The 63,418-nt window shown below is 48.1% G+C and overlaps 3 protein-coding genes across 12 annotated transcripts; 2 read left to right on the forward strand and 1 right to left on the reverse strand.

Moving 5' to 3' along the window:
• Positions 1-25,553: 25,553 nt before the first annotated feature.
• On the forward strand, positions 25,554-39,362 carry ARMC12 (armadillo repeat containing 12). 10 transcript variants are annotated; one of them, XM_032462917.1, is made up of 9 exons: positions 26,526-26,642; positions 27,863-30,546; positions 30,996-31,056; positions 31,517-31,757; positions 32,456-32,601; positions 32,788-32,922; positions 37,195-37,368; positions 37,482-37,553; positions 38,997-39,362. In XM_032462917.1, the coding sequence occupies exons 4-9, from the start codon at positions 31,598-31,600 to the stop codon at positions 39,324-39,326; spliced, it is 1,017 nt and encodes a 338-aa protein (XP_032318808.1). In that variant the 5' UTR covers positions 26,526-26,642; positions 27,863-30,546; positions 30,996-31,056; positions 31,517-31,597; the 3' UTR covers positions 39,327-39,362. The 10 variants fall into 10 exon arrangements, with proteins under 10 accessions (XP_032318811.1, XP_032318810.1, XP_032318802.1 ...); XM_032462918.1 differs by having other exon boundaries at positions 27,863-29,910; XM_014555679.2 differs by having other exon boundaries at positions 27,863-28,270; positions 29,756-31,757.
• Positions 39,363-48,146: 8,784 nt separating this feature from the next.
• Positions 48,147-49,746, forward strand: CLPSL2 (colipase like 2; the record flags this gene model as incomplete). Its single annotated transcript, XM_032462921.1, has 2 exons — positions 48,147-48,380; positions 49,651-49,746. Coding segments are annotated over 2 exons (330 nt in total), but the record flags the coding sequence as incomplete, so codon positions are not given.
• Positions 49,747-58,598: 8,852 nt separating this feature from the next.
• On the reverse strand, positions 58,599-60,705 carry CLPS (colipase). Its single transcript, XM_006180466.2, has 3 exons — positions 60,555-60,705; positions 59,320-59,442; positions 58,599-58,873 (listed from the first exon to the last, which is right to left on the reverse strand). Exons 1-3 carry the CDS (start codon positions 60,636-60,638, stop codon positions 58,742-58,744), a joined length of 339 nt encoding a protein of 112 aa, XP_006180528.1. The 5' UTR covers positions 60,639-60,705; the 3' UTR covers positions 58,599-58,741.
• Positions 60,706-63,418: the final 2,713 nt, after the last annotated feature.

A 63,418-nucleotide genomic window follows, 5' to 3' on the forward strand; every position in this document is an offset into this window, starting at 1 on the left:
GACACTCAGTGTCTGTGAAGACTACACTTTCCCATGGCTTTCCACCTTTCAAACATGAGATCCCAGGTGATTGCGACAGCAAAAGGCCTTAAAAGATGTTTGTGTTCTCTGCCCTCTGAGCAAACTCACCTTCAAAAGGGGCTCAGGCTTCTCCAATGAAATGGCCACTCAGAGATTCAGATGAAGGGGCTGAACTAGCTACACCTGGGCCTCAGGGAGGAAACAGAAACCTAGCTTACGGGACTTAATAGTTACCTATGGAAACCTAATGTCTCGTAGCCAAATTAGAAGCCACCTCTCCTAGCTCCACATCTGCTCTCTATACCGTATCACGTTGGTCATTTAGGTATTCATGAAGAGCTTCTTCCACAAATCACCATCCCTGCCTTCAAGAGATGGAGAGTGTGCAGAAATGACCACTAGAGCTGACACTGAAACCTCTTTAATTGCAAGGGCCCTGTCTCCATGCCTAGAAGCTTCCCTTTTTACCAGATCCCAGGGAGAGTTACTGAAACAATTTATTCGTGCATTAATTCAGCAAGAGAATGGTGTTTTAAAACTACTCTGCATACTAACATGAATTGATTAAGTACCTACTATGCTTTTTAACAGGAAATATTAAGCACTATGCCATGTGCAGGGTATACAGACGTGAGAAGACATTGTCCCAGCCCTTAAGAGCTTCAGCCTAGGAGACACTGACATCCACATTACATGCCAGTGCTCCTCACATTACAGAGACTGTGAGAGACATCTGCATAGGGAGTGGCTGTGCATCGGCCAATGGAGGGCTCCAAGGAGGGGGAGAAACAGCTCTTCCTGGGAGAGTCAGGGAAGGCCTCATTGACAAGGTGACGTTAGAGCTGAGTCTTAAAAGATAAAGTATTAAAAGATGGTGTTTGCCAGACGGAAGGAAGTGGAAGAGGAAGGAAACGAACTCCCACAGTGGGGGTTGGTGGTGGTAGGAATAATGTGAGCAAAAAGAATGCGGACCTGGAAAAGCCTAGTAATTGAGGGAACAGCAAGGAGCAGTGTGGGCAGAGCTGCAGGGCTGTGTGGCCATGTCACATGCTCTGGGTCCAAGCCCTTCCAGGAGGAAGACAGACCCGGGAGGCTGCCAGGCTGTGTTGTAACACACCGCAGCAAACAACAACAGGCCCTGTAGATACAGCTGCAGGCTCTTTTTTTCTAGGCCAGAGTCTGTGGGGAACAGTCAGTTCCACAGTTCCGATGGCAGCCTGGCTGGCCCCACCCACTCTCTTAGAAAACCACTCCGGTCAGTGCACTTGCCTTTCTCAGCATTTGGAAACACGTGTGCTTGCAATTTCCCTAAACATTGCTGCCTGTCAGAATTCAAAGATAATGTGAGCTATGGCTGCAGACACCTGGGTGTGGGATGAGCAGCCCTTTTCTAAAGCAGAGAGCAATTCTTTGCAAGGCCTGTCACCAAGGCTGGCTTCATGGCCATGTGACCTGTGCTTGGTTTAGTGCTGTGTTGTCACAGTCTTGAAAGTCTTAATTTTTTTCACAAGGGGTCCCACATTTTCATTTTGTGATGGGACCTGCAAATTATTTTCCAGTCCTACCCGTCACTGTGAGTGATCCTGCTCCAACCATATCTCATTTTTAATACACTTGGCAATCACCTGGTTTATTCACATGCATTGTATCACTTGATTCTCACAATGACAATGTAGGGTAGGCCAGTGTTACCAGCCCTATCTATTAGTCGAGAAAACTGAAGGTTGGCAACCTTCTCCAGGTGGCACAGCTAGGAAGTGCCAGTTTGTACTTGAACTCAGCCCACCCAAGCCCTATTCCACCTGCTGCAGAACTACCTCCATGTTGGTTGTAAAATCTTTTCAAAGGCAGATTTGTACATGAAGGATATACTGTTTTAAGGGCCAACACCAGATTCAATGGATATCTGTCATTTCATGGCTGCCTCTTTTAAGCAGTTTTTCGCCAGTTTTGAAAATTTTTCAGCCATTATACATTCAAGTACTGTTTCTGTATCTTTTCCTCTTTCCTTCTGGGCCCCCAGTTGAAACATATATGAGACTTTCTCACTATATTCTTATCGTCTGTATTTTCTATCTTTTGAACTTCTATGCATTGTTCTGAAAGTTTCTTCTGACTCTTTTTCAGTTCACTAATTCTCTCCAGCTTTTAAAAAAATTCTCCTCTGAAACCTATCCATTGAGCTATTAAATTTGGTTATTCTATTTTTTTTTTTAAGTTCTAGAATTTCTATTTGGTTCTTTTTCAGATCTGCTATATCACTTCTTATATCTCTTAGTGCCCTGCTATAAGTTTCAAGCTTGGCTTTGCTCTTTTTAAACACAGTAAGTATAGTTGTTTTATGGTCTGTGTCCCTGGAGAGGACACAATCTGGAGTCCCTGCTGGTCCACTTCCATTATCAGTTTTTACTACTGGTTCTTGCTCATGTTGTTTTATCTCCTCGTGTGCCTAGTTATGTTTTGGACATTGTATTTGAAAAATCATTTGAGGCAACGATGAAAATATCTTCCACTAGAAAGGATTTCCATTTGTTTCCATAGGCATCCTGGGACACTAGGAAGCTAGGATCTCCTTAAGCCAATTTCAGGGTTTCTGATTTTCTGAGCCTCTCTGAAGACTTGAAGCTAGACCAGGGTCTGTGGGAGGGTTTCTTTATTTTTGGATCCCCCTTACCAATGCTACAGTTCTTTGAGGTCCCTGTTGAAGATGGGGAGGTTTTTTTCAGTTATATATTGTTTCATAGCAAACTGTCCCCAAATTTAGCAGCTTAAAACAGATGTCAGCAGACTTTTTCTTAAAGGGACAGATGGTAAATATTTTAGGCCTGCAGGCCATATAGTGTCTGTCACAATGACTCAACTCTGTCATTGTAGTACAAAACAGTCATAGACAATGTGAAAATGAATGGCCTAGCTATATTACAATGAAACTTTATTTATAAAAACAGCCATCCTCAACCTGATAAAGGGCCACTACAAAAACCCCACAACTAATCCCATACCTAATGGTGAGAGACTGGATACTGCCCTCAGAAAATAAGACAAGGAACAAGATAAGGATGTCCACTCTTGCCACTTCTATTTAATATTGTACTGGAGGTTCTAGCCAAGGCAATTAATTAGTCAAGAAATAAAAGTTAAAAGGCATTATGGTGCAGCCACTGTGGGAAACAATATGGAGGTTCCTCAAAAAACTAAAAATAGAACTACAATATGATCCAACAATTCCACTCCCGAATATATATCTGAAGAAAATGAAGACACGAATTCAAAAAGATGCATGCACCCCAATGTTCATAGCAGCATTATTTACAATAGGCAAGATGTAGAAGCAATGTAAGTATCCATCAACAAATGAATGAAGATGTGGTATATATATACAATGGAACATTACTCAGCAATAAAAAAAGAATGAAATTCTGCCATTTGCAACAACATGGATGGACCTAGAGAGTATTATGCATAGTGAAATAAGTCAGTCAGAGAAAGACAAATACTCTACATTATCACTTATATGTGTAATCTAAAAAATGTAACAAGTGAATGTATATAACAGAACAGAAATAGACTCACAGACATGGAGAACAAACTAGTGGTTACCAGTGAGGAGAGGAAAGGGGAGAAGGGCACAACATGGGTATGGGACTAAGAGATACATACTACTATGTATAAAATAGGTAAGCAACAAGGATGTATAGTACAGCAGAGAGAAATATAGCCATTATTTTGTAATAACTTTAGATGGACTATAACCTATAAAAATATTTAATCACTATATTGTACACCTCAAATTAAAATTAACATAATATTGTAAATCAACTTACTTCAATCACACACACACACACAGAGGCATCAGATTAGAAAGGAAAAAGTAAAACTATATCTACTCACAGATAACATGATCTTGTCTATAGACTGTCCTAAAGAATCCACTAAAAAGCTGTTAAAACTAATTAATGAATTCAGCAAGGTTGCAAGATACAAGATCAATAACAAATATCAATTGTATTTTATATATTTGCAATGAACAATCCAAAAATAAAATTAAGAAAAATTTTCCATTCATAATAGCATCAAAAAGAATAAAATACTTGGGGATAAATTTAACAAAAGAAGTGCCAAACCTACACTCTGAAAACTGCGAAATTTTGCTGAAAGAAGTTAAAGACCTAAATAACTGGAAAAACATCCTATGTATCAAAAGACTTTAAACATTGTTAAGATGGTGATACTCCCCAAATTGATCTATACATTCAATGCAATCCCATCAAAGTTCCAGCTGACTTTATAGAAATTGACAAGCAGATTCTAAAATTCATATGGAATTTGCAAGGGACCCAGAATAACCAAAACAATATTTAAAAAGAAAAACAAAGTAGGAAGACTCACATTTTCTGATTCCAAAACTTACTGCAAAACAACAGTAATCAACATTTTGTACTGGTACAAAGATAGACACATCCTTGACAATGAAATATCTTAGATCAATGAAATAGAATTGAAAGTCCAGAAGTAAACCTGTACACCTGTAGTCAACTGATTTTCCACAAAGGTATGAAGTATTGGTAAGTATGCGGAGACATTGAAACCCCTGTGCATTGCTGGTGGGAATGTAAAATCATATGGCCTCTGCAGAAAATAGTTTGGCACTTCCTAAAATGTTAAAAAAAAATTACCATAAGACCCAGCAATTCCACCTGTAGTGTATACCCAAAGGAACTGAAAGTAAGGACTCAAACAGGTATTAGTACACCAATATATATATCAGCATTATTCATAATAGACAAAAGGTGAAAATAACCCAAATGTCTATCAACTGATGAATAGATAAACTAGGATGTGGTATATCCATAAGATGGAACATTATTTGGCTATAAAAAGGAATGAAGTACTGACAGATGCTATAGTATGGATCAACCTCGAAAGCATTACACTAAATAAAAAAAGCCAGTGACAAAAGACTGCATATTATATGATTCCATTCATATGAAATGTCCAGATCAGGGAAGATAAGACAGGAAGTAGATTAGAGATTGCTTAGAACTGGGAGTGTAGGGGAAGGAAGGACAGGAAGATAATAGGTAAAGGGTATGGGTTTATTTCTGAGGTGATGAAAATGTTCTAAAGTTGGCTGTGGTGGTGGTTGCACACATCTGTGAATATATTAAACCACTCAGTTGCATGATTGGGCTTCTAAACATGGTGGCTGGCTTTCGCCAATGGGCAAATGTGGAGATTGTCAGTCCTTCTTAAGGTTTAGGCCTGGAAATGACAGTGTCATTTCCACCATGTTCTGCTGGTTAAAGCAGGTCACAGGCCAGCCCAGATTAAAAGGGAAGGGAACCAATCATAGTGTGACTATTGAGATACACAGTTCATTGGGGCCCACCAAAGTAACAATCTATCCTAATCTGCCCTCTATCCCCTAATAACCTACTTCCTCCCCCATGCAAAATACACTTACTACCCCTTAAAACCCCCCAAATCTCACCCAACTACAGTACCAGGATTGAGCTGGAAGTCCATAATTTCATCATCTAAACCAAGTCCAGGTATGAGTAAGGTTTCTCAAGTGATACTTCTCTGAATCTGATGACTTTTGAACTAGAGACTAGTTATCTTCCCCCTACGGGAAATGGTGAAGCAGAGAAAGGGAAATCTCAGTAGATACTCCGGTTCAAAAAGGAGGAAATGGCCAACACACAGCAGCCACAGGCCCATGCAATTCTGAAATCTAGTTGTGCACATGTCACCAATTCCTTGGTTAGGTCCCAGTTCTTAGGGAAGTAGGACTTCTTTTGTGGCAACTGGCTTCCCCCAGAGCCAAAATATGGAAACTGCCTTCTTAAGGCTAGAACCAGGCCCGGTGCAACATCACTTCCACCACATTCTATTGGGTAAAGTGGATCACAGGGCCTGTCCAGGGTGAAGAGTAGTACACAGGGCATGAATACCTATAGTCATGGTTCACTGAGGGTCATCAAAGTAATACTCTACCACAGGGTGGTTCATCAGCCTCCAACCCTGGTGGGCCCTGAGCTCCAATTGTGAACCCCTAGTCCTGAGAAACTTTCAAAAGCACAACTCAGCCTCTCCAATGCCTCAGACTGGCAAATGCCTTTGGGTCAAAGAGGCCCCAAGTGCTGGACTCACTTCTCTGGTAGAGTTGCCAGATTTAGCAAACAAAAATACAGGACACTAAGTTAAGTTTGACTTTCAAATAAACAACAAATTATTTCTTAGTATTACTATGCCCTAAATATTGCATGGGCGTACTTATGCTAAAAAATAATTTGTTATTCATCTGAAATTCAAATTGAACTGGGAGTCCTGTATTTTATCTGGCAACTCTAATCTCTCTGGATGCTTATCTTTTCATATGTCTTCGTCTAGTAACTCCTCACTACCTTGTTAGATTTTTTGATGCTTTTAAGATTCAAAAATATTTGTCTAACATATATAGTTGTCTTTGATGAGAGGATTGGTCCAAGTTCTAAGTGGCCTTTCTATATTAGGAAAAATCCTTTATGAATTTTGCCTCTCAACCTGGAAGTCAGAATTCAAATTCCCAGCCTCCCTTGCAGCTAGATCATAGATATGTGACCAAGTTCTACCAATTTCACACCCAAGGGAGACTTCAATTTGAAAGTACAGGACAGGAGGTTTGGTGAGTGGCTCCCAGTTTTCATTGGGCAAGTGGCTATAAAAAATTCCATTTTTTTAAAATGAGGCAAATCTATATATACTATAGCAGAGATTGTTAGTCATCCCCCAATACCCATTCTCCTCTTTTCTGACTTTTGAACTGGGTATATGGCTATCTGGAACAAAGAATTTGTTTCCCAGCCTCCTTTGCAGCTAGATGTGTCCCTGTGTTCTGACCAATGGGAACTAAACAGAAATGTCACAGAAAGTGTCCTTGATGGGAAGAAAGAGGTCCCTCTCTTTTCTTTTCCTCTTTCTGTTGGCCAGATCCAGATGTAATGTCTGGAGCTCAGACAGCCATATTGGACCATGATGTAAAAGCCCCATATTGAGGATGGCATAGCGAAAGACAGAAGGAATCTGGGTCCTTGATAGTTGTGCAAGTATTGCCTGACTACTTATCTCTGGAATTCATTAATGAGAGAGAAATCAATGTCTTTTGCAAGGCACTGATATTTTTAATTTTCTGTCACTTGCAGCTGAGCTTACATTGTTAAATGAAAAAAGTAAGGTGCAAAGCAATGTGTAGAGTATAGTACTACTGTACCATAAATTTGGAAAGATTTTCAGATAGTTATATCTATATTTGTATATAAGTAGCCTTTTCCAATATGGTCTACTGTTTGAATTTTTTTCTATGTGCAAATATTACTTAATTAATACTAACTTTGAAAAATCAAAAAAATTTTTTCTTTTTATTTCCAGCTTTACTGAGGCATGATAAACAGGACACACTGAAAGTACACAATCTGATAAATCTTGACATATGTATACACCCATGAAACCAACACCACAGTTAGGATAATGAACACACCCATTACCCCAGAAGTTTCCTCAAGCACATTTATGTGCTCCTAATCTCTAGCCAATCACTGATCTGCTTTCTTTTTAAAAAATTAAAACTTAATTAATAATTTTAAATGATTTATATTTTTAAACCATAGTAGTTTGGTGAAACTATGGTTGATTTTCCTCCTTTTTCTACTTTTCCATATTTTTAGGTTTCTAACCATATTTACATGCAAAGTAAAATTGCCCCAGGCAATAAAAAATGTATGCTTTAAATATTTTTGCTTTGTAGATATGCTTATCCTTTAATCCCCAGGACCTCCAAGATCAATATACTGAACATCCACTTTGGACTACAAATCCACTCAACAATAGATATTGAATACCTACTATCTCTCAGGCACTGTTCTAGGTAAACAAGACAGACAAAATGCCTTTGTTAATGGAGCTGAGGTTCCTACAGGGTAGAGAGTCAACAAGTAGACAAACAAATAAAATACTTTCAGATGGGACTTGCTGCTATAAAGAAAAGTAAAACAGGTTAAGGAGATAAAAAGTATTGAGGTCATCAATAGAGAAGGTGGGGAGGAAAGACCTCTGAGGAGGTGACACAGTGCTGAGAACTGAATCATGAGAAGGAAACAGTTATGGAAATTTTGAGAGGACAAGAATTCCAGGAAAGAAGCCCAGAACATGCGGGAAACAGAGAGAGGGTCAGAGCGGCTGAGGAGAAGTGTGGGGGCGGGGGAGTGGTTCCAGAAGAGGTTGGAGAGGTGGGCATGTCTGTGCTGCAGTGAGAGACCACTACACACCTAAGCAGAACTGCTAAAATTAAAAAGACCAACAATACAAAGAGCCAGTAGAGATGTGAAACAACTGGAACTTTCATCCTTTCCCGGTGGGACCATACAGCCACTTTGGAATACAGTTTGGCAGTTTCTCTTGAAGTTAAACGTACACTTGCCGTACAGCTCAGCAATCCTGCTTCCAAGAGAAACCAAAATGTGTGTTGACAAAAAGAGTTGTACAGGAGTGTTCATAGCAACTTTTCATAATAGCCTGAAATTACAAACCACCAAAATCTCTATTAACAAGAGAAGGGATAAACAAATAGTGATATAGCCATATGATGGAATACAATACAGCAATAAAAAGGAAAACACTACTAATACATGCAAAAATGTGGACAAATCTCAAAATGATGATGTTGAGCAAAAGAAGCCAGATGCAGAAGAGTACATTCTGTGTGATTCCATGTATCTGAAATTCTAGGAAATACCAATCTAATCCAAAATGACAGAAAACAGATTAGGGGCTGTTCAGGCCAGGTGGGGATTGATTGCAAAAAAGAACAAGGAAATTTTCGAGGGAAGGAAATGATCTATATCGTCATAGAGGCTACGCAAGCAAACACATTTGTCAAAACCCATCAAACTGTACACTTAAATGGGTGCCTTGTATGGTTATGTAAATTATGCCTCAGCAAAGTTGATCGAAAACACACGCCATGTGTGTGCTTATTTACTAGTCTGGTACATTGTCTGTCTGTTTCTCCCTGTATCTTTTAGGAATTAGCTTGCAAATCATTTCTAATCAGCTTACTTGTTTTTCTCCCTCTACTCTTAACCCCAAAAATGAGTTAAATCTGTCACCCAGAATTTCTCTTTTAAGGCTGACTCCATCACTTTCAGCGCTCCACACAAAATGTTTATCCTCATTTTATAGAGAACAGAGATCCCACATGGTTAAGTCAGAGGGAGTGCTTTCCCTGGACGCTTCCTTGGTGGATTTGGGGGAGCCCCTTAAAGCCCCCTAAGTGTATCTTTCCTCTGCTGGATGATACCTGAAATTCATGAGTCCAAGTGTTATCCTTTTCACGTTGGGCTTCAGGCGCCTGCAATGGGAGATGGCACCAATCTTGCTGACTCGGTGAATGAAGAGGAACCCTTGCAGCTGAGTGTTCTGTTCAACAATCAGGCCCACGAGGACTGGGGACACAGAGAGGAGTGACAATGCAGTTGGAGCACTCACAGTCTCTGAAGACTCAGCCAGGAACTTGTTCTGAAACACAGACTCTCAGGTCCCTGGGGATTCTTATTTGGGTAGGGCATTGTTACCAAACTCCTAGGTGGTCCCCTGCAGACCATCTTCAAGACGCAATTGTTGGGATAGAAGGAAGACCGAAATCATTTAGAATAAGAAACAGCTGAAATTGTTCTGAATTTGATGATATACCCCAAGCAGGATAAACACAAGGGAACTCTCACCGAGGCCCATTGTCATCAAACTGTTAAAAAAAAAAAAATACGGCAATAAAGAGAAACTCTGGTTTAGAGAATTTACAAGAAAACTTTTGCAGGGTGGAGGTGGATGGATAAAGCCTCAGAAGTGAGTAAGATGAGGGGGGTGGGGCGTGGGAGATGAACCTGATAGTTTAAAGAGAATCATCGTCAAGATCTTCACCATTTGCTAAGGAGCAGCCTGTCGACCTGGCCCTGGGGAAGGGCCCTGGCTCTGTTTTGTAAGCTAAGTCCCTCCTCGCCTGCCCCTCCACTGTGAGAAGCCAGATTCGTATCCCATCCCAGGCTGGTTCTCAGGATCTGTGGGCTGTCATTGCATAGCTGGATGCTCTTATCCTGCGGGGCAAAGACCCAGCAGGTAGTTCCCAAGCCTGGCTACACGCAGTGATGTAAGCTAGTCATCCCCCAAGGGAGATGCTGAGGCACCAGTGCCTACTCTCCAGGGACTTAGCTCTGTTGTCTGGAACCTGACTGATCCTCAAACTGAAATCGGCCACATGCCCTGTGCACTCCCAGGAAGTGTTGACTCGGGTTTCCTCCCAGCTTTGCTTTCCCATCCAGGCCCTATGGGCACAAAGCAAAGTTAATCTAATCCCAAGAACCCAGTGTATCAGCATAGTAGGCATAAGTGGGCAGGGGCAAAAAGAGGGGGGACTGACTTGGGGCATTTATGGCTTAGGTCAACAGGAACCACAGCTGGGGCTGGAAAGAGGTGGCAGAGAAGGCTCAATCCTGTGGCCTAGAAGAGGGCTAACCTACTGAGATTGTGCATCATTGTGAAGACCTCTGACTACAGTGACCATATTAGCTCATGTCTATTGGGCACTTGTTGAAATCGGATGCTTGCAATGTTCTAGATGCTTTAAGTGCTTTAAGTAATTTAATCTTCAACAACAACCTAAGGAAACTATGGCACAGGGAGGTTAAAAGACCTTCCAAGCCAACAAGTGGCAGAGTCATGGCTTACCCTCTAAGCCACACCACCTTTCAGAAATGAACACAGGGGGACTGAAGCTGTTAGCTGGGTTCGATGGCGAGCCAAGTATGTTAGGTTGGAGGATCAGCAATCTCTCCTGCCCTGGGGATGTTCATCTGTGTTTTCTCTCAGGCTTAAGTGCTTTATTTGCATGTAGGCTAGCAGAAAAGTTTTAAATCAGCCAATTGTCCAAAACTGTGCAGCCACCCAAGATGGAGGTGAAGGTGATTGCTCACCAGCCACTCTGCCATGTGGCTGTTACCTACCTGGTCTCCCATCACATTCTGTTTCCCTTTGCTGTTCTCCTGTCCTGCCCTTCCTACCACCAAGTCCAATCTTTCAAGACTCAGCCCAAATCTCACCTCTTCCAGAAATCCCACACTGATATCCCTGGTGGGGACGACTCTGTCCCAGGCCTGTGCACTGAGATGGGATGTTTTTTCAGCATGAGCCACCATTCACCTTGCATTCGGTCACTTCTCAGTGGATCCATCTCCCTGGTGGCAGCAGGTCGTGATGAGCAGGTCATTAGAGTGTCCTGAGGACATCTCTCTTCATTGACTTGAAAAAACTGAGGCTTGGAAATTCTGTAAATTTTATATAAAAAAGCAGGAATATAAGATGAAAACATGATGGATGGGATTTTGCTCTCACAACATATTTTCTTTAAAATTTTCTACATTCCAGAAAAATAAAATAGCTTTAGCATGGCAGCTATCTTATAAATGAGGATGATTCCTACTTCTTCATTCCATTCAATTTTAATGAGTCACTCATTCATTTATTCATCAGACATTGACCCTGATTGCTCAAAAGCTGTAGAAGTTGGCAAATACAACAATGAGTGAGGCAGTGCTGGGCAGCAGTGACTGCACAGACTCTTCAGCTGAACTGGCTGTGTGTAAATCCCACTCCACCACTTACTAGGCATGTCACCTTTAGTAAATAAGTTACTTAAATGCTCCGTGTATCAATTTCCCAACTATAAAATGGACATGATGATGGTAAAATCTACCAAGGTTGTTATGAGAATTAAACAGGCTAATATATAGAAAACCTAAAGCAGTCAGAATAGTGCCTGGTATGTGCATGTGAAAATGTTGGCTTTTAAATCATTATTGTCAGCACCATTAGAAAATGTGTTCTAATAGAGACCAATAAAGACCCCCTCAGTTTAGGAAGATGAGTAGGTCCTTGCCAGGTCAAGGAGGGGATGGGCATTACAGGCAACAGGAACAGCATGTACGAAGGCTCAGAGGTACACACCAGCTCAGCCAGTTGGGAGAACCAGAAGGCTAGGACATAATGTGCAGCTGGGGGCAGGCTGAGATGTGCAGGGTCCCTGCAGGTGGTGCAGATGGGGCACTTGGGCCTTCATTCTGATGGTAACGGGGAGCCAGGGGGGTTCTAAGCTACCCTCAGTAAATCAAAACAGGAAATACAGCAGGAGGAGCAGGCAGATGGTGGTGTTTTTGATGCTCTGGGGAGGGGTGGGCAGAGGTGATGGCTTCAGTGTGGAGCACAATGTGTTTAAGTTCCACTCGCAGGAATCTCTGCCTGTGTGATGTTCCTAGGCTCTCAATGTCATACACACACACACACACACACACACACACACACACACACACACACACACACTCACTCACTCTTAGAAGACAGTTACTGTGTCTTACTCATTTCTGTATCCACCCCGTCATCCTCCCCGCCCACCCCAATACCACACCAGGCACATACTCTGTGCTCTGTGACTGTAGCTAAATTGGGTTTAATGGAATCCAAGCTTGCTCCCTGCCCAGCCCTCTAGATTGAGTAACTGTCACAAATACAACTATCCCACCTCACCTCTGGATCACTGCCGTGCTGCCCAGGAAGAGTCCAGGAGAAGCCCCCCTTCCACTTGAGGGAGTCAGGCCGCCTGGGACCCTGCTGTCAGACCCAGAGCTGCCACATCAACCTTGGGACTGAGCCCTCTTCAAAGCTTTCCCACTCCCCAGGAGGAGAACATGGGCCCGAGGCCCACAAATGGATGGAATGGAGAGCATGACAGTGAAAGCAAAGAGATCAGCCTCACACTTACAGGCCCCACAAAATGATGGCTCTTTGGAGACATTGTTCCCAGGAGAGAAGGATTCCTCCCTCACCCCCTTGACCCACTCCTGTCAACCACCCATACAAGATACAGCCCTGGAGTGAGCCCTGAGCTCTTGGCACTTTCTCTGCTTCCCATTGGGCCATCAGTAAGGGAAATTAAGACAAAAGAGCCCAGTTTGACATAAATCCAGAGGCAGCCAGACCCTGACAATGGACCACTCTCCTCATTCCAAGTCTGAGCTGGGCTTGCTCACCTGAGAGCTGAGGGTGGAGAGGAGAGTGTGTATATATGTGTTCCCTTGTGTGCAAATATGCACGCCTGTGTGCCCATGCACACATGTGTGTGAGTGTGTGCCACCAAGGTGCATGTGGGCCTGACTGCTGCCCGTGATGCATTCATGTTTGCACTTGTGTCTGTGTGCCTGTCTATGCCTCTGTGTGTGCCCATGTGTATATGGGCAAAGAATGTGTATGTGTGTGCAATGCCTGCCTGGGGAGGGGCAAGGGAGCAGAGGGAGCAGTGGGGGACACGTTTACAAAGTTGCTAGTCTGTTCGTGGGCAGGTAGTTAGGCATGGGTTTGGGTGTGGTTCTGGGAGCAGGAGCTGTGTGTTTAGTGTGAGGGAAGATTTCTGCCCAGGTGTTTGTGAATAAGGATGGGACAGGTGAGGCAGGGCAGCCACCCTTCTGGCTGAGGCCCTGCCTGTCCTTCTCATCCTTCCTGGGCTCACCTCCCAGGGCAGCCATCTTTGCCAAAAATGCCCAGGTTAGATGCCCTGGGTTGGGCTTGCCTGCCCAGCAGGAAGGCACTGTCTCTCAGAGGGCCTGAGGAAGGATGAGCTCATTCTCTGCAAGTTGAAAGGGGCACAGGAAAGTGTGGGGTGGGAGCAAGAATTCACTGCAACTCCTCCAGTGTGGCTGACAAAAGACACCTTCCCCATGGGAGGCCCTGCCCTAGAATAGGAGGGGCACATTGAGAGAGGTCTATTCTGGAGGTGGAGACCTAGGTGGCCCCATTCAACAGATCCCCCAAAGACTGTGGGGTTCACATGGAGTTGCACTGGAATTAGATAGCAAATGATTGGGAGGATGTCAGAGGAAGGAAGCGGGAGGCACAGGGAGCTTCCAGTAAGAGAAAAGCCAGAGCAAAGGTGCTGAAACAGGAAAATGTCTGATGCGCTTGAGAAAGTTAGCGCGAAAGGAACCTTAAAGCTCCTCTGGTGGCTGCATCATTGACGTACATGGGAGAAAACCAAGGCCCAGAGAGAGGAAGTGCTTTTGAGACCTAGAGGCAGAAATGATGGCTCCTGACTTTCAGGTCAGTGCTCTTTCTGCTGCTCCAGAGAGCCTGGGGGGAAGAAAGCCAGAGCATCTGGCTGTTGGTTGTGTTTCCTTTGCTTTCTTATCCCCAGTGAGGGAGGCTGAGTCAAGGGTCCCAGTTCTCCAACTCCCTCTGCCAGCAGCTAGCTGTGTAATACTGGAACAAGTCACTCTCCCTCTTTGAGCCCCTTATCCCATTTGAAGGAGGAATAAAGCCTTGCCTCACCTGGGAATGCTACCTTTGATTCCCTAGTGAGCCACAATTTGTCTTAGTCATCCTCCTATCCCCACAATAGCAGAAGCCACAGCACAAGGTAGGCGCTCAAATAAGAGTTTTTAAATGAAGGAAAGAGTGATGAGCTCCCTGATTCTCCCTCTACCACCCTCCTCTGAGAGCCTCAGCATCTCCCCTCCCCAGGCAGGACATAGGGTGAAGGAGGCCCAGAATCAGAAGGACCTTGAAAGCGAAGGCAGGAAAGATGAACAATCTAATTGCACAGAAGCCTTGACTTCTCCCTGTTTCTGGGAGGATGCCCTTGAAAGCACCCTTCCTTGCAGCCTTGGCCTTGCTGGAAACTGCTGTGCTGAGGGGGCTGGAGGAAGGGCCTGGATCTCTAGCAGAACATGGGGGCAGCTGGACCCAGCAGGAGCCCTGGCAGGCCTCTCCCCACTCACTGCCTCGGCTCCAAGCCCTCCTGTCCCAATCCTAAGGGGTTGGGCTGGCCCTAGAACCTCCTGTTTCCCATGCCAATGATTCCTTAGTTTTTTTCATATTCCAATTACTCTCCAAAGGCCCTCTTTCCACGTTAAAATTTTTATTGCCCATTTCCTTTTCTATGGTAGCAGCTGTATTTCTTTTAATCTTGTAAAACGCACACGTGTATACACACACGAAATTAATCTGTGGTGATAAGAATCAGATCTTGGTTGCCGCTGGGGTGGGGACTGATTGGGAGGGGGCATGAGGGAACTTAGGGATGCAGAAAATGTTCAGAGTTTTTATCTAGGTGATGGTTACACTCGTACATATATGTGTGTGTCAAAATTCATTGAGCTGTGCACTTAAGATTTGTGTATTTTACCATAGTAGATTATACGTCAATAAAGTACTGCTAGCATTTAAAAGACACACATACAGAGAAATACGTAGAACAGACACTCTCAGTTTAGGGAGTTATAAAGCAAGCTCCCACATAAACACTACCCAAAATGCCTGGTGCCCCTACGTCGTAGTCCACGGTGCTGGCTGTAACCAAGTGTCTCCCCTTGGACCCCAATACCCACAGATGGGGCCTCACCACTCCAGGCACCTCCTGCTCCCCAGAATTATGGGGACACAGAGATCAGGGATGGGGACAGCCCATAGGCTTTGGAACCTAGAATTTCCCATCAGTGTAACCCCAAGCTTGACTGCAACTCTTGTTCTGGTGAGTTGAAGGAACAGAAAACACACCCGTTTCCCTTTTCTGGGAGGGGGGTTTCCGTACTGGCCTCCCCCAGGCCGCGTCTTGCCCAGGGGGTGGGGGATGTCCCCAGTGAAAGTCCAGGAGCAATGTGCCTTCCCTGCATCCCTGCTAAAAATAATCCCGGGCAGCTCTGCTGCCACCGAGCCGCCGCCGCAGGAAGGACGGAATCATGTTTTGCTTTAAACGTAGAAACAGCTCAGCAGTTGGGGGCGAAGGAAGGGTGGGAGAGAGAGGCTAGTGATCTGAGAGCCCTGGCAGGACTCTCCCCACCCCCATCCTCAGCTGCAGCTGGTCCTCTCAGGGGTGCCTAGGAGGGGTGTGTGTGTGTGTGTGTGTGTGTGTGTGTGTGTGTGTGTGTGTGTGTGTGTGTGGTGACAGAGCAGGAAGCCCAGGGAAGTTTGGGGATGGTTGGAGAGGGGTCTCTGTCCTGCTAACTGGAGCATGCAGGCTTGGAGGGCCCGGAGTCACGTACTCCACGGGGTCCCCACCTCCTCTGAGAAGGGCTCTGTCTCAGCAGTCCACCCCAGACTCCCGCCGCGGCCCCCGCCCTCCTGCAGCGTGGCCGCCTTCCCCTCGGGGGCTCCTGGCACACACAGGGCTGAGGACCGTCACTTCACAGTCCCAAGCTCTGTCTGGCTTCCGCTCTGCCCAAAGAGATCGGGAGGTCCTCAAGGGCGGGTGCGGTCCAGCGGCGAGGAATTTCCCTGGAAACGGGAAGTACAAGATGTGTCAGTATGGGATCCCAGCGTGAGGAGTGAGCCGCTGAGTAAAGGGAAGAGGCCCTCCTAGCCACCGGCCCCTGCTGTCTCCTCCCACAGCTCCTCTGCCCGTCTCAGGCATCCGAGGCCTCACAGGGTGACAGGACCATCCTGCAACTGACCTCAGTTTTCAGAACTGCCATGAATTGAATGTGTCCCACGTTCTAGGCACTGTACTGACCTTACATAGATTATCTCATTTAATCCTCTTAGCAAGCCTATGACATTGGAATGAACACTCTCCCTGTTTACAGTTGATGAAACAGGCATACGGTGATGAAGTGCTCATCCTACCAACTTACTGGTAGTAAGTGACAGAGACAGGGCTTGAAGTCATGATTTGGGACACAGAAAATGCCCAGGATGGCTGTCCAGAGCACGATGAGACAGAACTTTGGAAATTGGACATCTGTAAATAATTTAGGATATATGGTTGGTGTACTTGATACTTCAGTAGAAAAAAGAGCAGTGGCTTCAGAGCCAAAGTTTGTACTACCAGTTACTGGCCAAGGAACTTAATCATTCCAAGTCTCAGTTTCCATCTCTAAAAAATGGATACAACAACCCTTGCCTAGAATTGCTGGGGAGTAATGAATGAACCCAGCATTTTTCTTAAGCCTGAAAAACGTCAAGCTCCATCCTGCCTCAGAACTTTTGCAAGTGCTATTTTCTATGCCCAGAACCCTACGGCCCCAGATGTTCACATACTGGTTTGTTCTTGTCATCTAGGTCTCAGCTCAAACATAAGTTGTCCTTAGAGCAGCCTTCCCTGACTGCTCAGCCCACCCCTTTACTTGCAATTGCTTCACTCTGTTTTATTTTTCTTTGCGCTTAGCACGATCTGAAATTATCCTTTTATTTGTTTTGTTTGTTTGTTTGTTCATGGCCTCTCCTCCCTCCCAAACATCCCTCCTAAGGATGTTAAGTTTCTTGAGAGCAGGGACCTCTGTGGGGTTCAATGACCCACTCCCCGTGCTCACATCAGGACCTGGCAAACATCAGAGCTCACCAAACATTTATGAGTGAATGAATGATTATGCTTTGGAAACAGCATTATATTTAAGTGCCTGACTCTTCCTCAGGCCTTGCTGACCCAAAGGGTGGTAAATGTGGGTTAGTGGAGACTTGAGAGAGTGTTTTGGGCCTGGCCTGGGCCCAGCCCTGGAGCTCCTAGGATATAGGGAGCAATAAGGCTGCTTGGACTTCCAGCTGCTCTAGGATAAAGGTCAACTCTTTTGCTGGAACATGAGGTTTTGTAGTATCTGCCTGCCTGCCTCTGGCCACATCTCCCTAGCTTCCTCAGCCTGCACTTCATGTCCAGGCCAGACCAAATAACTCAAAGCACCCGCCAGAGAACCCAGGGCTGCTTCACGCCTGTGTGCCTCCTGCCTGGCACGCCCTGCACACTTGCTCTGCCTGGCCAGCTCCTCACAGACTTGAAGACTGGCCTCCTCAGAGCAGTCCTCCCAGATCCCTCCCTGAGCCCTCTGGCTACACCCAGTCCCTAACTTTCCAGGGCATTATAATGATCTGCTTTTGTGCAGCTTTTCAAGTAGCCCAGAGATCTCTTGAGGACAACGACCGGTTTTTTTGCCCCCAGGTTGAAGCACATGCCTGATGCACATGGTAGGTGCTTAATAGATGCCCCAGCACAGCTTTTGGACTTTGGATCCCCAGGCATTAACGCATTTCCTGGGACACACAGCAGGCACTCATTAAATGCACACTGAGTGCATGAACTGGAGCAGTCTGATGCTGGTAGAAGTTGGAATCAAGGACTGGGGGTGGGGTTAGGAATGGAAGATGCTTCCTCAAAAACAAGATGGTGTCAGAAGGAAGAAGGCAGAGGGGACCTCAGGAGACTCCCCAGGAGAATGGACATACAAAAAGCAAAGATAAAAATCAAACACAGATGGATAGAGACATATAACCAGGGCTCTCAGTGAGCAAGGACAGAAAAAGAGAGAAGGAAGGGTAAAAGAGGAAGAAAGAACTGGGCTCAGAGGGGACAAAATGTCCCCATGAGAGCCGCAGAGGACAGGAAGCCAGAAACCAGGCCAGGCCGACTAACTACAGGATGTCTGGTGCCCTTGCTTCAGCCCCTGGGGGTAGATGAGGGTGGCATGGGCAGTGTGGTGCTGCGGTCCCTTCCTGGGGTAACAGGGCTGGGTGAAAGGCCACGTGTCACCAGGTTTGGGCCATCTTGGGACACTCTTTCTCTCCTAGCTCAAGAGAGGCCCTGTGTTATGAAACAAAGCATCCCATGTCACAGTCACAAATCTAGTTTCTTGCCCTTGGCTGAGTAACTTAGCTGCTCTTGCCTCAGTTTTCCCATCAGGAAAGTGGGTACTGTTCTTACTTTAAAGGACTATGAAGATCATACTGTGTTAGGACATAGAGGTGAAATGTACCCCTCCCAATACAGCCAGGGAGTGACATAATGGTAGTGATTTCTCCCCAAGCCCTGCTGTAAATGGGTCCTAAGACAGGCCATGCCACCATGTCACTGGGTGCTACAGATAGACCTTAGTTGAGAGACTTGGAACCCAGGTTCAGTCCCTTGTTTTTAGTTCCCAGGGCCAGAGCGTTACAGTGAAGCCAGTTTATTCCCAGATGAGGGGGTGAGCAGCAGCAGGCATGCCAGTTGGCTGACAGACAACTGAGGCTGCCCACAGCCAGCAGGCCTGATCATACAACTCCACCATTGAGTGACTTCTGGGGCCTCTGCATTTCAGCCTGTCAAATGGGCTGAAAATGGCTTTCTGGCTGTCATAGTATTCCTCATGGTGTGCATGGGCTCTAAGTAGGCAGAGGTCCTAGAACCCCTTGAAGGGAGGAGGGACTGAGACTCTGAGGCTTGAGAAATGGAGGGTTTATGATTTCAGTACATGATCTAAGCCATCTAGCAGAACATTGAGAAGTGCTGGCTTTGATGTCAGACAGACCTAAATGTGAATCACAGCCCTGTCACTTCTCTGAGCCTCAGTTTTCCAAACTGTTGCAGAGGCCTAACACAAGCACCCACCTCCTGGAGTTGCTGTGAAGAGTAAATAAGCTTGTGGATATAAAGCCCTGAGCCCAACACTTGGCCCCTAGGAGGCAACCGATCTTAGTTATTATTGTGAATAATAATACCATGTGCTCCTGAAGGAAGAAGGCCAGATCATAAATGTATTGATATCTGAATATTGAAGCCACTTTGAAGCGATTAAGTTGGTCACAGCTCAGAAAATCATTATGTCACTGGTGTCAAATTCCATTTTGCACCTTCTATTAGGAATGTGTGACTCCTGGGGTTGGGGAGGATCAGATCCCCCTCCCCTAGCCCCCACCTCTGCCACATTCTCTGTGACTGATGGGGGAGGTCTGCCAAGCTTTTGGGAGTGGGGGAACAACTTAAATAGAGCCTTCAGCTCACTTCTTTAGCTGGGCTCAAGAATGCTGCTAAAGTGCTCAGGAAAACAAGGGTAGCAAGGAGTAGAAATCAATCTCAAAGGCCCAGAGAACCTTCAGACCCAACCTGGAGTGTCTATGGCTTTAGAGGGTGTTTTAGGGCCGGCTGATTGGAGAGAGGGCACTGGGGGCTTCAACCTTTCAGAGTCCAACTTCTCTCCTCCAGGGCTCTCTCTGCACTCCACCCTCACCTCTCACAAGAGTTTAGACCCCAAGAACTGACCCATGGTGGGGGGGGGGCCCAGGTGGGAGGGAGGCAGAAGAGAGCAGGGGTGACTGACAGCAGGATGCCACAGCTGAAGAAGGAAGTATAAATATAAAGCCGCCAGTGTAGGACTGGACAGAGGCCATATGAAACACACGGTACATTCCGGCCCCAGCGTAACAAACTGTACCAGCCTTTTTCAGAGCTGGGAGCACTGAGGGGAGGGAAGAGAGCAGAGGTTCCTTCGAGGTTGGCCCTGCCTCCTCCTCCCCCACTTCTCCCACAGCAGGGAAAGTCCCGATGTTCCTTTTGCAACCACAGGAAACCTACTATCCCTGCTCACACTCTGTACCCAGTGTTCCTTTCAGCAGCTCCAGACAGGGAGGGAGGGATGAGTGGGGGAGGGGCAGGGAGGGAGAGAGCCACAGCAGCCCAGGTAACATCTGGGGAGATGGGAAGCATCACTGGGGACGCTGAATCACTAAGACAGAGGTACAGATGACAGGGAGGTGCAGGGAAGGAAGTGCCTTGCCCAAGGTCACACAGCCAGTTGTTCACCAGGGTGGGTGGGACCAGAGTGCGTCCAGAGCCCGGCAGTGCTGGGCAACTCTCTTGGGTGTAGTATGTAGGAGTGGCACGCCAGGGAACAGGCAGTGCCCGGGGAGTGAGGGTGGGGAGCCCAGATCCAAGGCTGCATCTACACTCTAGTTGGCTCTGGGCAGGTCTGGCTTGGGCATGGTCCCCTCCCCACCCCCAAACTTCCCCCCACTCCCTTAAATATTAGAGATAATCCATGTGAAGTGCCTAGAACGGAGGCTGGTTTGCGATGATGTCAACTAGAATGAGTCACCCCCACGCCTTCTCTCTCATCCTCCACACACACAGCTCAAGGCCTAGAACCTCCTGGGATCTTTCTCCCACACCACCACCTTCTTGCTTTTGAGTCTCTATAGCTCGAACACTTGGTACTCACCACCTGTTGGCTTGGGTTATTATTTAACCTCCCATGCCATGTGTTTGTCTCTTCAACTGGTCTGCAAACTGCCCAAGGGCAGGAAATCATTTCAATACACCCAACATTTATTGAACATCAACTCCAGTGCCAACCTTGGCCTGTGGGGGATGAACTCAAGCCATGGGGGGGAGGCCTCAAAGCAGCAGACTTTGTTTCTGCCTCAAGAACTTTCTAATCTGGTTAGAAGAACAGAATTAGTAAACAGATCACTAGAATATGAGACAGGCCACATGCTGTGCCGTGAGAAAGGTACAGACTAAGTGTGCTGAGCTTTCAGAGGAGGAATCAGATTTGGCTGGTGCTGTTCCAAGCAGGCTTTATGAGCTGGAGCTTGAGAGATGGGTAGACATGGAGGACAGGCACTCCTGGCATGGGAAATGACAGAGTGAACTGTGGAGGTTGGAAGGAGGGAGAAGAAAGGACCTTAGGAATTGTGTCATAAACTTTTGAATGACATCTTTAGCAGGACCTAACAGAGTCTTCCATATGGTTGGTTCTCAGTCCTTTATTCCCTCCTTGGTTTAGGGAGAGTGGAATCTTCAGGACTAGCACTCAATGATGTCTTTCTGCAGAAGGATGGTTAAGGAAAAAAGGTGGCTCTGAATAAAACCGGGTTTTGATTGGACAAAGGGAGGGATCAGGCTTCGGTTTGGGGTCTTCCTCCACCCTGCCTCCCACTCCCACCGGCTAGTGTCCAGGCTCTTTCTACTCCTGGAGTCCTGCCAGGGGGTTCCCAAGCTATCCAACAGGGCTGTGCTTGGTTTGCCAGGCCCCTGGGAATCCCTGGAGTCCCCAGGCTTGTGTGAAGAAAGTGTTTCTTAGGGAAGGGGTCCGAGGAAAGGGGAAGCGCCTCCGGGAGATGGCTTGAATTGGCCCCTTCTAGCGGGCTTCCGTTGTCACGTGACAGCATCCCAGGTCTCCCAGGTCTGGGGCTGGCGCGCTCCCAGCTGTCTTCCTCCAGACTCCTGGACTGAGCACTATTGGGGCTCAGGCGGTAACCTCGGCGGCTCCTTCCTCTGCGTGGAGCTACCAACACCTGCCTCCCACAACTGTGCTGCTCCGGCGTCCCCCACACGCCTGGGGTTCCAAACCAGGGCTTAGGTGGGGGATGGATAGGTCTGGGTGCGCTAAGGCCCGTGACGGTTAGGGCTGCCAGGGCCACCCGGCTGGGGCGCCCATCCCAGGGGCTCCACACCAGCCCCTGGCCCTCTCTCTTGCCGTGCCCAGGCCTGGCGCGGCCCCAGCGCGCCCTCGCAAGGCTGCGGCGGCGGGGAGGCTGCGCGCCGAGCGCAAGCCGCGAGCACAAACAGGGCGAGGAGGCTGGTGTGAGCGCCTGGGCCCGGTGCCAGCGCGCCGGGGCTGGAACACAATGTCCCGAGCGAGCGGGCGGGCGGGCGAACGGGGAGCGAGAACAGCCTGACTCAGCAGCTGGGTAAGTGGGTGTGCTCGCTCACCAGATCAACCGCTCTCGCAGCCTGCGGTCAGCGACGACCCAACTCTCAGAGGCTCCCTCGAGCGGGAGGGGAGGGGGGAGCACAGGGCTCCTCGACTCCTGCCCTGCCTGTCGCCTGGGACCTCCACGTGGCGAGTTTGCGCATCCCCCTGCCTTCTCGCCGCTCCAGTAAAGGGTCTCGCAGCCCCTAGTGCGAGCAGAGCGGGCTCTGCCCACTTGGGAGGGGCACTCTCCTCACCCCACCACCCTAACCGGCAGGTGTGGCCGGCCATACAGCTGCCAGGTACACGTTGTCTCATTCCCCCACCACTATGGGAGGCCTCTGGAGGTCTTGGCGGGGCGGGGGGGGGGGTAGGTGATGGGAGGGGATGGGGGTGTAACTCTTAGATGCAGATGTAGGTAGAAATTTCTTCTAGGTTGGTGGGGAACAGAGGAAGAGGATGCTGGGAGAAATGGGATATAGGGCAAGAAGACCTTCCCCATCTCTGTCCTCAGCTGACCCAGAGTTCAGAGTCTCTTCCTGTCCCCTCCTCTCAAAACCACTAGGCCCCTGAAGATTTCCTCAGAGGGAAGGAGAAGCAGGTGGGGAGGTGCTTTGAAGCCTGAGACCCTGCTTTTCTGCCTTACCCACCCTCCCCCAAAAGCCACAACAAAGACCCACCAATCCTGCCACCCAGCCACAAAGCTTCTCCTTCCTCCTCTGCGCCTGCTGTCCCCTGTGGTCTGCTGAGGCCATTGTGAGGACGACAGCCCCAGGGCAGGGAGCTCAGATGTCAGCCCAGTGCAGGACTCTTCCTGGGGGGTGGGGACCTGTCCCATGCCCCAGCCTCCTGGGGTGTCTACAAGGTGCCCCAGGGGACATGCTGTGCCTGGAGTGTGCCAGGGTAGGCAGGGAGGGGCTCCAACCTCTGCCAAGCTCCAGGAAAGGCCCTGGCAGTCAGCACAGGCCTGGGCTCCAGGGCGTTCCAAGGTGGGGCTGCAGGAGGGATCCTGGGCCACTGAAGTGCCTCACCTGGGCCTCAACCCCTCTCCTCAACCCCAGACATCTCTGGCACCCTCAGTAGCCAGAGTTGAGAAGGATGCCTGCCACCTTCCCACACATACAGACATACCTCCCACCCATGTGCTCACCCAGCCAGTGCTCACCAGCTCTCAAGATGTACTTTCACTGTTGTTGACTCCAACCTCTACCTGATGGATGAAATCTGTTCACAATATCCTGGGTAAATGATTGTTCTGAAACTGCACACCCACAGTGACAGGGACACTCTTTCACAAGGCAGCCCACTGCCCCTCAGGACTTCCCTATCTCTAAGTCCAGTCACCTATAGGACACCTGCCCTCACATGGCCTAGAAGTGACTGAACTCACCCTTACATCCCTGTCCCTTTCACCAGCTCCTCCCCTCTGCCCACCATGACCCTCCTACTCCCCAAACTCACCATGAAGGTGGATTCATTCTTAACTTTTTTCTCTCCTTCACTATCCTAGATCTCATCTATTACCAAATTCTTCCTTCTGTTGCTTTTATTACAAGATATATTGTTCGTTACTTTCCTCACTTACTTCTTCATTTCCAAGCCCATAGATTCCACCTTTGGCCCCAATTCCCACCATCACTGCCACATTGTCCTTTCTGACCCAGGTTTTTTCCTTCCTCCTACACACCCTGCTGGAATAATCTTTCTCAAACACTGTTTATTGTGTATGTTATCAATTTCAGACTCTTCAACCAAGCACACTGGGTACACCAGCTGCTAACCCGTGTGTTCCATTTGAAGGGCCCTGGATTCATTCATGGTGTACCCAGACCACAGAGTCCAGCACAGGGCCTGGTGTGCAGCAGGAGGGCAGCCAATGTGCCTCAAGTGGCCAATCCACTTGCTTGTGCTCCTCTCTCATCCTCCCAGTTCTCTTTCCTGCTTGGTCTCCCCATTCCCATCAAGCCTGTGGCCTTCCTAATGCTCACACAGGCCCTTCTGTGGGAGTCACAGTTTTTTAATTTCCCAGATTCTTCAGAGAGGGGTGGGGAAGGGAGAAGCTGACATCCAAATTAACTTTAGGGGGTTGCACCAAATCCAAACTGCAAAGACCTGGATTGCAGAGTGGAAAGAGTGTAGCTGTCTGCAGAGAGCCTTTGCTCCAGCAAGAAACAAAACCGCTAAAGAAGGTGGGAGGCAGAAATGAGAGTAGGGGCAACCAGTGGCTTTGGGGTTTACAGAGGGACCTGGCCATTGGAGATTCCAGCCTACGTAGCTCTGGGCTGCTGGGTCTGATGTCCTTAGATTGCTCTCTTTCTTGGCACCACATCTCTCTCTCTCTCCCTCTCTGTCTCTCTCTCTCTCTCCCTCACACACACACACACACACAGACACACACACTCATACATGTGCCCAGTGATCCTGGCCCATCACCACCTCGTAACCCAGCTCAAAAGCTCTGATAATCTCCACCCGACTTTGATCATTTTGTCATCAACTTCCCTCTGAGCCTTATAAACTGCCTTCCATCTTTTCTATATTTTATTGCTTCATTATGTCCTGTAGTATTTTCAACTGGATAGATTATAAGCTCCTTCATGGCAGGGACAGTTTTATTTATTTAATAGCATCTATTTATTTTGAGAAGGAAGCATAAGATAGGGCAGTTGGATTTTGGAGGCTACCCGGACTTGGGTCTGGATCCTGGTTCCAACCCTTAGCTTTTTGGCCTTAGGCAAGTCTCTTAACCTTTCTGAGCCCGTTTCTTCATCTATAAAAGGTGCGAGAGATATTTACCTTATAAAATAAGTGGCAACGTTTACAGAGACTACAAAGTGCCCCTTGCACAGTGAGCAGGTAATAGCTCGTCTTCCTTCCCTGCCCGGTAGGGGCCTTCCCTGAATTGGCGGACAGGGTTCCTTAACTACCCACCCCCATACTGGGATACGCCTAAGCTATTAATAATTACACTATTACTATTAATAATTACACCGGTAACACAGACTTAAGCCGGGATGCATGGCCACCCTACCCTAACTCACAATAACCGGTGAGAGCAGGGTTCGGATCCAGCGCCGTGGGAACCCAGTGCCTAAGTATGGTGCCAAGCATAGTTCAAGCTCAATCAGTGAACGTCTGTTGAATGAACGAGCGAGCGAACAGAACCCGTCCTTCCCTCAGCTTTTTGGAGCATCAGCGAGTGAAGAAGCAAAGATTGAAAAGGCCACCAACGCCGCTTCCCCATCCCAACCCGGGTCCCAATGCCTCCAGCAGCCTCCTTTCTCTAAGGTCTCTCCTTCTCCAACCCGCGTCCCCGCCCCCTGGTTGCCTTGGAAACAGTGACGTATGCGCGAGGGGCGTGACCTCTCCCCATCTTCTGGAGACCCAGGCCCGTTTTTATCCCAACCTGGGGAGAGGGTGAGGTTGGGGGTTCTCTACCCTGCCATCCCCCACGGCCGGGCCTGGAGCTAACCCCACCCACCTGGCCTCCCCCTTCTGGTGCGAGGCCTGCCCGATTTAGGGCACCCCACCCGCAGCCCACCCAGCCGGGGTCCAGAGAAAGCCGGCTTCAGCCCCTAGGATCCGTCTCCATCCCTTCACCCCGATGGGCCGATGGATCTCGAGAACCAAGGCCCAGCGCTCAGTCCAGGCCGGTTTCTTCCCGGAAAGCCCTCGGGCTTGCTATGCGTTCTGCGGGTGGGCTGGAAGGGTGGGACCCCATGGCGCGCGGGTGCCGCAGAGCACGGGCGAGGAGGAGTTAAACAAGGTGTCGGCGCCGGGCGCGGCGGGAGCGGGGGAAGGGAGCGAAGGGAAAGTGAGAGCGGGGGCGGAGGAGGGGCGGGGGGACCGGAGCGAAAGAACATCCTGTGCCCGCCGCCGGATGCGCGCGGGGGGGCGGGGGAAGGCGGAGAGGTAGTCGGGGGAGGGAGGACCAGATGGGGGGAGGCCCGGGGCGGGGAAAGGCGCGGCCTCCGCCCCCGACCCGGTCCTCGTCCTTACGAGGTGCCGCTCCCTCCGCTCCCCGGACTTTTGCCGCCTTTCTTCCAGTCCCCGCGCCTACGTCGGCGTAAGGAGCTACCAAGAGGCCCCCGAATCCGGTCCTGGCCCGGGGTAAGCGCGAGCTGGGGAGGGGACAGTCTCGGAGAGTGTGAGATCCACGTCAGGGCAGGGGCGGCCCCCCACACTTTCATCTCTCCGCTTTTTTTCTGCGGGGGCAGCTCGCACGTGTTGAGCGTCCCTTGTTCGAGGGAGAGTCACAACGTACATTCTCATTCAGTTCTGACAGCGGCACTTCCCTGGAGTAGACAGGTATTAAAAGACACATTTCCCGGAGAAGGAAACTGAGACCCAGTTCGCTCAAACCCAAGCTCATCGGACCCCAACGGGCTTTTCATTAGAGTATAGATAGAGTAGGTTAATTTTCCCATAGCTTCTCCTGTGCATCCGGTTGCCGGGCCCCTCCTGGGTCGCCCTCCATAATGGCCTAGCACCCTTTTCCACACTAGGTACCCAGTTAGGCTCCTCTGATACATTAAGCTGAAACACCTATTATCAGAGTCCTGGTAGAGAGAATGCGGAGATAGTCTTAGGGTTTCACAGGTGGGAGGATGGTTTTTAGGAATAAAGGAGCTCAAGGGAATGGGCAATAGGCTGGATTTCCCTAGCCCTCATGATTTAAGTATTTGGGCGTGGCGGGGTTGGGGGGGGTGATTCAAAGAGGACTCCAGAGTTGCTCAAGGCAGTTAAATAGGTTTCAGGAGATGAGACTGATTAACCTGAAGAAGACCAGGGTGGGAGGGGTAGACAGTGAAATGGAAGGGGCTGAATAAGGTGCCTTTCAGGCCTCACAGAGGCCCGCCATCCGTATGCTCACTGCCTTCCCACACCCAACATTATTGTCTAGGTGAAACCTGCTTATAACAGGAATTATTCTAGTTACATTTGGGGAGCTCTGTGTGCTGGGCACTGTTCCAAGTACTTAATCCTCTCAAAAAACCCCAAGATGTAGGTATTGTTATTCTTCCCATTTTATAGGTGGGGAAAATGCGGCACAAAGAGATCACAAATCTAAGTCAGTGGCTGAGCTGGATTTGAACCCCAGCAGTCTGGGTTGAGCCCACACTCTCACTTGCTAAATAAACTGCAACTAACATGATGGGAACATCAACCTATAAGGTAGAAAGCTGGTGCAGGTGACAGAAAGGTGTGTCCTAGGGCAGCCTGTCAACTTTTGCATTGGGGAGGGTGGGTAAGAAACTGGGGCTTGGTTGTGTGTATATGGAATCCTAGACTTCTCCCTAACCAATATTCCAAACTTCTGGATTTTACAGAAAAAAAATGAAACAAGAAAACAAAAGCCAAGTTCTCACAAAGAGTTGCAGCCTCAATTTATGCTCCCTAGGAACCTTCAAAACACAACTACCATCTGTTATCACCATCATTTCATAAAAGCAAGTCCATTTTAATCCTCCTCAAAATAAGTCAGACATCATCTGAATCAAAAGCTGTTACTGCCAAGAAAGGACAGTCATTGACTTTCCACCACCAACTAGACATTCCTCCATATTTTTTCATCATGCTGTGGACTAGTGAAAATCTCACACTGGTGATGCCTCTGCTTTTAATCTCTCTGAATCATTTGAGGGCAGAACCAAAAGAAATGGGCTTAAGTGTAGCAGGAGGGATTTAGGTTAGAGCCAAGAAAGAATTTTCCTCTCCTGGAGATCTTTAAAGAGCAGGTGAGTACTGCATTTGCTTAGGTTGTGAGGGTTGCAGGATCAACACCATGGCCAGTAGCTCTGCGTCCCACCTCAGACAAGGGCAAGAACTTTGTTTTGAAGGACCTAGTCTCACATCCACCAGGGTAGCCTTGGAACCTGAAATAGTTCCATCAGGCAGCCATTTCCTGCCCAGAGTTCATGGGACTTGATAGGTGGTCCCCAGGCAGTGAGGCACCCACTGTTGGGTGGCACCCCCAGGCCTGTAAGCCCTGAAACTGAAGAGCGAGCCTGGGGACAGCAACAGACATCGATGATGCCAAATAGTGGAGAGGCAGTATAACCACAGACCTTAGTATGATGGTGCCTTTCTCCAGTCCGGGGCCCAGGTTAATTACCTTAGTAGTCTCAGGTGGGACCAGGTATAAAACAGGTGAAGTCTCTGAATCCCTTTCTAATCCTATTCCCCGCAGGATGGCAAACCCAAACCATCAGGACTTACCAGGCAGTCCCAGGACCATCTTATGTGTTCCCCTGGGGGTAGATCCTGTGGCAAGGGCAAAAGTGAATTATTGTCCTGACCAATAGTTGGCCACGGTCCTTTGGTAGTCAGGAATTGAACTCAGATTGCATTGACTAGTTGCCTGTGGATTAACATGGCACTGGGACAATTGCACCTGGGATGTTCAGCTATAGTTCATAGGGCTTGTGTTAGCCTCTGGTCCGCCTGTTGAGAGAGTGGGTTTCCATCTCAATTGTTTAAGTAGTCCATTGGTCCTTTCCATTAGCCTAGCAGCAGTGGGGTCGAAAGGCAGGTGGAAATGCCACTGTATATCCTTTTTATCAGCCTATTCCTGAACTTCGTGGCCAGTAGAGTGGATTCCTTGGTCACTGTCAGTGTCCACAGGGGTTCTATATGTCACACACAAGCGGTTCTAGACCCAAAACAGAGTTTATTTGCGTTGTTAGATGACTGAAGTGGGCCTTTTGTAATGTCTTCCACTTGTCGTAGCACATTGTAGACTGCATACAGCTGTAGTTCCATCACACTGTGTCATTGCTTTGCCCTTTTCCATAGCTGGGACCAGAAGCCCAAGGGCACTCTTATTTTGTCGTTGCCCCAGGCCCCAACCAAACCCTTCCAGGTAACTGGCAACGTTCAATTCACAAGCCTGTCCCTGAGTTAATATCCCCAAAAGCCTGTGTCTAATTGTTTAGGGGTGAGGAGTTGGGGTTATCCTTGTCTTTTGTAGATAATCCTGGTCCTTGGATTTTGTCTGTATTCACCAGCCATCCCTATACAGTCAGATGAGCCATGAGTGTGGAGCAGCTACTTTTAAGTTATAAAGAGACCCTGAGGTTCAGAGGATATCAAAGTAATGGAAGAGAAAGACATCATTCATGGTAGTCAGCTACCACGGGGCCCCAGCTGCTAGTGGACGGTCACAGTCACTCCTGCGACTCTCCGTTCTCCGTCCTCACTTCCTGACATCTTGGTGCTTGCAGGAGTTTCCTCGGCCTCTTGGCTGGCTTGCCAACTGTTGGGCTGCAACCCATGGACCTGCAGGAGATAGCGACAGAGACATCAGTGGTTTATGGGCAGGGGATCTTAAGCAAAAGGTCCTGGAGTGATAACCTCCACCGCGTATGGCAGAAAGAAGGTGGGATAGCAGCCCTTTTCACTACTCGGGGGAGAAGGAGGCTACCATTTATAGCGGGAATTGATGTCACCTTGGCTCCTCAGGTACCAGGGAAACCAGCAGCTTGGGCATATCCCTCTCAGCCATCATAGATTAATTACCATCACTGAGGTAGATGTTTCCTTTTAATAAACTTGCAGGTGGAGCCGTTCTGGCCTAGGGATTAGATCAGGGCAAACACATTCACGTGAGTGGGTGCAGGTGAAGAAAGGACTGGTGGAGCAGGGGATGTACAGAGAGCAAGAGAACAGCCATCTTGAATGGCCTGACCACTCACCTTAGGGCTGTGTAGAGGGCTAGGAACCACCTAGGAATGACCCTTGAGGAGACCTAAGGCTGGAAGAGAGGAAAGGAAGAGAATGGCCCCCTCAGAATGTTGCCTGGAGTCTGGGGTGAGATAGATGAAGGCTCAGTGGACAGACCTGGCTGACTGCGGCATCCTTGGGAACAATTTTTTCCTATTTCCCCACTGCCTTCAAGCCCAGGTGCAGCCCAGGGCCCAGAGCCTTCCAACAGCAGCTCAAAGCCAGGCAGGTGAAGCCCTGTGCTGGCTTGGACTGAGCCTGGCTTAGGCTCCTCCCTGCTCTGTACCAGAAGGTGAGGCCAGAGGGTGTGGGGACACTAGGGGCAGTGGGGAAGAGAAGGAGGGAAGGGTCTAGTCTCACCTGCTCCAGCCTAGTGGTAGAGACCAAGGCCTCCAAAGTTGGGTTCTCATCCTCCAGGATTTTCTGACTCCAGAGGAAGCCTCCAGCTTCATCCTACCCTGTGTGTATGTTGTGGGGGCAATGGGGTGTGATACTTCCAGATTTAGACCTCCGTGGTTTAGTAGCACAGACCTACCCACAGTTTAATCCTGGAGTTTTAGAATGCTAAATCTGGATCCTCTTAAGTTACAGTTGCAGAAACAGACTCAGGCAAGGGCAATCCCTCCTGCTCCAGAATCACACTGGTTACATGGGCCTGGAGCCCCTGCATCCAGATTCTCTGATCTTGTTCTGTCCTCAAAGAATGACAGAAGCTATAACTTTAGCATCTACTAAGTGCAGGACTCTGTGCTGGCTGTTGGAGATGCAGAGACAGCTGCCTTCAGGAGCTTTTGGTTAGCAGGTACGTATACACTGCTTTTTATCCTCCAAAGGAAGGATAAAATGTTCTACCTACAGAAACACCCCAGGCCCAGAAGTGGATCTATGGTAAAGAGATCAAAGATGGCAGGGCCAGGCAGGCAAGTGAGGGAACAGGACTGTCAGTGGTCACCCCCCTCCCTCCTCCAACTTCAATGGCCCCAGCCCAGAAATTGGGCCTCTGCTGCCCTCTAATGGAAGAAAGGCAGCCCGTGGAGCTGCCTGCTGGGGCCCGACCAACCTGGTCCACTAAAGAAAAGGGGATGAGGACATTCCTGCTCCCAAATTTTTTATTCTACTAGAGTCTTGAGCTTTGTTTCCAACAGCCTCTGAAGCTCCCTGGCTGCCCTGGGTCCCCACCACCACCCTCCATCCCACCATTTCCCCCGTTTCCTTTGTTGCCCGGGTTCTGATTCTGGTACCCTGGTTCCTGGCCCTGCCAGAGTTCTAGTTCCGGAAGGCCTTTGCCAGATGCCTCAGGCCTAGCTCCCACCTGGGCGCAAAGCTGCACTGAAGACTCGGGCATGTGCTGCATCCCCCAGCGCCTGGGGCAAATGGACATCTACAAAGGTGTAGTGAGCCTGGCCACAGGTGCTGGGGCCATCTACCTGCTCTACAAGGCCATCAAGGCTGGCATCAAATGCCAGCCACCCCTCTGCACTACCTCGCCCATCTGTATCGCCCGTGAGTGCCCCCGCCCTGGGGAGAGGGCTTAGCCCCAGGAGGTACCTGTTCCTGAGGCCTCCAGTGTGGGAGGGCCAAAGGTGACTCCTCCACGTTCCCTCTCTCTCCTCTTCTCCATCTTCCTCAGACCCACCCTAGAGATGCTAGCTCAGGGTCCCCAGGTGGTGGGTGGCACTCAAGTACATCCTCAGGAGTCATCTGGCAGGTTTCTAAATTCTACACTTACTCTAGCTTCCAGGGTGCCACTGCTTGGAAACTTGGCATTAGCAGTTCTCCCCAAGGGAAGGTTGGGGGACCTACATGCCCAGAGCCTCTGCTAGTCCAAATGACAACTTTGTGCAAAGTAGAGAAAGGACCCCCTTCTGCAAGACTTTTTTATTGCCATCTGCTGGAATATCATTGCCGTATACTGATTACGATGAAATACTACATGTTACTGCCATATGCTAGCAAGTTGTTATAGTAAATATTCAAAATGTTTTTGTTTATTATATGAACAATACGGCATTAGATGTGGTGCCCTTGTGCAATACACACCCTGTTCAACTGTACATGGTAGGTCCTGCATATAGCAAGAAGTCTTCTCTTCAGAAAAGGCAAGGCAGCCTTGCCCCCAGGTCCCTCTCCCCAACTTCCCAACCCCATTCTTTAATCACTTCTGAGTCCACAGCCTGAACTGGGCTGCGGTGGCTATCTAGGCCTGGCAATCGAGCGAGAGCGGCACGGGCGGGACTCAGGTGAGCTCCGGAGGCTCCTCAACTCTTTGGAGTGCAAACAGGATGCGTACGCCAAGAGCATGATCCTGCACAGTATCACGCGCTGTGTGTACTTGCTGGAGTCCGAGGTGAGGGAAGGGAAGCAGGAGGTCCCTCCCAGCCAGCCTGGCCCCTGACGTGTCAGACTGTGTCATCAGACCTGCCTCCATTGGCGGGAGGGGTTGTGTCGAGGGGTCTTGGTGACATGGGGGCCTGGGACCAGGACACCTGCTTCTGCCTCTCCCATCTCTCCCGTCTCTGCCGGCACTCTCTAGGCCTCTGCTTGTACTAATGATGACATCGCATTGGTGGGCTCCATGCTGGATGACAAGGACAACAGTGTCAAAATCCAAGCTCTGAACACGCTTAAAGCTTTCTCTGGCATCAGAAAATTTAGGCTTAAAATCCAGGTGAGTCCAGCAACAAGCAGTGGGGCAGAGCACACAGAATGTCCATAGTCCATAGGTCTTTAATGGGAATGGGCTGAAGCAATCATTCCTCTGCATTTTGTTCACCAGTTCCTTGATTTTCTTTGTAGTTCGACCACATTCGCATGTGTCTTCTTCTGTTCTTACAGGGTGAGACAGACAATAAACGAATAGGTCACATATAGCTGGAATGTTTTAAGCTTCATGTATGTGGAAGTGTGCAGTTTGTATTCTGTAGTTTTCCTTATTCTCTCTAACACTTTTATGGACGTGGACAGCTCTGTTTCCTTCTCCCCTGCTGTATAGTATTCCAGTTCATGAATACCCTGCAATATTTTTTATCCAGTTGTTTCCATGTTGTGCCATGAGCATTCTTATACACAGCTCCCTCATGGACATGGGTGAACTCCCCCTGGGCTATGTAAGCAGGAGTGGAATGGCTGGATGACAGGTATGCCTGACTTTTCAACCAGGGTTGTACCCATTCACACCCTCCCCCAACCCTGCATGAGTGTTCCTGGTGCATCACCTCTTTCCCAGCACTTCGTGTTTTCACACTTTCAATTTCTTGCATCACAACTTTTTTGGGGAAAAAGAGGGTGTCTTGGTCTCCACTTGCTGGCTGCCTCTACCTCATCCCTCGGTAATCTCAGTTGTCCTAAGGCTATGATTCTCAAGCAGATCAGAATTGCCTGGAGAGCTGGTTAAAAATGAACATTTCAAGGCCCCACACTCCGAGAATCCAGTTCAACAGGAGAGCTGTTTTTCACAAGCCTCCCCTTGCCCAGAAGATTCTGATGCAGGTGGCCTGGGCACCATAGTTCCTTCTTTCTGCAGAGTCTGTATCCCGAGGACCTGACCCTGTTCTCCCCTCTCTGGGGGGAAAGCGGCCACTCCCTGGCCTCAGCTTTCATGGGTTCTCCTGTGTCTCTGTCTGCAGCCTGGGGTCTCCCTTGACCTCCAGACCCTGGGCCAGCTGCTCCACTCAGACAAACTAGTGGCCCTCTAACCACACAGGTCTGAAATGGAGCTCGCCTGCATCCCCTGAGTCAGACCACCCTCTTCAGAGGGATCTGATTGCATCGGCCCCTGCTTGGTCTTCCTCAAGGCTCATCAGAAAGTGCACCCTCAACTTCACCACCTTGCCCCAACCCTAGCCATTTACCTTGTCGGTTTCATACTCTCTCCCCTCCCCAGTTATATTTGCAGTTCCCTCTGCCTGAAACCCCACCTCAGACATGCTAACTCCTACCAGTGCTTCAGGTCTCAGCAGACAGTGAGGGGCGAGGGCAGGGAGGAGCAGGGTGCCAATGGGGATGCTGTGTTCCCTACTCCAGGACCTGTGCTTCCTTCTTACGTGGCTTACAGGGGTACAGCTTGTAAGGGTACCTGCCTTTGGTAATACCTTTTGGCCCAAGTATCTTGCATCTTAGAAGCCAAAGTCCTTTTATTCATTCAACAAATGTATATCAATTGAGCACTTACCTTGTGCCACAGCTCTGTGCTAGCTAGGCACTGGAGCTATAGCAGTGAACAGAACAGGAAAGATCCCTGTCCCAGTAGAGCTTATATTTAGCAGAGCAAGGCAGGCAATTACATAAATAAGTAAAATATAGAGTGTGTTTCATGTGATAAGTGTTATGGAGAAAAATAAAGAAGGGTGGTAAGGAAGGCTGGTGTGGGCGTGGTGTTGCACTTTCAAAGGAGAAAATCTCTGGGACTAGGGCTTGATGAAGAGTCATAGAAATAACACCAAAAGCACAAACTATGAAAGAAAAAAATTGATAAATTGGAATTCATCAAAATTTAAAAGAAAATTGGTTTTGTGAAAGACCCTGTTGAAAGGATGAAAAGACAATCTTCAGACTGGAAGAAAATATTTGCAAACCACATATGTGTCACATATCTGACAAGGTACTCACAGCTGGATTATATAAAGAGCTCTCAAAACTCAATATTAAAAAAAAATAATCCAACTCGAAAATGGGCAGAAGACATGGAAATGTTTCACTGAACAGGATATACGAAATGCAAATAAGCACATGAAAAAGTATTTAGCATCACTAGCCATTAGGGAAATGCAAATTAAGACCACAATGAAATATTACTATCCACCTATTAGATGATTTAAACTCCAAATTAGTGACAATACCAAGTGCTGGTGAAGATACAGAGAAACCAGATCTCTCATATGTTGCCGGTGGGAATGTAGAACAGTACAGCAGCCACTCTGCAAAACAGTTTAGCACTTAAAAAAAAAAAGATCTCTACATTTACCATACAAACCAGCAGTTGCACTCCTGGGCATTTATCCTGGAGAAATAAACAACTTAACATCTGTATACAATTGTTCATAGCAGTTTCATTTGTAATAGTCAAAAACTGGAAACCACCAAAATGTCTCTCAACTGATTAAGCAAACTGGGGTCATCCCCATCATGGAACACTACTCAGTGATAAAAGGGAGAGAACTGTTGATATACAACAACTTGGATGGATCTCAAGGGCATTATACTGAGTGAAAAAAAAAAATCTCAGAAGGTCATAAAGTATGATTCCGTTTATATAATATTCTCAAAATGACAAAACTATAGAGATGGAAAACAGGTTGGTTGTTGCCACTGGTTAGGGCTGGTTTTGGTGGGGAGGGGTAAGCATGAGTAACAAGGGAGCCCCACAAGGGAGATCTGTGGTGGTGGAGCAGTTCTGATGGAATACTCTGCTGATTGCAGCAGTGGTTACACGAATCTACATACATGATAAGATGACACAGAGTTCTATATACACATTGTACTAATACCATTTTCCTAGTTTTGATATTATACTACAATCATGTAAGATGTAACCATTGAGGGAAACTGGGTGGAGGGCACACGGAACCTCTACTATTTTTGCAACTTCCCATGAATTTATAGTTATTTGAAAATAAAATGCTTAAAAACAAAAAGTGTGTTACATGTGATAGTGCTATGGGGAAAAAATAAAGGGGGAGGATAAGGAAGGCAGGGATGGGAGTGGTGTTGCCGTCTTAAAGGAGGGGGTGGTCAGGGAGGCCTCACTGAGAAGGTGACATTAAGACCAAGTCTTGAAGGAGGTGAGCTCTGAATAGCTGGAGGGAGAGCATTCGAAGTAGAGGCAACAGCCTGTGCAAAAACCTTGAGATAGGTGTGTACCTGGCATGTTCAGGGAATAGCTAAGAAGCCATCGTTATGGGAACTATGGGGAGCAAAGGAGAGAATAAGAGATGAAGTCAAAGAAATAATGGTGGTGGAGGGGCAGGGTATAGCTCAGTGGTAGAGCACATGCTTAGCATGCACAAAGTCCTGGGTTCAATCCCCAGTACCTCTGTTAATAAATAAATAAACCTCATTATCTACCCCTGCCACCAGAAGAAAAAAGAAAAAGAATGTGAGGAGAGGGGCAGATCAAATTGGACTTTGTAAGCCACTGTAAGAACTTTAGCTTTTACCCTGAATGAGCTAGGGACTCTTGAGCAGAGCAGTGACATGTCTAACACATCTTCTGTTCTGCACATAGATGCAGAGGGGTAAGGATGGAAGCCAGGAGAAGGAGGTTATTGCAGAAATCTGGGGGAGAGGTGACGGTGGCTTGGAACAGGGTGGTAGAAGGGGGAAGGTGAGAAGGGACTTGATTGTTGATCAATTCTGAAGGTAGAGCCAACAGGATTTTCCAAAAAGGGGTATGAGAGAAAGAAGGGAATCAAGGAAGACCACAGATTTTCATTCTGAGTAACTGAAAGGAAGGTGTAACCAACAATGGAGGCAGAAAATGTGGTGGGATGGGCAGGTCTGGGGGCTGGGAAAGCGTGAACTCTGAGAGCCTTAATAAGCATTCCGGAAAGGTAGTGAAAATTGCATTTATGAATCTGGAGTTGAGGGAGTGGTCTGGGCTGGAGACAGAAACTGGAAAGGCATCAGCAGATGGTTAGTATTTAACACAGAGTCTGTGAGTAACACTGCGTCACTAAGGGAGCGATGAAGACAGAGGAGGTTGGGCAGAAGAACCAGGAAAGAAGTCTATGACGGAGAAGCCAAGTGAGGAAAGAATGTTGGGGAGGTAGGAGTGGTCAACTAAGTCAAATAATGTTGATCTTTTAAGTGAGAGGGAGCTGTCTACTGGGTTTGACTCAGTTGTCATGAGTTGGGGCGGTGGAGTGAAGGCAGAGGCTGGAACAGTGTTGGGGATCATTGTGTAAAAGAAAACTCTTCTCTCTTCCTACCCTCTCTGCCCTAGGAACACTCCATCAAGGTCCTGGAACTGATCTCCACCATCTGGGACTCAGAACTGCACATTGCAGGCCTCAGACTCCTCAACAACATGCCGCTGCCTGACTTTGTACATCCACAGCTGCGCCGGGTGATGCCTGCCTTGATGGAGATCCTGCAGTCAGACTATATCCTGGCACAGGTCCCTGAGGACCATGGCCCAGCCCTGGCCCAGCACCCAGAGGGAGGAGTGGAGATTTGTGCTCAGGCACAGACTCACCCGCCTCCTCGTGCTTTACTCTTTCTGTTACTCAGGTGCAAGCCATACGACTGCTGAGCAACCTGGCACAGAAGAACGACCTGCTCTATGATATTCTCAACTGCCAGGTGAGAAAGGAACTGAAGACGGGCTAGGATGCCAACTTAGATATTGGGAAAGGATCAGGGATTCTCCAGACAGATGTAGCCCTAACAAGATCATCTTGTTCCTCTACCTGCCTCTGCACTAGCTGCCTTGCAAACCATCCCCTGTTGTCCTCCCAAAAGAATCAGATTCTCCTTGGAGGGGCTTTCTGAACTCTGAGGGTCAGGGACACAGGTAACCAAAGTTAATGTAGGTATTTTAATATTAGGGGAAAATTACTTATAACAAAAATAATTAGGAGTAGACAGGGTCACTACATAATAGTTCGGAAGGATAAAGCAAACTCTAAACTTATATGAACCTAATAGTCTCAAAATACACATGGCAAAATTTGATAGAATTATAAGGAAATTGTTTTTTCTCCTTTTTCAGTTTTATTGAGGTATAATTGATAGAGTATAATTTGTAAGATATTTAAAGTATACTACATTGTGGTGATTTGGAATACATACCCACTGAGAAAGGATTCCCACCATCCAGTTAATTAACACATAATTGTTTTTGGTGAGAACATTTAAATTCTATTCTCTTAGCATATTTCAATTATATAATACAGTGTTATCAACTATAGTCACCATGTTTTGCATTAGATCCTCAGATTTTATTCATCTTTTATTTTGGGGATGGTAATTAGGTTTATTTATTTACTTATTTTTTTTAACAGAGGTACTGGGGACTGAACCCAGGACCTTGTGCATGCTAAGTGTGCACTCTACCACTGAGCTGTATCCCCCCTTATTCATCTTTTAGTTTAAAGTATATACCCTTTTACCAACCTCTTCTTATTTCCCCCACCTCCCAGCCCCTGGCAACCACTTTTCTACTCTGTTTCTATAAGTTTGACTTTTTTTTTTTTTTTTAAAGATTCCACGTGTCAGTGATACCATGCAGTATTTGTCTTTCTCTGGCTTATCTCACTTAGCATCATGGCCTCAGGGTCCATCTATGTTGTCACAAATGGCAGGATTTCCTTCTTTCTCACATCTGTCACTACAGTGGAAGATTTGGAAGATTAATTGTTCTTTCAACAATTAATAGAAAAATACCTGAAATGAGTAAGGTTTTACTTGCTGCAAATAACACAAATAAGCTTGAGCCATCAGACATGCCTAGAACACTCCACAGTTAGTGAGTGCACATTCCTCTCAAGTACACAAAAGATTTATAAAAATCAACCACATGCTAAGCTTAAATTTTGTTTCAACATATTTCCCCAAATCAGTATTATTATATCACTCATATTTTATGACACAATGAAATTATGATAATGAAAGGAAAACAAAAACATCCCCAACAGTTGAATCTGAAACCTTGACTCTACTGGGGAGTTCAGGCAATAAGAGAATAGAAGAACTTGAGAACTTGCCTTGGATTTCACTCCCACGCTTGCTTCATCCCCATCACAGGTGCAGTCCAACTTCCTGAACCTGTTCCAGTCCACACAGCCTGGGAGTCTGCTGTTCGAGGTGCTGGTGTTTGCAGAGCGGCTGAGCGAGGGCCGGAGTTCACCCCACTACCGGGCCGTGAAATGGCATTACAACGAGCAGTCTGTGCATGAAGCTCTCTTTGGCGATGATTCACGGCTGGCAGACCGGCTGCTCGCCTTGGTCATCCACCCTGAGGAGGATGTTCAGATCCAGGCCTGCAAGGTCATAGTCAGCCTGCAGTGCCCGCCGGAAGTGGGAGTCCGGCCCTCCTGCCCACCCAGTCATTCCTGCTTTAATAATGGAGAATAAAATTACGGAGAGCCAATAAATGAGTATGGGAGAGAAGCTTGAGGGGCAGTGTCTGTCCACAGCCCTCCAGGGCTGGGTGTACATTTCATACAGCATAACCTGTACCCCAGAGCACAGCATAGCATGGGCGCATCTCCCTGGACACAACCCTGCTCCCCTGTTTAGGGGACAGACTCCCTTCTTCTCTTGTTGCTTTTCAGATCTGAATGTGGAACCAATGCTTTCAGGGAGTTTCAGGGAGAAGGCAGGTTTGGAGATTGAGGCCAAAGATAAGCAACAGGAAACAATATAGCATTGGATTACTCAGGATGGGCCAGACTACGCCACAGTAACAGCCACTTTAGTGGCTTAGAAATGACCAAGGTTATTTCTTTTTCACACTACATGCTCCTGACTGGTCAGCGTGGCGGGAGGGGCGGAAAGAGTGACTTGCCCAAGGGCATGTGACTGGTCTGGGGCAGAAATACGATTAGAACCTCCTAATTTTTACTGAGCTTTTTACTTTCATATTCCTTGGCCCACGCCCCTTGAGAGGGCACCATGGATTATAAGCCAGAATCTGTGGCAGTTGAGAAAGATCTCAGATAGAGAGGGTAAAGTGTATCAGTCTGGGCCCAATCAGGAGAGAAACCACACAGTAATTTGAACAGGGAAATTTTAAAATAATTATTTGTTATAACTGGGAATTGGAGTAACAAAGAATTGGTTAGTAAGGAATAAAGAGTACTCTAAAGGGTACATAAGTAGCAGACATAGACGCAGCCTGAGCAGGACTGAGGCTGAGATGGAACACCCAATGAAGAGAAACCCTACCTCCTAACCCACGGCTGAAATCCAGACTTTGTTGAAGAGAACACAGCCTGTGGCTTACCAGAGGGCAGAAAAGTCACTGTGGTGTCATGCCAATGTAACTGGCAGAAATCTGCCCTCTCAGATGCCAGGGAAAGCTCTTCACAGGAAGGTGTCAAACCAAAGCAACTCCACTACAGAACTGCCTGGGCTGGGTACAGTAGTTCTCCCTGGACCGCAGGCTCCCAGTGCTGGAGAAGCTGTGAGTGCTGCAGGGGCTTCATGCTGGAGAAGCCACATGCACAGCAGGTGCTGGAGAAACTGCAAAAGCTGCAAGAGGTGGAGGCACTCTGCTGACACTATTGCCCAGTGTGTAGTGCCAGGAGGATCTGTTAGACACGGGGTGTTGCTGGCCATTCCAGGAACTGGGCACTGGTGAAGCTGTCTGCACTGCAGAAGCCTGCCAATCAAGCACACAAGAACCAGGAAGCAAAAGCCTTCTCCTGCAATCTCTCTCCAGCTCCCTTCCTCTTACCAATTTAGAGGATCAGTAAGCCTGGGTTGCCTCTCTTAGGAATTTGGAAGCATCTTGGCTTGGTGGTTCTGGTTCAGTCAAGCTGTGCTTGCGGTTAAGCTATATTGGCCAGGGCTGCAGTCATCTGAAGACTTGACTGGGGCTGCAGGATCACTTCCAAGGTGGCTCACTTGTGTGGCTGGCAAGTTGGTGCTGGCAGTTGGCAGGAGGCCTCAGTTTCTGTATATATGGGTATCTCCACGGGGATGCTTGAGCGTCCTCATGACGAAGCAGGTGGCTTCTCCTAGAGTGAATCCTCCCAGAGAGAGAGCAGGGCAGAAGCTGCTTTGCCTTTTCTGACCTAACTTCAGAAGTCATACATTATCACTTCCACCACGTTTGTTAGAAGTGAGTCACTAAGTCCAGCCCACATTCCAGGTAAGGGAAGTGAGGCTCTGCCTTTACAAGAGAAGCCTGTCAAAGAATTTGTGAATGTTTAAAAACCACAGGTGGCATCAATCAACAAGGATTAATGTGTGCTCAGCACCTATGCCATCTGTCTTCCCCTTAGAGAGGTTCTGGGCCAAGAAGAGAAAGTTTATGACCAATAGTTGCCACCTGATCCCTTCCCTCAGGCTTCATTCCAGCTGGTTAGCTTGTTTCCTTACCTGCAGACTTCTTTTACCTTCAGACAATTATATTTCCAAAGAAACATCTCTTTCCAGCTTTTTATTTGATTCTAAGAAGGCTTCATTGAAGAGATGGGCTTGAATTAGATCTTGAGAAAGGGAAGAGATTTCCAGGGTGGGAAACTACCTGGACTTTACCAAAAGGGAAACCAATCAGAGTTTCCCTCTGACAGGGTTATGGGAGGGGCTAGGGTGCTGGTAGACGGTCTTTGGCCAGGCAGACTGCCAGTTACTCCTGTAACTGATTTCCTGAAGGAGAGACGTTAGAGACAGAGAACACCAAGCCACATGGATCTGTTTCCAACAGGACCCCAACATAGGGTTCTGGAGCAAACAAGGCTGGAGTCCCTGGCTTTGTCTTAAGACTTAAAGCAGAGCCTCTCCTTCTCTCTAAACTCACATTACCACCAATTGCTCTCTGAGCTCAGAGCAGTAAGATCTCTAGACTGGCCTTATGAGCAAAGAAACAAAGAGAAAAGGCGGAAGAGAGAGAAGAGAGATTGATTTATTTTTTACAAAATAGGAATCCTTTTATCATCAGCAAATACAACTTTTATCCATCTCCAATAATCATAGATGGCAAATGTGGTAGATAGCCTTCTAAAATGACCCCGGGATCCCCACTTCCTAAGTATGCCCTTGCGTAACTGGTGCCCTTGAATGTGAACCAGATCCAGTGACTTGCTTCTAACCAATAGAATATGGCTGTTGGGCTGCACCTTGCAGGCTTGCAAGCCTTGTAATTGCCCAGCCTTGAGATCGAAGAGCCTGAGACAGTGACAGAGAGATAGGGGATCTTACAAGTTGAAACAAAAGGTCCTGGAGCAACACCCCCACAGTGTTTGGCAGACAGCAGGCAGGATGCAGCAGCCATCTCCACTACTCAGAGAAGGAGGTTACCATTTATGAGGGGATTGATGCCATGTTGGCTCATCAGTTACCAGGGAAACCAGCAGCTGGGGCATGTCCCTTACAGCCCCCCCAGATTAACAACTATCAGGAGGGCAGATGCTTCCCTTTAAAAACTAGCAGGTGGAGGTGGGAAGGGTACAGCTTGGTGGTAGGGTGAGTGCTTAGCATGCATGAGGTCCTGGGTTCAATCCCCAGTACCTCTGTTAAAAAAAAAAAAAAAAAACTAGCAGGTGGAGATATTCTGGCTGAAAGACTGGAACCATCACCAGCTGGCGCAGGGGGCAGACATGTTCATGTGAGGAGGGGGTAGGTGAAGCAAGGACTGGTTGAGTAGGGAATGTACAAAGAGCAAGAGAACAGCCATCCTGGGTGGCCTGACCATACAACGGTCAAGTTAGGGAGAGTTACTTTAAAGGCTAGATTACAAAACACTGTGACTTCCATCTTGCTTCCATTCTCCCTTTTCTTTCACTTGCTTGTGCTGATGAAGCCAGTGGACATGTTGTGAGCTATCCTGTGGAGAGGCTTATGCGGCAAGGAAACTGGGGAGGACTCAAGCCAATGGCCTATGAAGAACTGAGGTTGTCAGTCCAACACCCTGCGAGGAACTGAAATCTGCCAACCACCACCTGAGTAAACCTGGAAGCAGATCCACCCCTAGTTGAGCCTGAAGGTGACCGCAGCCCCAGCCGACACCTCGATTGCAGCCCGTGACTCAGCTAAGCCAGAGGACCCAGCTAAGCTGTGACTGGATTCCCGACACACACAACCTATGAAGTAATATATGATGTGTTGAGCCACTGAGCTTTGGGGTAATTCATTACACAACAATAGTTAGCTAATACAACAGGTGACTCTTCCAAGGGTCTAGCCACCGAGTCAGTTCTTCCACTCAAGGACAAGAACAAAAATCCCCAACACTATACTCAAGTGTGGGACCTTTAATGCCTGTGACCCTGCCCACAAGTAACTATGGCCATTCGAATGGCCTGGAACACAGCATGGTTTTCTTTGAGAGAAACAAGAAGTGGGTGGGGAGAGCTTTCCGCCTCCAAGACAACTTCTTCCACCGAATCAAAGGATGAGTCAAAACCCCACCCTGGAAGGCTCCCCTTCTCCTCTCAACTATTTTCCCTTCCTCTAAACCCTCTCATGACCTCAGAGATTCTCAGTCATTGCCACATTAGAACACCTCTTTCCCCGAGCTGGGCAAAGGAGTTCCACAGCCAAAATGAAGGAATGCTTAGCTTTCTTTAAGTGAGAGGAAGAAGTTAAGTGAATAGAAATTTTCCCCCTAAACATCTGGCACCTGCTACAGCTTGTCTGCTAATAAGGAACAGATTTCAAAATGAATGGGCAAGGGGGCAAACAAATAGCAATAGAAAAACATAGAAATGTGATTCTTAAAATAGTTTATGTGTTATTGTTTGAGATGCAGTGACCTACATACATACAATGGAGTAAAAAGTGGGAAGGAAGGCAGAGAAAGAGAGCTGAGTTCATGAACTTGGATTCCATCTCTGGCTGTTCCCTGGTGTTCTATAGCGAGCACCAGGAGGTCCAGGCCGCCAGAGCAAGTGTGAGAACCTCACCTCCTTCCAAGGGAGTGAATTGATTCCCAAGATTTGACCCCTGGATGGAACCTCAGGGAAAATTCCCTGAGGCTGGAGGTACCCCAGGTCACATCACTGGAAAGTGAGGGAGAAGGCACTGTGTAATAGATCCTGTCTCCTAAGGCTGGAAACCAGCAAGGTTAATGGCTGAGCCCCACTGAAATTCTCTGGGCATGTGGCTGGCGAATTTTTGTTGTGTCCAAGGGACACAAATCATGAGCCACTGTGTCTGGCCCAGCCCTGTCAGTCTGGACTGACAAAGAATGACAAAGGGAAATGAATCCTCACTGTAGGGACTCTCCATTATCATATCACCCTGGGTTCTTGCATTCTGGGAAGTGCTAGAATCCAATGTGAGTCCAGGAGACAGAAAGGACATGGAATGGAGATTGCATGGTTAGGAAGATTAAAGACAGGACTCTTGGGCACACATGGGAGTGTAACTTGTGGAATTAGAAAGCATAACCCCAATACCTTGTAATAACCTATAATAGAAAAGAATCTGAAAAAGAATATATATATATATATGAATCACTTTGCTGTACACCTGAAACTAACAAAACATTGTAAATCAACTATACTTCAATTTAAAAAATTAAAATTAAAAGAAGAAAGTATACCCCCGGTGCGTGCACACACACACACGCTTTAGACCACCAGACTGTGCTGCTTTTTATCTGGGCACATAGCTGCCTAGAATAGAAACTACGTTTCCCAGTTTTTCTTGCAGCTAGGCTTAGTCATGTGACTATGACTGGCCAATAGAATGGAAGAGTCTTTAAAGCAAAGTCAAGCCCCTCCCCCACATCCCTCATTCCACTGCCTGAAATATGAACAGGTTACAAGGCAATCTTGAATCATGCTGATGAAGGCAATGCTTATAGACGCCAGAGCAATGAAATTAAAGCAGCCTTCACCACTGAGACTGTGGAGATCCCATATCAGCCCTGGACTGCATACGCTTGGAATGTTATGTGAAAGGGAAATAAACTTCTATCTCATATGAAGCCATTTGTTCTGTGGTTTCTTTTACTGCAGCTGAACCTATTTGTATATCCTACATCCCTGTCTTGATAAATGAAATTCCACTATTAGTGATTTATCTGTTTTACAATTTATTAGACAGATATTTATTAAGCTTTGAGTGCTCTTTTCATATTCTCTTAAATAGGAGCTGGCAGATGAGCACAGAGGCTGGGTACCAGGGAAGGGAGTGAGTTTGGTCCATCACAGGACTCAGAAAGGGCAGGTGAACTCTGCTATCTGCCCCTCTTTCCCAGGACTGTCTCTTGCCTTCGTTTCCACATATGGCACTGATCATCTGTCTGTGAAGCAACTGTTTTTAGAGAGGGCAACTAGGATTACTATGCAAGGCTAGAAGAAAAACAAATTCAAGTTACCAGTGACTGAAAGAGGACAGAACTCTGTAACAGCACCCCGGGCATTCATTCAGCAAAGACTGATGATGGCACAGAGCAGAGGGAACATTCTTTTTTGATTGTTGCTAGCAGACAGTAACACAGGAGTAGGTGAGTGGAGGCTCACCTTCCAGAGTGGACCAGGGTGGGTGTGTAGGTGCCATGTGGTCGGTAAGGGGAAAGTTGTGGACCGTGGGGCTTTCCCACTAAATCCCGGAGGAAGGAGACACCCTGAATATTGGAAACATGATTTTTAAAAGAACATGTTAAATCCATATAAAAGAGAAACACAGAGATAAAAAGCATAGGTTGATATTCAAAGTGATCTGCAACTGTAAAAATGGAAACGTTCTCAGACAGGAAGTAGAAACCTACCTCATTCAGATAACCTGTGCCACGTTCAGACATTTTGTCCCTGGAGCCCCTCTCCAGTTCACAGTGAGATTCCTGGATGGGTGACTAATAATGACAGAAATCACTTTAGGGGACAAAGCCTTCAGCCACCCACAGCAGTGTAGGGTAGTGGGAAGAGTTTGGGCTTAGTAGGTAGAATGCCATGGATTTATATCTGGCTCTGAGACTTAATTGTGTTATTTGGGCAAGTTATTTTACCTTGAGCCTTCGGGTTCCTCATCTGTAAAACGGGGATAAGGGTTACGAGCAGAAACCATAGTAGATGCTATATATTCTAGGACTTGAACCTCCCAGGCTCCCTTGCAGAAGGCTGAGGTCGTGTGACTAGTTGTGGACAATGTCCGTAAGTGGAAGAGGCCTGTGTCACACCTGGCCGAGGCAGTTAGGTGTCCATGTGCTTCCTCCACCCCTCTCCTCCACCTTCCACAATGACCTCGGAGCACAGTCTTCCAGATGGTGTGGCTACAAGACTGAAGAAAGGTCTCTTGTCCCATATGAAAATTTACATGACTGATAAAGCATTGTGCCAAGCCACCGAAATTTCGAGAGTTCTCTGTTGTGACAGCCCGCATTAATTACCCTCAAACAGGGAGGGCTAACAGAGGTCATTGGCACAAAAGCCTCTGGGTACAGTGAGGGCTGTTATCCTTAGAGAAAAGATATGAGCCCCCTATTAGTCGGCTCGCTTTGCCATAACAAAACACCATAAACTGGGTGACCTAAACAACAGACATTTATTTCTCATGGTTTTGGAGGCTGGAAATCAGAGATGAGGGTGCTAGCATGGCCCAGTTCCAGTGAGAGCCCTCTTTCTGGCTTACAGACAGCCACCTTCTAACAGTGTCCTCACCTGGCAGAGAGAAAGACACAGCTCTCTGGTGTCCCTTCTTATGAGGACACTAATCCCATCATGAGGGGACCCTCATGACCTCATCTAAACCTGTTACTTCCCAAAGGCCCCATCTCCAAATGTCATCACACTGGGGGACAGGGTTCCAACATATGAACAAGGGGCACAGTTCAGTCTATAGCACCCTTCAGCCCCTACTGCCCCCACTCCTGCTCAAGACAGGGCTCCTCAGATCTTTTCTTAAGAGCAAAATTTTAAAAGCAGAAGCAGGCTAGGGCAGAATGAGGTGGGAGTTTCATCCAGAGGGAGATGGTGAGAGAGACCTGCCTCCCCCTCTTTCCACTGATTGTGACCCACAGCCCTCCCTCAACCCTCCTCTTCCTCTGAGTCTTCCCCTCTTCACTGAATCTTAACCTCTACACCAAGATGGGTGAATTCCATGCAATTCACAGACAAATTCTTAGACAATTAATCAGCTCGTTAGAACTGTAAGACTTAGAGGCCATCTTGTCTTCCTTCCTGATACTTACAGATGCAAGTCCGGGCCTGGAGACGGCATGAGAAGCACTAGAGGTCGAGGCTGGCTGGTCCTAAAGACAAGGGTTGGGGTGGGGCAGTTTGGTGCAGCCAGGGCAGAGAGAACATCAGAATATCAAGAAGGAAGCTCTTTTCATTTCAGCATGTAAACTTCCACTAATTTTTAAAAATAAAGTTTAATTTTACAGTTTAAAGTTTTTATTTGGAAGTAGTACCTATTGAAGCCCCTAGGGCCCCTAAAATCTAGCGTCTGGCCTGTCCAAGCTTCAAATAGGGTCTCACGAGAACACCTTTCCTTATCCCATCCTTTCCCGGGGCCCGGGAGCTGAGGTCACGGTTTGGCCTCTGCTGCAGAGCAGCCTGTGACCATTAACTTCTTGACCCTCCACCCCCAGCCTTGGGGGCGCCGGATCACGTGGCAGCGAAGGGCTTTATACACGCAGCCTCTCAGAGCCCGCCGGACCTGTGACGCCCAAGCCCACGGCCAGGCTCCTCGTGGGAATCCTGCTCCCCTGCTGGGGCACGTTTCCCGCCCTTTAAAAAGAGGTTTACGAAGGTGAGCCAAGAGAGCATTTGGAATCTTACACTCTAGCAGAAGGTGGTAGCCGAGGCATCATAGTTTAGCCAGAAGGTGCCAGCTCGGTTTGGAGAGAGAAGTGGGGGTTTGGGGGAACCACCCCAAACGAGATTTCTTCTCAGGCTGGAAGCTTGATGTGTTCCCAAAAGGACTTCAAAGCCCTTCTTCACCTCCCTGGTGGCTCTGGAGGTGAAAGAAAGAGGCCCATAACCTGCAACATCCCTGCCCTCCCCCAACCCAGCACCCTCTCCCAGCATCTCAGTCCCCACGCCCACCGGCGTCTTAGACCCCCTCCCTTGCCCTTCTAGGCAAAACAGCTCTTTCCTTCCCCATCTTTCTTTCCACCTCATTCTCTGCCCACCCCCCAATTAAAGTGTGATTGGGGAATAATTGCTTCCCCAACACAGGACACCCTTTGGGGCCTACAGAGGTAAGGGGGTACCCAGGAAAGGAGAGGCAGAGGGAAAAGTACTAAACCCCTACCCTTTCTCACTCCTGCTCCTCTGAGTGCTGCTGAGGGGTACAAAGGGGGTAGGATCTGGGGGTGACCATCTCAGGGACCCTCCTCCACCTTCCCCCGTTGCCAGAGAGCTGGTGACTCAGGGGTTGTCCCCACAGACGACCGGAGCTAGGTGCTTCCATCACTCTGAGTGCTTCAGTGACTGCTGCCTCATCAGCTTGAATCATGGAGGTGCCTTCTGTGCCCCTAAGGCCAGAGTAGCCATGATGTGCTTGCCCCAGGCGTGGCGGGGCAGCCCCTTCCAGTATGTAGGGTGGGGAAGGTTTAAAAACCTCACATGGCTGCACCCGCTTTTTTCACCCTTTGCTTGTAGTGCCCTTCCCCGCTCCTCTGTCAAACTCCTACTGGTCCTGCAGTACAATTGCAGCCACCTCTGAGAAGCTTTCACTCCTTGGAGCTTCCACACCCTTGACTCATACCTTCAGCAGATCATGAATTTCCCTGATTTGCACTGCTTTCTGTCTGCTTCTGCCCCCTACCTCCCAGCTTAGTGCTGCCCCAGAGCAGTTGCTCAACAAATATCTGTCAAATGAATGAATATCTCTCCCTTAGCATCACTGCAGCAAAGCAGGTGGGGAAGACCTCCTGATCAATTCCCGACTCCCTGCCACAACGAGTCGATCTCTTGAGAGGAGCATGGTGCTGCAGTGGCAGGATCACAGCTTTGGGGCTGGACCTGAGTGTCAGCCCTGGCTTTTCCACTCTCTATTGTCTTTTTTTGTTTTGTTTTGTTTTTCTTTTCATAAATAGAGGTACTGAGGATTGAACCCAGGACCTTGCACCTGCTAAGCATGCCCTCTACCACTGAGCTGTACCCATCCCCCTCCACCCTCTGTCTCTGTGATCTCAGACAGATCACTTCTGCTCTTAGTTTCCTCACCTGCAAAATAGGGCTAAAGCACCCCCCTTCACCAGGTTGTCAGGAAGAGTACATAGTCCTGGTCCTGGCAATGACAGTGCTCAATGGAGCATGGTTGTTACTAGCTGGTGGAAATGCAGGGAGCAGAATGCACAGTACATCTTGTTCTTGCTTGTCTTTTCTCCTCTGGCCCTGGTCCCAAACCTCTGGGGAGGATGGGCTCAGCCTCTCTGTCCCTATCTGGGGAGCTGCCAATGCTCAGGGAACCAGCCAGGCCCCTCCTGTGGCCTGACTCTACAGCTGAAGTGGTGAGAAGATCTTTTCATTATGGGCACTTGATCTACTTTATTCTGTTTAATCCTCACAATAACTAATGGGGTTAATATTTTATATATGTATAATTATATATATATGTATAAATATAAATTATTAGCCCCATTCAACAGAAACTGAGACAAAGAAGCTCATTAACTTGCCTAAGGCCATGAAGTTGTAAGCTGTAGAACTGACAGACCTCAAGTCCATCCCACGCCATCACTTGTGCTCTTGTTCCTGCACCCTGAGAAGTTTAAACCCCCTTCTTCCCTGCACCTTGGTGACTGACTCTCAACTCTCTGACCCATTTTTTGCAGACCAGGGGAAACATCAACATCATATGCCCTTGCCAGAGAGGCTTGAGTTGCACATCCAAGGACTCAGGCTGTGCCCGCCGGTGCCATTTGATTTAGAGGAGGATGCAAACTGGTCGCTGCAACCCCTTCCTCCCTGCCTTGGAACCAGAGGCCTCGGGGGGTGGGGTCCCCTCTTGCTCAAAAGACATTAAAGTCATTTCCTGGCTCTGGACCTTGTCTGCACTTCCTGGGAGAAGGGACTTGGTAAAGATTGTTCCAGTCTGTGGGCAGCTGAAAGGGGAGACTGGAGGCACGATAGAGCTTCCCATGGGGTTTGGTTCTGTCTGGAGGCTTAGTGGCCCAAGGGCAGACCGGCAGGAAGGGAGTAGGGTGTGTGTGCGTGTGTGTGGAGTGGGTCGTGAGAGGAGGCTGGTCCAGGAAGAGCCAAGTCTTCGGTCCCAGGGCTGTGTGGAGGGGCAGGGTTGAGGAATGTGCCTGGAGAGAGTATGTTGGGCTGCCCATGGATGGATGTGTGTAGGAGGACCGAGAGCAGTTATCTGAATGCCTTTCAAGGGGAGTAAGGGGTGGAGGTCACTGAGAGGGTGCTTATGAGAATGTGTGTGAAGTATAAATGCAAAAATATTCCTACCTGTGGTGAGAAAGGTGCATTGATGCATTGATGCGTTGGTGCCTTGATGTTATAGCAGGCAGGTAGCTCGATATGAGCAGAGAAAGGGTGAGCCAAATGGCAGGAAGCCATACATCTTGTGAACAGGGGTCCTTGGGCAGAGAAAAGCTGGAACCTCCAGACTGATAAGAAATCACACATTTTGGAGTGACAGGTGTCCTGGAGGTAGGCAAAGAAAGATGGGAAAAGGCAGGAATCTTCCACATTCGAATGTAACCTTTTGCTGATTATGCCGTCATTACAATAAAATTAGCCTTGCAGATAAGAAGCACCAATCTTGCTCCAACGCCATGATACTTCCGATCAAGACTAAATAAGGACAGAAAAAAAAAAAAAAAAGATTAAATAAGGATAAAAATTCCTCCTCCCCTCAGGAAGGTGGAGCTGGGATGGAAATTAGGGAACATGACTCCAAACCCCTCCCTCTCTAATGAATATTCCACCCATTTATTTTTACACCCTATGTAACCAGCTTGCCAAAGAAACAGTGCAGCTGTTCGCCTGAGCCGGGCTGCTCTCCCCTTGAAAGTGTATCATCTATTGCTTAATAAATCCTCACTTTACTTTCTTGACCTCTGTGTCTCATCTCTGAATTCTTTCTGTGATGAGACAAGAACCTTATCTCCAGCAACATTGATACCTCCATGATCTCAGATATTATCATTTCCATTTTATGGAAAAAGAAACTGAGGCCCAGAGACTTGCCCAAGGTCATATGGTGAGGGTGTCACTGAGGACTCTTTCTGCTGCAAGTATCCAAAAAAGCCAACCCAAACTGGTCTAGATGATGAGGGAATTCATTGGTGGTCAGAACTGGAAGTCCAGGAGCAGGGAGACCTCAGGTCTGGCTGAATCCAGTAGCTCCACAGCCCTCAGGCTGGATTCCTTCCCAGTAGCTGCAGAAGTTCCAGGTGTCACCTAATAATAACAGCTAGGATTTATTAAGCACTTATTATGTTCCAGACACTGTGCAAAGCACTTTCTTATCTGTATTAACTCATCTTATTGTCACAACAAATTTATAATAGGTACTATAATTATTCTTATTTTACAAATAAGGTGTTGAGCCTTAAAGCACCCATGCCAAGGATTCAGAGTAGGGGTGGGGCTGGGATTTGAACCCAGGCTGTCTTGCTTTAGAGGGCAGGCTCTTGACCACAAATCCACCTCACATATATGAACCGTATATAACATATATAAACATCTCAGTCTCAATTCTTAGCAAACATCCTAAGATAGATTCTGATTGGATTTGCTTAGTCTGCACACTCAATGCTGAACCAATCATTGCAGTGGAATTCGCTGACTGACTTAGCCTGGGTTACGCGCAGGGGTGCAAGAGTGGAGTCAGCCTCCAGGGAATATTCCCATGGAGGTGGGTACAGGTTTTACGTGGTGTCCCCACAGCCATGAGACCACCAACACAGTCAGGACTCAGAACGCCACCCCCTTTCCTGGCCAGATCCTGATGAAGATGCCAGGCCTCAGCTCTGATGTCTGGACTCACTCCCGTGGGTCAGACTGCAACGCTGAGACTCCACCTCACCTCCAGTTCACTCTTCCCTGGGGGTCACCTTGCCTTGGGGCCCTCGCCAATCCTCGTTTGACATAACCACTGTGTAACTCAGAGATCCTTTTTCTCACTGAGAAATCAGAAATTGCTTTTTCTTCTATATCATTATATCTCAATATTTCCCTCATGTCACCGAAGTATTTTTTAGAACAGTAATGACTGCCTAATTTTATTATATATGTGGACCATATTTGCTTAACTGTTTCCTTATGGGTAAACAATAAGATCATTTCCAAATCCAAACCATCCATGTTCTTTAGGATACAACTTGAGAGCTGCAGAAGCGAAAACCTACTCTCATGATGGCTTAAGCAAGTGGATGATTTCTCTCTCACCAGGTAGCTGGGGGGAACCTGGATGGAGGCTCTGCTGGGTGATTGTCCATGGCCCCCACTTCCTTCCACCCTCTTGCTCAGCCATCTGCTGCTCTGCTTCCTTCTTTTTTTCTTTTCTTTTCTTTCTTTCTTTTTTTCTTTTTTACAACACAGTGCATATAGAAGCACCTTATCTGTTTAGCACCTTGGGGTAAGAGCAGAAGGACTTTGGGGCCCTAAAGAGGCTCTCCAGGGGGCGGATGGCATCAACATCTCCAGACACACTCCTCCGGAAGCTCTGCCCCAGGATGTTTCTTTCCTTCACATAGTAGAAGATGGCTCATCATCATATCTGTTGGATCCACATTCCAGTTAGAAGAAAGAGGGCACAGGGACAGCAAATAGCTCACTCTCTTTAAAAGGACAGCATGGGTTATTTTCACTAAACATCCCATTAGGCAAAACTTAGTTATGCGGCTGCAGCTAGCTGCAAAGGAGACTGGAAAATGTAGTTTTCATCTGGGTATCCATGTGCCCAGCTAAAGCCTGGGGGTTCTATTATTAAAGGACAAAGGGAAAATAGTGGGAGAAATTTGCTGCCACAAAACCCCTTATTATTACTGTAATAAGCCAAGGGATCTTAGATCCCAGGACCTAGAGTTAATGATGTACTGTTAGGCAGCTCTAATCGGGTTTTTTTCCCCATTGTTGTTGGTTTGTGTAAGTTCTTTATGTATTTCAGATATTAGCACCTTATTGTATATACCGTTGCAAATAACTTCTCCCATTTGGTAGGCTGTCTTTTCATTTTGTTGATGGTTTCCTTTGCTGTGCAGAAGCTCTTTAGTTGATGTAGTTCCATTTGTTTATTTTTGCTTTTGTTTCCCTTGCCTGAAGAGTCACATCTATAAAGATATTGCTAAGACTGATGCAAAGACCTGCCTATGTTTTCTTTGAGGAGTTTCCTGGTTTTGGGTTGGAAGACTCCATTTTTGATGATTGGCTGGTGACAGCTTTCAAGCCCTCACTCCCCCTTTGCCTCCTCCATCTAGGCAAACCAGTAAGAAGAGCAAACGCTCCCTCCCTTGGTGCTGGTGGGGAGTGGAAACCACACAAACCCCAGCCTGCCCACAGGAACCCTCACCCTGGCCCCGCCTCTCAGCCACAGTAAAAATCAAAGCTAACTACCCCTTCATCCTTGCCACTCACACCTCCTCACACCTACCCTGGTGGCCCCAGAAATTTCCATTACTTGAGTAATAAACCTTTCCTTATTGTCTTGGTATGTGTGGCACCATCAGTCCCAACATCCAAACCAATTTTGGGTGGGGGTTGATTTCACTCTCGTGAGGCACTCAGAAAACCTGTGAGTTCTCCTATTCTCTCTCCTTGCCACAGCTGGGTGGTGAGGCAGGGATCTATGGAGGGGAGGTGCCTGGGTCACCCAGTCACCACATGGAGAACAGCCACCCTGGAGAGCATCCTGAGTGACAATTGACTTTACAGGAGCAAGAAATCCACTTCTGTTGTGTTACGCCTCTGTGATTCCTGGGTAGTTTGTTCCCATGGCATTTTCTTGCCTGCTGGGACTAATGTTTATAAAAATGTCTTCTGCTGTGCTGCCCTTAGTATTATCACCTGTTCCCACTCTCAAGACTGGTTTTGATGACATGCCACCACAACCCACTCATGGCTGTGCATCCTGGGCTTGTAATTCTCATGCTTGCCAAAAAGACCTACAGAAATGCATTCAGGAGTAGTGCATTTTCTTAAGAGAGGGAGTTACTGAAATACTAACTGAAGGCCTCTAGAGGGAGTGGAAAGATGAAAACTGAGTCTAATCGTCTATTACTTGATAGCTTTGTGACTTTGGGGAGGTTTGGCAACCTCTCTGAGCCTTAGTTACCTCATCTGAGAAAAAAATATTCACAATGCTGTTTTTTTTAAACAATAATATACAGTTAGATTGGATGAGGGAGTCTTTTGGAATCCTAACTCTGAGACCTTTTAACTGTAAAGGTAATGATAACAGCTTCTATTTATTGGGTGCCTTTTTATGTGAAGCCCAGTTCTTGTTATTTAATTTAAGCACTACCTCATCCCTGTGATGCACTATTATGCCCCATTTTGCAGATGGGAAAACTGAAGCTCAAAGAAGTTAAGACGTTTGCCCACGATCACATAACCATTAGGCAGCAGACATGAGATTGAATCAGATCTTGTTGGAGCCAGAGCCCAAGCACACAGACTAGATGTTACTGGCGGCGATGAGCACAGCTAAGGGTCCAAGAAGCAGCAGCCGTTCTTGGGGACATCTACCACAACTGCTTGTTCCTCTGTCCCTTTGGTCTGGGGGCTGGCACTGCCAACCTCTCCCCGTCAACCCCAGGACTGGGCATTCACACCTCATTACCTCCCCTCCAGGCCTTGGTCATGTGGCAGTTGCATGGCAGATGCAGGGTCTTTAGCTGGACCTTAGAAGCTCCGCCACCACCTCTGGGCCATGATGCGGCAACTACTGCTCCTGGTTCTCCTCTCCCTCCTCTCTTTTTCTTCCTCCTCATTGGGGGCTCATTTTTCCAGGGAGAAAGCAAAATTTTGGTAAGGAACGTAGAAGGCACACCATCTACCACCATCCTAAGACCCATACTATTTGGGGAGGGAAGGTGGGCACAGAGGCTGATGTGGGTGAAAGCCAGAAGTGGGGGGCAGCACAGAGTGCTGGGTGGAGGATGCCTGAGGGGACAAAGGAGGCTCATCTGAGTCCTGGGGGCTGCCAGGGCCCTGCCAGTTGCTGCCACTGCAGAGGTGACTATGACCCAGCAATCCTGCCCCAGGCTCATAGCTGGTCTGACAGACATTCATTCCTTCAACACGTTTTATTAAGCACCTACTATATGTAAATTATTTTTCTAGGGCTGTGAAAAAGACACAAAAATCCTTGCCCTGATAGAGCTGGCACTCTACTGTAGGAGGCAATTAAGCAAAATATTAATATATTCCAGGTGATCAAGACCTGAGGCTAAAGAAAATAAGGAAGGGGCTTCCGGAGTAGTGGTGTGAGGAGTGGGTACTCAGGGAAGACCTTACTGAAAACGTGAAATTTCAGAGCAAAGACCTAAAGGGAGTGAGGTCTTTCCTAAAGGGAGCCAGGCAGGCAGGGCAAAGAGCAGTCCCGGTGGAGGGAACAGGCAGCAGATGAGGGACTTTGCCTGGCATATTCAAGAAATAGCAAGAAAAAAAAAAAAAAAAAAAAGAGAGAGAGAGAGAGAGAGATTGGAAATAATAGGAGATGAGGTCAGAGAGATCAAAGGAACCGAGTATTAGAATATCCTCATTTATTCAGCAGTTCTGCATTCAGCACTTACTGTGTGTGAGGACTTCAGTCCTAGGAGCTAGGAAAGACAGTAGTGAACAAGACAGCAGGTCCTATAAAGAGTTTCTAGATCGAGATGCCCTGGGAAGTCCTTGGAGGCTTTGAAGCATGGGAATGACAAGGTGGGATTTATCTTTTTAAAAAAAGATTCCTCTAGTTGTTCTGGGAAGAAATGATGGGAGGAGGGGGGAAGGTAGGACTGTGTGGCCAGTTGAGGGGGTGGGTGGAGAAGGTGGGCAGACCAGGGTGGGTTACTGGCCAGAGTGGATTCAGGGAGACCAGGAAGAGGCTACTGCCAATCCTGTCTTCCTTTCCTGCTCTATTTTCTTTATAGCACTTAACAGCATACGTAATAGGTGATTATATGTATATAATATAAATCATAATTGTTAATTAATAATACTTACCGTATACATGTTAAGTAAAAAATTGCATACAGTAAAATGCTCCTATCTTGATTTTACATTAAAATCAATTAATTTTTTAACTTTTGAAAACACCCCCATAGCCACCACCCAGATCAAGATACAGAGCATTTCCAGCTCCCCAGGAGGCTCCCTTTTGCTTGCTGCCAGTCAGTTGCTCCAAAGGTAACACTCTCCTGACCTCTACAGTTATAAAATTAGTTTTGTCTGTTTTTAAAAATTCATATAATGGAATCACACAGTATTTTTTTAAACTAGCTTTTTTTGCTCAACACTTTGTCTGTGACACCCTATCTATTTCACTTATGTATTTATTATGTGTCTTCTCCCCTAGAGCTGTCCTTGTCCAATAGTGTAATAACTAGTCACATGCAGTTACTTAAATTAAAATTAATTAAAGTTAAACAATATGTAAAATTCAGTTCCTTGGTCATACCAGCCACATTTCAAGTGCTCAGTGGCTACATGTGGCTAGGTGAATGGGACAATGCAGAAAAGGCACACTTTCATCATTGCAGAAAGTTCTACTGGACTGCTGCTCTGGATTGTTGGCTCCATTTCTCTAGGTTTTTGTTTCCAGCTGTATCCCCAGGACCTGGACACAGTAGGTACTCAGTATTTTGCTTGTTAAAAGATTATTGAAATTGTCTGACAGAGGGATGATGAGTGGCAGTGGTGGATAATGTAATGTCATAAGCCCCAGCATTGGGGCCATTGATGTATGTGTGTGGGAGGGGAGAGAGGTGACAATCTAGCTCGGCCAAAAGGGGAAGTAGGAGTTTTCAGAAGAGGAGACTGTGCAGTGGAAGGCAGGAAGGTCTGGCTCACTCTGGTGTGTACCAGAGGAGTAGTAACCTATTTGGGGAACACTAAGGGCAAACCTTCAACATCTATTTAGTCCCTTCTAGGTACAAGTCAGGTCCTGCGTGCCCTCTGGCCCCCACCCTCATTTGTACAGATGCCGCGGTGGAGCTGGCGGGCTGTCTCTCTGCAGAACACCAGGGAGCTTTGCGCCCAGAGCAAGAAGTGCAAGAGCGGATGCTGCTGCAGGGCAGCTAAGAACTGCCAGTTGCACTGCTCCTTAAAGGGGTCCAAGGGCATTGCCTGTCACAGGCAGGTGGATGTCCAGGGGAGCTGAGGAAGCGGGACCCACGGAAGGTGGAGCCAGGATGGACACAGAGCCCGGGGGAAGGAGGGAAAGGTAGGTGAGCAGAAATGACCTGGGAATTCTCTACTGGAACAGCATCTACAAGCAACCTTGGGTAGCCTGTGGACAGACCCAAACAGGGTCCCCACCCCAAGGGTTTGGAATCCTGGATGGGGGACCGGGCATGGGGTGTAGTGATGCTTCTATTTCTAATATGGGTTCCCTTTCTTCAGGAGACATCTCAGCAAACCCCAAAATTAGCACCGTAAAATGGGAACGGCTAGGTCTGGCCCTAACCCAGGTTCTACCTCTGCCTCAAGCCACTCTCATCCCAAGTCCAGGAGTTTGGCTGTGGCCCCAGGGTACTCCTGGGGGGGAGGTGGGCTGAGGGAGCCTCTGAGCTGAGTGTGTAGGAGAAAGGAGTTGATTTGCCAATGAAAGGATTTAGGAAGAAGAGATAGGGCCCCCTGTCAGTGTTCATCCACTTAGGACAAGCAGATGGATTAACAGGGGAACAGTGATGCCAGGGATGGAGTTAGGAGGGCATGAGCAACCCTAGGGGTCAGCCTGGAGGAGGTGACCAGAGGCACAGACTCTGAGCAGCTGGATGAGGAGGTCCTTTACACCCAGGCTATTCTGCTGTGTGCAAGCAGATGGGCCCCAGAGCTGGGCTGCGGTGGGAGTGGAGGCTGCCTCCTCAGGGCTGAGGGCAGAGCAGGCCCCACGGTCAAGGTCAATGTCTTGCCTTTCCCAGACCTTCTTCAGCCTGTATAATGAGTGTCCCTGCCAGCTGGACCTGATTTGTGTATTTCCAAAGAATGAGAAATCATTTAAAATCATCTACAGCCACTGTAAAAAAAAAAAAAAAATTGAAAAAAAGAAGCCAGCCAAGAAAGCTTTCTTTTAATGCTCTCTCTTCCTTGTCTCCCCCCACTTTTTCTCCACCCACTCCCACTCAGAACTGTGTGTTCCTGACCCTGGCCCCCAGTGCCTCCCCTGACAGGGGAGGAGTGAGGAGAGAGGGATGATGCATAAAACAAAGAGCTTTCAATGTTTGCTGGTAGCTATTGCCCCTCTCCTTGCTGAGCCCCAATATTGTTTGGGCAGTAATGTGACCAGCCCTGGGAGAGGGATCATAATCAGTCTAAGCCAGTCATGACAATCCCATTCCCTCTAGATGTGGTCAGACAGGTGCCTGCCTGTCTGAGAACAGGCAAGGGGCAAGGAAGGCATCCCAGGGAGGTGTGATTGCTCCCCAGAAATGGAGAGGTTCCCAGCCTGGCTGGGCCGTTTTACAACCTTGTCTCCAGCCTGTCAGCCTCATCCTGCCTGGCCCCAGATCCATTCCTCATTTCTGGACATGTCTGATGCCTGCCCTGATGGGTCAAAGGCTCGATGTAACATCAAGGAAGACGCTCACTCAGCAAGAACATCCAGGGGCCTGGGAAAGGTTTGCAGGAGTGGCTTTAATTGCTAAGAACCCACTTAGAAGATGAGGTACTGGTCAAGGGGTGGCCAGCCCCAGAGCGGGGGTGGAGGAGGAGTGTCCTTCTGCGCGCTGGGCTAGATGCGGGGCTGGGTGAGTGCTTTCACTCACTGGAACTTCCAACATCGAGGCAGATGCCAAAGTTGGTGTTGGTGATGGAGCCCACGATGGTCTTGTCCACCTCACAGGTCAGGCCCCTCTCACAGGGACACTTGTAGTAAACCCCATAGAGTGTCTGCGGAGACACGGAGCCAGTGGAGTCTCAGGCTCTGGGGGCTGCTTTGGGCATCACTCGCCCCTGCCTGAATAGTCTCTTTTCAGATGGTGCTTCTCCTGACTGCCTCCCTATGGGGCGCAGTGGGCCTGGAGGACCTAGGTCTTGGTCCCCACTCTGTGGCTCACTTGTTCTTACTTGATCTCTCTGGGGAGCCTCTCTTTACCCATCCATGAAATAGGGGTGACAGATTGCAGCCCCACCCAACTCACTGGATGGTTGTGAGGGTCAAGAGAGGTGATGAGATGGGAAAGGGAAAGCCTGTTGACCTCCCTCTCTTTGTCTCATCAACAATGTCCAGGCTGACGCTCCTCCCAGACCCCACCCCTAAGCCTCAAGGGCCCTCTCCTCTGAGCTGTCCTCCCTGCCGCCCCCTCGCCCCGCCCTGGCCCATGCCCGGGGCTCACCCAAGAGGAGCACTCGCTGTTCTCGCTGGCCTTGGGTGCACAGCGGGCCAGGCTCAGGCCGGTTTCACGGTGGCAGCACTTGCTCTTGCACTGGACACTGTTCAGGCAGAGTTCGCCTGCATCCTGCCAAGGGCAGCCAGTCAGCCCAGGATTCCCACCCTCGGGCCTCTTTTCCACCCAGACCTGTACTCCACCACCCACTACTGCTTACAGTGCCTCCCCTGCTGAGGGGCACGTGTGAAGGAATCCAACCCCTGGGGCTGGGGGCCTCTCTGTCCACCCCGACCCCCCACCCACGTGAGAAGCAGGCAGTCCGGTGCCAGAGAAGCAGCCCAGGGTGGGGATAGGACACCTGGGTTCTAGTACTGGCTGAGCTACCAGCTCCCCGGTGAGCCTGGGCGAGTCGCTCAGTATTCCCATCTGGAACGTGCACATGTGGGCCCCAAACAGGGTCTCCAAACCTTTCTGGGTCTCCCAATCCTTCGAGAAGCCTGTGAAAGTTGAGGACCATCTCCCTGGAAAACCCCTCCCTCCCCCTCCTCAAACTCTTACAAATAATCCCAGGAGGATCCTGGACCCTCCCAGCATGACCCTGAGTTAAGAACCTTTGAACTGAGTTCTTATCCCAAAGAGCTTTCCTGGTTCTGCCCTTGGCAGAGAGGCAGTCGGGGGGAAGAGGGGGCAGTGGTGAGAGCAAGGCTCTAGGGCCCACAGGCCCGGGCGCCAGTCCCTACTCAAGACTTTCCAGCTGTGTGACCTCAGGCAGGTTACTTAACCTTTCTCTGTGTCAGCTTTTCCTTTGAAAGTGGGGTTGATAATAAGAGTACCTATGCCACGTGGTTCTTATGAGGACCAAATAAGTATTACTGAGGAATTTAGTAATTCCTGTACCTGGTCTCTCTAGGACAGAAACCAGAATCACTGGGGGAGATTTTTAAATGACTGGACTTTCTGAGCCAGGGTTTCCAGGGTGGAAACCCAGGGTTCTGGATTTTTATAGTTTCCTTAGCCAGGTGGAACCACTGCTCTGAGCATGCTCCATGTTGCTCAGCCTTTTCTAGGGCCCGCAGGGGAAGGGGTGCAGCACAGGCAGTAAGGGAAGAGATGTCTCACCTCCCAGCCCCCTGGGGCAGCCCCAGGTGGGGACATCTTGACCTACCCAGAGGTCAAGATCCACACTTAAAAAAATCCCCACCTGGGGGTTCAGGTAACTCCTCCCCTGAGGACCCTCTTACCAGGTTGATAATGATTCCCCGGGGGTCGGGAACCGCATAGGCTACTGTGAGGGTGACCAGCAGAAGAACAAGGACCTTCTCCATGATGAATGGGCACTGCTGGTGTAGGTAGCAGCCGGCAGGTCAGGTGGCAATAGGCAGAACCAGAGAGGGTGGTGGGGCTATAAAAGAGATCTGACCCACTTTCCCAATCCCACAGGGCCTGCCGTGAGCAGAGGCCCAGCTGTGGCCAATCTGCTGGGGCTGGGGTCCTGATAAGGTAGCTGGGAGACAGACACCTGGCACCTTTGTATGTGTGTGTGTGTGTTGGGGGGTGGTGGTGATACGGCAGCATGGTTAAGAGTGGGGACTCTGGAACACTTTTCCCTGTACAAGTTATTAGCTAGGCAAGTTATCTGCCTGAATCTCAGTTTCCTTATCTGTCAACTGATAAGAGTTGTGAGGGTTGAGTGAATTTATGATTGTTATATGTATTATATATCTAGCCTAGAACAGGACTTGGCACCCGTGGACAGTATGTAAGTGTTGATAATAATAGTACCTATCTCACATGGTTCTTACGAGGGACAAGTATTTCTGAGGCATTTAGAACTGTGTCTGGTCACTCTAGATCAGAAGCCAGAATCACTGGGGAGGCTTAAACTTTAAAAACTCTTAGACCATCTGCTACGATTGTTGTTATTCGCCTCCAGTGCCCTGAGCTCTGTGGCAGGGTTGGGACTGGGGTGAGGTAAGAGACACACCTAGGCTGTGAGTACCTCCTTCAGTTTTGCATCCTAGACTCGTCTCTTGCCTTACCCCAGCCTGGGCCCTGCTTTTGACCCCACCCAAACCCAGGTGAGGTGTATCAGGCAGTATCAGGCTTAGGTGAGGGGGGGTCCCAGCCTCCCCACTCCTCAATCTTCCCAGGCCCCCTTGGAGATTTGAGAGCAGGCCCAGGTCCCTGTGGGCTGACTACCTCTGTGACCCTTGGCCAGGGGATGGGTGTTCTCACCCTGGGAGTGCCTCCCTCCCACCCTCCCACCAGGGGGTGCCTGCCAGAGTGGTTTAGGGGCCCCTAGGAGTGACTTCTCCAAGGATTCTCTCCCATTTTCTTTCTACTTGACTTAATATCTGTAATTCCAGTCTTAAAGATTCATCCCTTTAGTTAAGGCTTCCACTGACCCTACCCAAAGCCACGTGTGAGCATGAGCAGTTGTTAGTCCTGGCTGAGAATGAGGAGGTCTAGTGAGCCTCAGAAGATCCCAGGGGCTGAAGGCTGGGAAGGGCGCAGCTGCCTGCGTGTGCTCAGGTGTGGGACCAGCACAGCTGTCCCTAAGGACAGGTCATTGCAGCAAAGGACTCCTTCCCCCTCCCAGGAGGTGGAGGATGGTGGATGGAGGCCCCAGACTGGGTTGCCTTGATCCAGACAAAACTGAACTCAAAACTCCCCATAATCAGATATATGACCTTGTATAAATTTGTAAGCTCTGTGGGCTTCAATTTCTTCATCTACCCAAGGAGGCTGATGGCTCCTGCTTTGTAAGGTCAGAATTGAATAAGACAATGTATATGAAACCTCATAGAAGTGTTGCTAAGCCCATGTACTCCCACCCCCTGCCACTCCCCCTTACACCGCTGGAGGGGAGCAGCTGGAGGGGAGGGGAGGGGAGCAGTTGGAGGAACCAGCCAGGAGACTCTCAAAATGAGAGAAACCTACCCAATTCCAGAGACATAGAAATGCTGTTGATTAAAGGAACACTATCCTCTCTTATTTTTATGGAACTCAGTGTTTAAAACCACTTTTGCCCATGAGCCTGTCCTGGCCCCTCCTTCTCTCCCTACCCCGACTCCAGCCCAGTACTCCTGTGAGCAGAGCCACAGGGAGGGTAATTACGGTTCTCTTCTCCCAAGCCAAGGCCAGGAGGCCAGGGAGGCATTGGAACCGCAGGAGCTGTTTCTATCTGTGAATGAAGCTATGAAAAATGCTTTGATCCTACTATCTCCAGCTGGTCACAGCTAACCTCCCAGAGGAGAAAGAATGGAGATTTTCCCCTTACAAATGAAGAGTAAAGCAAAGAGAACTTTGCCATTGTTTGTGCTTCCAAAATGTAAGCAGCGGGTAATTATTAAGGACTTTTTGTGCCCAAACCTTGTAAGATCTAACCACCCCTTCTCCCGTCTAAAGCATCTTTTGCTTTGGGTTTTTCCCCCTCAAAAAAGAACCGAGTTCTGGTTCCCACATGCAATCATATAGGTTAATCTCACAAGCATAATGTTGAGCGAGAAAAGCCACAGGCAAAAGAATGCAGACTGCGTGATTCCATCTACATGAAGTTCAAGATGAGGTAAAACTAATCTATGGTGGTAAAAATGTGCAGGGTTTAACCCTGGGAGGAATACTCACTGGGAGGGGGCAGGAAGGAGGGAGCCTTCCAGTGTGTTGGGATTGTTCTAAATCTTGATCTGGGGTGTTAGTAACACATATGTAAAAAATCCATCTAGCCGTGCACTTAAGATCTGAGTATTTTACCATATGTAATATAGGTACTGTACCTCAATTAAAAAACAAAAATGGAGCAAAATTCTCCCTGGTCAAGTCCTACCACCTGGGATGGTGGGGGTTGGGTGGTGTCATGCCTCCTAGTGACACAGTAGCTGTAGACCCAGAGACGTGGCAAACTCCTCTTGGGTGTCCCCCAGACTACGTTCTCCAAGATCTACCCCAGACACAAGGGTGTGCCTCTGGCAGCCACATTAGTAAATGAGGCTGTCTTTGCTCCCCAACTCAATGGACTGGACAATGGATGGGAATGACCCAAAGCCCTCTCTTGGGATGTAGGCTTGTGCCCAGAAGCTCACCTTCAAGCTGATCTGAAACATGA

This window comes from Camelus ferus, chromosome 20 (assembly GCF_009834535.1).
Source record: "Camelus ferus isolate YT-003-E chromosome 20, BCGSAC_Cfer_1.0, whole genome shotgun sequence".
NCBI classification, from domain to species: domain Eukaryota; kingdom Metazoa; phylum Chordata; class Mammalia; order Artiodactyla; family Camelidae; genus Camelus; species Camelus ferus.

Coding starts and splice junctions, on each gene's coding strand:
- ARMC12 (XM_032462911.1), top strand. CDS start 26,145: ATGGATCTCGAGAACCAAGGCCCAGCGCTCAGTCCAGGCCGGTTTCTT. Junction 32,602..32,787: donor TGTACTTGCTGGAGTCCGAG/GTGAGGGAAGGG, acceptor GGCACTCTCTAG/GCCTCTGCTTGTACTAATGA. Junction 32,923..37,194: donor AATTTAGGCTTAAAATCCAG/GTGAGTCCAGCA, acceptor TCTCTGCCCTAG/GAACACTCCATCAAGGTCCT.
- CLPS (XM_006180466.2), bottom strand. CDS start 60,638: ATGGAGAAGGTCCTTGTTCTTCTGCTGGTCACCCTCACAGTAGCCTAT. Junction 59,443..60,554: donor GGGGAATCATTATCAACCTG/GTAAGAGGGTCC, acceptor TGCCCTTGGCAG/GATGCAGGCGAACTCTGCCT. Junction 58,874..59,319: donor ACAGCGAGTGCTCCTCTTGG/GTGAGCCCCGGG, acceptor GTGTCTCCGCAG/ACACTCTATGGGGTTTACTA.